The sequence below is a fragment of the Macadamia integrifolia genome, chromosome 6 (assembly GCF_013358625.1).
Source record: "Macadamia integrifolia cultivar HAES 741 chromosome 6, SCU_Mint_v3, whole genome shotgun sequence".
Classification (NCBI taxonomy): Eukaryota; Viridiplantae; Streptophyta; class Magnoliopsida; order Proteales; family Proteaceae; genus Macadamia; species Macadamia integrifolia.
In genome coordinates, this window is record NC_056562.1 from 11508045 (window position 1) to 11580133 (window position 72089).

The 72089-nt window shown below is 40.2% G+C and overlaps 1 non-coding gene and 1 pseudogene across 1 annotated transcript; one reads left to right on the plus strand and one right to left on the minus strand.

Annotated features, from left to right (window-relative positions):
* Positions 1–17114: 17114 nt before the first annotated feature.
* On the minus strand, positions 17115–17221 carry LOC122082945. Its single transcript, XR_006141481.1, has one exon. It is a non-coding gene; the product is annotated as a small nucleolar RNA R71 (small nucleolar RNA).
* Positions 17222–30774: 13553 nt separating this feature from the next.
* Positions 30775–57324, plus strand: LOC122082065 (annotated as a pseudogene).
* Positions 57325–72089: the final 14765 nt, after the last annotated feature.

A 72089-nucleotide genomic window follows, 5' to 3' on the forward strand; every position in this document is an offset into this window, starting at 1 on the left:
AATGCCCATACCTCACACTGAGAAACAAATACAAGGATTTCTAGGTCACATCCAATATATCAGTAGATTCATAGCACAGTTGACTACAATTTATGAACCACTCTTCAAGTTTCTGAAAAAGGATCAACCCACAGAATGGAATGATCAATGCCAACAAGCTTTTGATAAGATCAAAGGATACTTCATGAACCCACCAGTATTAACACCACCAGTGGAAGGAGAACCACTTCTATTATACTTATCAGTGGGAGAATATTCCATGGGCTCATTACTAGCACAAAAAAGAAGGAAAAGGGGGCAAAGCATGCCATATATTACCTCAGCAAAAAGTTCCTGAAATATGAGATGCAATACACATCTTTGGAAAAAATCTGTGCCGCACTGATTTGGGTAAGGAAAAGGCTGTGACACTACATAATGGATTATCCAGTACGTTTGATCTCAAGGATGGATCCAATTAAGTACCTCTTTAAGAAATCAGCTCTAATAGGAAGGATGGCCCAATGGTTGCTCCTGTTATCAAAATTTGACATCACCTATGCTATTCAGAAATCTATCAGGGGGCAAGTTATAGCTTATCATTTGGTTGCCCACCCCACAGTAGATGAAAGAGCCATGGATGATGCCTTTCCCAATGAATGAATTATAGCAATAGAAGAAGAAGACACAACTAATGAGTGACATCACCTATGCTATTCAGAAATCTATCAAGGGGCAAGTTATAGCTTATCATTTGGTTGCCCACCCCACAGTAGATGAAAGAGCCATGGATGATGCCTTTCCCAATGAATGAATTATAGCAATAGAAGAAGAAGACACAACTAATGAGTGGCAGTTGTTCTTTGATGGAGCAGCTAATCAAAAGGGGTGTGGTGCAGGAATATTGCTTGTCACTCCCAGTGGTCTTTATTTGCCTTCATCATTCCATCTTGATTTCCCCTATACCAATAACACTACTGAATATGAAGCTTGTGCCTTGGGACTTGAAACTGCCCTAACCATTAGGGTGAAAAGGATCAAGGTTTATGGAGATTCATCCATTGTCATTTTTCAGATGCAAGGGAAATGGAAGACCAGAGATGAAAAGCTGAAACCGTACCAAGAACATCTAAAGAGGTGATTGAACACTTTGAAAAGATCTTTGAATACTTCTAGAGAGATAACAATAGGTTTGTCGACGCCCTCGTAACCGTGGCATCCATAGTAGAATGCAACCCTATGGCTAGGGTCCGACCATTCTTGATAGAACAAAGAAGCAGGCTTATTTATCAGAATTCAGTGAACTCCCTCACTATGGATGGCCAGTCTTGGTTTGCTTATATAGTGGATTTCATCAGAGAAAGGAAGTACCCGAGTGGAGCAACTGACAGGTAAAAGAAGTTTTTAAGGAGATATGCCACCCAATTTACCCTTCAGGAGGATTTGTTATACAAGAGATCCTATGATGGAATACAGTTGTTGTGTGTGGATGAAGAACAAGTTACAACATCATGGAGGAAATTCATTAAGGCCTCTGTGGACCCCATATGAATGCCAAGATGCTAGCTAAGAAGAAGATCCTCAGGCTGGGATACTATTAGAACACAATGGAAGTAGATTGTGTGGACTTTGTCAAGAAATGCCATAAATCTCAGATATTTGTCAATATCATACATATCCCACCAACAGAGTTATATTTTCTCAGCTCTCCTTGGCCTTTCTCTACTTGAGGCATTGACATCATTGGGAAGATCAACACCAAAGCATCCAATGGTCATGAATTCATCATGGTAGCCATTGATTATTTCACCAAGTGGGTAGAAGCTCAATCTTATGCAGTATTCACATCTATTAAGGTAGCAAAATTCATCCAATAAAACATCATTTACCAATATGGAGTGCCTCAAGAGTTGATATCAGATCAGGGATCCCATTTCTAGGGCAAGACTGATAAGATTTGCACAAAGTTTGGTATCAGAAGGCATCTCTCTACCACTTACAGGCCACAGACCAATGGGATAGAAGCAGCTAACAAGAACATGAAGATGGTGTTATAAAAAATGGTAGAGACACACAAAGATTGGGCGGATAAATTACCACTTACTTTATGGGCATATTGGACCTTTGTACGATCCTCGACAGGGGCAACTCCTTTCTCGTTGGTATATGGGGTTGAGGCAGTTCTACCCATAAAAATCCTAGTACCATCCCTAAGGGTGCTTCTTGATAGTCAATTACCTGAATGAGAATAGGTGGAGGCTAGACATGATGAGCTCAACTTTCTCGATGAAAAGCATATGAAGGCTATGGATAATCTAAAGAAATATCAACTGAGAATGGCAAGGGCCTTCAACAAGAATGTGAAGCCCTGTCACATAGAAGAGGATGAACTTGTTCTTTAAGAACAAAGAGCCTCAATTTATGACCCAAGAGGAAAATTCAAGCCCAACTGGAGTGGCCAATTCACTGTCAAAGAGATTTTACTAGGCAAAGCTGTGAAACTCATAGACCACAACAACGAAGAAATACCTAGGCTGATCAACATAAATCAACTCAAAAAATATTATATCTAATAGGGTGAATAGCCCGAACTACGTCAAACCTAATTCCTCTTAAGGGATACGTAGGCAACTTGACATGTGCAAGTGCGGTCTCAACCATATCAAAGCAATAAATTGGTTCCTAAATTAATAATCAAAAGAACATCATAGTTTATGTCCCCTAAGAATCGCCATTTGGCATGCAAGGTCATTTTGTATCTATCATTCACCTATGGTCCTTCAAATTCTTATTTAGAATTCTATCTCCCAAAAGTCACCACTTGGCACCAGTATGTCAAGGCTAGTTCATTCCCCATCCTTGATTAGTAAGAAAAAAAAGAGTGTGTTTGATACAATAGTGGTGAAGGTTTGGTTGTGTCAATAGCTAATGAGTGATACTTGGTAAATCATCGTATTCCCTTTTGTTTGTGATGGTTGCAGGAAAAGTCATGGACTCATTGGATAAGATGTTGAGAAAATAGACCTTGGACATAAACATGAGGACACTAGGACTACTAAAATCCATGAATATGTCAATGCTCAGCCGGATCGGGTGCATAAAGCTACATCACCATGTACTCCAACAAGTGCCTCAACACTGGGATACCAATCTTCATGTGTTTCAGTTTGGATTAGTTGAGATCTATCCAACTCTTGAGGAATTTTGAGTTTATATGTTATCTCCACATAAGAGCAAGTTGATTCAATCATCTTTGAAGAAAGATCACTCAGAAGAGATTCAAAACTTTTTCGGATGGAAAACTGAGGAAATGAAGCAATTCATCAGATAAGAAAAGATTGATATTCTGAAGGTGGCCAGGATCTTCAGGCAATACCTACCACTAGGGGGAATCCATCAACAAAGGTCATAGGATACTTATCTACTATGTATGATAGCTCGCTATGTTCTCCAAACTCTGGGACATGGGGCAACAACTGTCCTAATAGAAGTGATAAAATAATTAAAGAAAGGAAGAGATATCATCCCCATAGTCCTTGTAAAGACATTCAAAGGACTTGATGACATGAGCCATAGCCATAGGTTTGGACTTGATCATTATCACAGAAGTCCCGCCATTTTTCAACTATGGCTACTTGATAAGCTTAAGTTAAATAGGCCATTGAAAGAATGCCAACTCAGAGCTCTTTGCTACCAAGAAAGGAGGGAAGCCCCAGAGTTCAAGCTCGTTGTTGATTGGAAAGAGTACCTACAAGGAAGAACTACAAAGGACATTGAATGGAGATGCCCAAGGAAGCCACAGGAGGATTTTCTTAGGAAGACCCCTGGATACAATTATATCAGGTTGATGGGATTGACTCATACGTATTTTTACTTGCCCACTTACATCAGCTGACAATATGGATCGGAAGCAGATGACCCCGAGGAGTTAGTAAACTTTTACCCACCCCAAGAATTGTCTCCCTATATTGTTACCTATCTATCCCATTTATGGTAGGGAATTCCTTTTCTAGTAATTCACTTAGTAGTAAAATGAAGAAATACTTGGATTTCATATTATCTCGATTGTTCTATTGAAGTCTTGAGTTATGGAATTAATTTTTCCTAAACATTCCCTAACCATAAATAAAAGGAAATTTTCTTTGTGCCAAAGATAGGTGTTTAGGTTTTCATCCATAAAATGATAAGATTAAAACAAAAAAAAAAAAAAGTGAACAAACAAGGGGAGGGAAAAGAACAAGAAAAAATATATATGTGTTTGTGCTTGCAGGTACTACAGGAGTAGATCCCTAAAGGCCAAAATCCTCATTTGAACCATACTCTGAGTCACCCTCATGGAATGATGAGGAGCTCAGGGATGCCAGTCCAGTATTCTCTAGTCTCTGGTTCAAATCTTGAATCAATGCATGCTACTGGGCATTCTCCTGCTGGTAAGAGCTGACTTGGCTCTCCAAGGCAACAATCCTTCCGTCCTAAGAAATATAGGAAAGAAACAAGAAGAAGAGTAATGAAAGAAGAAGGGCAAAAAGAAAAAAGAGATAGAAAATACCTTGGCGATCATTGCCTCACACAAGCCATGATACATCCTTCGGACCTCAAAATAGACCTTCGGAGACACCTGAGAAAGAGTGTATCAATCAAAGGAGGTAAAAAGTCAATTGAGGGACGGTCAGATACTTACATAGTCATAAGAAATGGGAAGCCCAAGGGAAGCATCTATATCTATTTTTTACTCCAGAAGATGAGGGAGGCTAGGATTGGCTGCTTTGGGGTAATATCAACCTGCAAAGCCATGAAAGGGGATGGTGGCTATCCTGAGGGATCCACCCTCACTAGTACAAGGTCCGGCTTGGGATGGACCATTAGCCTTGACATGTGACTGGATGGGAGAAAGGTCTACATGCCGTGTTCTCCCCTGAAAGAACATCAATCAGGGCTAAAAGGAATTGAAAGACTAAAAGTGATACTCAAGAAAGAGCAACATACCACTAGATCATCAGAACCAAGAGGGGTACAAATAGTCTTTTCCTTAAGGAAAGTCTTGTAGTCCCTATCCTACTTAAGGAATGAATCATCCCATATTCTGTCGGCTAGTCTCTCAATCAAGTCCATAGGAATGCACTCCAAACAATGCATGGTTGGTGGACGAAGACAAGGAGAGAAGCGTGTATCAGCATCAGACCACTAGGGAATGACCCTCTCCCCTAAATACCAGGCATGGTCCCATATCCCCCTAAATAGGACTCCGTTCTCTAATAAATATCTAGCCCAAGAGCTTCATCAAGGCTCGAGAATGTGAGGGGATGGAATGGTCTCCAAGTGACCTACAGATTCAAGGAAAAATAAGTATGGCACATAACATGAGGAGATTTAATAACAAAGCATGGCTTACCTCTGTAAGGCTGTTCTGGAGAAAACGGGCGGTAGTCCCTGGAGGATAGCGTCAGGCCCCATGTACTTGGCTATCTCCCCATCTCATAACTATGGGGAAGAGCAATGCTTGAGGGTCCTTTAGTGTGGGAGCCGTAATCTCTAGATACTCATAGCACCAAGAGGGCTGATTTGAAAAATCAAAGTGAAAGAATGCAACCAAATGGAAAGAAATGAGTACAAGAACAAGAGATTACCTAGAGGATGTAGCCCACTCCCAGGAGTCCTCGGTCTCCATATGATAACAAATCCAATGACTACAGCAAATATGCATAAGCAACCCACCCCAATCCTAGGTGTCCACGTTTTGGAGATTCCAAAAGAAGGCAACCATACGAATGTCTATCTCGCCTTGGAGATCACTAAAAAGATATTGACCCACAACGGACAAAAGGAAAGAACGGGTTACATGTGCCAGATTACACAATTTTACCCCCAGGCTGTCTTTCACCAATGAGCACTGATCTCACCAAGGCAGATGTATGTCTAATCACCCTTGATATATCTATGCCTATCAAATCCATGAATTCCCTAGTTGTTAGAGTATTGGGAAGGGTCAAAGGCCTCTGCCCAAATGGCATGCCTATTAGGGCATAGAAACACAAGGGCTTGATAGTGATTTAACCAATAAGAAGATGGAATGAGTGAGTCTCGTCCACCATTGCTCCATTAGGGCCCCTGCCAATGATGGGTTGAACTTCCTAGTTTCTATGGAAGCCAATCAACTCAGGTATAATGAATCAACCATCTCCCTCACTCTGTAGAGGAGTGTCCTATACCAATTCCGAGCTGTGTTTGGATGGCTATATCTAGCCAAAGTTGGTGGTACTTCCCCATCATGCTTTTTATTTGAAAAAAATATAATAAATGATAAGGGAAAGCAAAACAAAAAAATAATAAAGGAAAATAAAATAAAATAAAAACAAAAAAAATGAATAAGCAAACAATGAATGAAATGTAAAGACTTACCCAAGAGCCCCATACTGAGTTACAGATATGGTTCAGAGTGTTATGGAGAGTCTATCTGGAGTACCAATCTGTAAGGCCCTCATCCCTATGAGAGGAATTGCTACAACCATCCAACTGGACTTCTTCACAAGTCTTTCTCTTTCTTCTTTTAGCCATATTTTTCAAAATCACAAAAAACCCCAATAAGTACCCCAATTTACAAAAAAGCCCAAAAAGATGTCAAATTCTCCAAAGAACTCCTTCCTCAAGAACTATGAAGATCTTCAAGAGAAAGATGAAGAACTTCAAGGAAAACCTGAAGATCTTCAGAAAAAATTTAAAGAAACCTGAGAAAATGCGAAATGGTTCGGATCTTCGAGAAGATTCTAAAACCCGAGCTCACTCACTCACAAATCATTCCTAAGTTAAGAAACTCAGAATAGTGAGTATAAAGGAGGAGAGGACCATTTTATGGTTAAAAATTCATCCTTCCAAAAAAAAAATTGAGATGCTAATTCCAAGGTGCAATTTAAGAGTTCTTACCACCAAAAAACAAAATTCAAAATATTTTTGTGGTAGGTAAAAGTTAAAATCTACTTTAGATAAAAACACATGAAAGTGGAAGGTGAAATTGGTAGGTAAAAGTAGAAGGCAAAATCAAAGAATCAAGATTCCAAATCAAAGTCAAAAAAATCAAAGCTCAAAGATTCCAAATCAAAGCTCAAAGATTCCAAATCAAAAGCTAAAAGATTCTAAGTCAAGAGCCAAGTTTTCAAGATTCAAGGGCTACAATGCAAGATCCCAATTTCCTTGACTTGGCCCTAGGTGGTCCAATTTCATTGACTCAGCCCTAGGTGGCCAAATTTCAATGACTCGGCCTTAGGTGGCCCAATTACATTGACCTGGCCCCAGGTGGCCCAATTACATTGAACCGGCCTCAGGTGGCCCAATTTCATTGACTCGGACCCAGGTGACCTAATTTCATTGACCCAGCCCCAGGTGGCCTAATTGTATTGACCCAACCCCAAGTGGCCCAATTACATTGACCTGGCCCTAGGTGGCCCAATTTCATAACCCGGCCCCAGGTAGCCCAATTTTATTGACCCGGCCCCAAGTGGCCCAATTTTCATTGACCTGGACCTAAGTGGCCCAATTTTATTGACCCGGCCCTAGGTGGCCCAATTGTATTTACCCGGCCCCAAGTGACCCAATTTCATTTATCTGGCCCCAGGTGGCCCAATGTCATTAACTCGACCCCAGCTGGCCTAACCCTTTGAATCGGTTTCGAGTGGCCCAATCTCATTATTGATTTCCTTAAACTGGCACACGAAAGCCCAGTATGGGAAAAAGATAAGTACTAACATCTTTTGTAGGATTGGAAGAGCAGTGAATTTCTTTCCTACAATCGGCCGCCTAGGTAAGTCCTAAAACTTTAAAGTAGTTAAAAGATATTACCTATTGCACAACCCGTATGCCCCCACGAGCATAGTCCGCACTCCCCCTCGCACCATCTTGTGCGCCCCCACCACACAACTCTGTACGCCCCCATGCAGCCTTGCTCATGCCCCTATAGCCCTACCCAGCACCCCTGTAAGCTAGCCCACATGCACCCATAGGCCAGCCTGCACACACCACTGCCAGCCAGTGCACACCTACAGGTCAGCCTACGTGCACCATTGCCAACCTCCAGCACTCACCAAAACACTATAACACCACAAGAGTCCAAGCCACTTAGTGAGAGAAGCTCTGCTCTCTCTCCTCCCCTTTCCCCCTTGAAGATTTTCAAGACTTTGGAGAGATCTTTATAAGATCCGAAGTGTTCTTCGGGCCTTCGAAACTCTTCAATCCTTTGCCTTTTTGAGTGATATTTTTCTATAGGAAAAGTTTCCCCTTAGTCTCTACCCCCCTTTTCAGGTTCTTCCAGTCCATGGAGAGATCTTCATGAGATTCCTTCGAATTTTTAAAGTGTTCTTTGGGCCTTCGAAGTCCTTCAACCATTTAGGTTTTCAGCCCATCCCTAGTGGAAGCTCTGTCCAAGTGCCACCTCAGCCTAGACCTCCCTAACCTATCCCCGGTGGAAGTTCTATCTGAGTGCCACCTCATCCTACCCCTCCCCCAGCCTATCCTTAGCGGAAGCTCTGTCAAAGTGCCACCTTAGCCAAAATTCGAATGTAACCATTCCCAATCTAAACTCTGTCCAAATAACATCACAGCCAACATCTCTCAAGAAGGGAAGTTGGAGGTCAAGACCATCTTCCCCTGAGACGAAAGAATCCACGAGAAAGTTCATACTAGCATCAACCAGGGGGTCCACCCCTCTTGACCCGAAACAAGGGTCAAGCTCAAGTATAATTTCTCAATAGAATAAGCACAATATAGACTTTATATAGACATTGTTTTATTATATATAGTCGTTTAAATTCAGTCAATGTATATATGTGTGATAACTTAACCATACATGTGGAATGGGAATAATTGTGGAAAATGTTTGTTCTTAAGCATCTAGAAGGAAGACCGGTTGAACCGGGCAGATTGGGTGCCTAACACCTTCCCAATTTTGTAACCTGACACTTACCTTAACTCTCTGGACCAGACCAAATTTTGGGCCTTTTTCTCAGGAATTGGGCCCACCCTCGGGTTTTAGGCCCATAATCCTAAGTGATGACTCCAAACCTTTTTGTATGATCCCAATCCCCATATTGGATCATCATCAAATCCCCGTCTCCAAAGACAAATTTTACACTCTTACGAAATAGGTCCCCCACTTATATCTGAGCGGCGATACGGGGCCTGCAAGGTAAGAATACGACACATCCCTCCCTCATGAAAGAAAAAGAGAGGAGATGGGATAGAGTTTATGCAAGTCAAGCACTCGTTTTTTCCTTCCCTATAAAAGGGAGGAATGCACACACATCTTCTCCGGTTGCTACCCTCATGATTGAAGAACTTAGAAGGCCTAAAGAACACTTCAGATCTTATGAAGATCTCTCCAAAGACTTGAAGATCCTCAAGGGGGTAAGGGGAGGAGAGAGGGTAGAGCTTCTCTACAAGGCATGATTCTAGGAGGCTTGAGTGTGAAAAAACAAAGGGAGAGGGTTATTTATAGGTTTTTTGAACTAATGGGGAGGAAAGAGGAATTTCCTTGGCCAATGGGATTAAAAAGTGATTTTTCTAAACCAATGGAGTGATAACATGAGCTTTTGGACCAATAAGGGGAAGGGTAAATTTCTTTGGCCAATGGGTGAAAAGTAATTTTTTTGGGCCATTAGGGTAAAAGATGCCTTTTTGGGCTAATGGGAGGTTACGGTGTAGGGTACGCTAATGGGGTAGTGTAGAGTGCACAAGTGGGTGAAGAGAAAATTTCTTTACAAATCCAATCATAGTAAAGAATATTTTGGCCATTAATAGTGGCACACGAGGCTGGGCAGGGGGTGTACGAGGTGAGCATGGGCGTGCACACAGGGTAGGTAGGGCAAGATGCAAGGCAAGCAAGGGTATGCGAGGTAGGGGGCGTGCGAGGCAGGTGGGGCACATGAGGTAGGCAGGGTGCATGGGGTAAGCGGCTCACGCGGGGGTGCCCGGGGCACACGCAGGGCATGCAGGGCACACGGGGGAATGTGGGGGAATGTGGGGCACGTAAGGGTGCGTGGGGCATCTGCGGGGCACGTGGGATAGGCAAGGGCACGTAGGACAAGTGGGGGTACACAGGGCAGGTGGGGGCATGTGAGGCAAGTGAGGGCACTCAGGGCAGGCAGGGTGAGTGCGAGGCAAGCTAGGGGCACGCAGAGCAGGTATGGTGCGTGCAAGGCAAGCCAAGGGGTGCGGAGCAGGTAGGGTCCATGTGAGGCAGGCCAAAGGTGCGTAGGGTAGGTGGGGTGTATGCAAGGCAGGCTAGGTGTTTCAAGATGTAATTTTCCAGGAGCAATTGTGAGAGATCCGATAGTCCGATTTTGATGTACCATATATCATTAGAATCGTGATTCCGAGTGCTATGCATCCGTACAGTCACCTATGATCGAATTCCTTTATAAATAAAATGTCATAATTGGACCCTTCTTTTCTCTTGCATAGGATTTTTGGGATTTTGGGTGATTATGGAATGTTTCTAGGTCAGATTAGCTTAGTCAATTTTCATCTCTACCGATTGTAAGTGAGAAGTTGCATCCAAGATCCGTGATTCATCATAACCAGAGGAGGGTGACAAAATTGGGTGTCTACAAGTGTTATAAAGCATATAGTTTGGCAAGAGGAGAGAGTGAAGAGAGCTTAGTTAGTGCATATGCTAAATTGCCTGGTTATAGCAATTTGTTAAGAAGGTCTAATTCTAGTACTTATTTCAAGCTCCAACCATATGAGAGACATGACTTTACCAAACCTCTTCAATTCAAGAGATTATGTGTGTGCATCTAAGCTTGCAAAATTGGATTTTTGAATGGACGTAGACCTTTTATAGGTCTAGATAGATGTCATCTCAAAGGTAGATAAAGTAGAGTCCTCTTGTCTGCAATTTCAGTGGATAGCAATAATGGATTATATCCTATTGTATTCAAAGTAGTTGAAGTGGAGAGCAAATATAGTTAATCTTTTTTTGTCTATTGCCTAGAAGAAGCACTTGGAGTAGAGAACTTTGACGTGGGCCTCACATTCGAAAACATAAAGTACATTTTAAAAAAAAAACTCTATATTGATATGATATTTACTTGTTATGAAGCCTTCGAAACCCCACTACTACTCCTGCTGCTAGGTCACGGATGAGCTGAGCACGATGGTATGGGCTCCCCAAATGATGTTGTTGCTAGTGCCTTGGCTGAGCTGAGTGCGGTGGTATGAGCTACCCACTACAGCTGCTGCTACTACCATTTTACTCAACCATCCCTGCTAGGGTCAAGGCCAAGCTGATGGTGGGAGTATGCAAGGGTTTTGAATGGTAAAAATTGATCTCTTTTTAGAGGTTAAGTAGAAGGGTAAAAAATTCATTTTATGTTTTCAGTTAATGGTGTAACTAATTAGGGGAGTGGTGGATATTATTTTCATATTTGCGGGTTACATGAAATTATGGAGATTTTTAGAGGTGGTAAAACAAAATTTATCCAAAAAAAAAATTAGGCGTAGATCTGTCCACTATGGTCCGATCCATGACCATTCCCGTGTTTTAGAAACTTAGACTCTATGCAAGTCCAGCATTGGAGGAGATGTGAAGAGCCCTGTTTGCAATGGTTCCTTTAATGACACCCGAGCTAGATGGTCTACCACCAGGATTTTTTTTTTTTACACGTACTGGGAGTTTACTCATGATGATTTGTTTTCTTTTGTAATATCTTGGTTTTCCCCCTGACTTTGGAATCTCCAAGAGTACTATTTTTAATGATATTACTACTAAGGTGGACTCCAAGTTGCAAGGATGAAAATCTAAATTGTTGAATCATGCTAGTAAGGAATTCTTATTGAAATCAATGGCTTTTTCTACTATGTTTGTCTACATTACAAGTTAAGTTGCTAGAGTCTATTCATAAACATATAAGGAGGCTGCTGCAAATTTCTACTAGGCTGAAAAGGATGGGCATCTAAGCTTCATTGGATATCATGGGATAGACCTTGTCATTCAAAATAAAATGATGGACTTGGTTTTAGAGATCCGATCTTGCACAATATTGCTTTATTATCTAAATTTTCTTGGTGATTTGGATTGATGTGGACTCTTTATTGTCTCATTTTCTCAAAGCCATTTATTCACCAAATGCTGATTTTCTAAATGCTATAGTTGGTTTTACACCAAGTTGGGGTTGGCGTAGTATAGCAGAAGGCCTCCGTGATTTAAAAGAAGGTCTATGTTGGCGAGTAGGGAATGGAGCACAAATTAATATATGGAATGATAGATGGGAGCCGAATTTGAAGGGTTTCAAAGTCTCAGCTTCTTGTCCGCATGATACTTCTTTAGTCACGGTTCTCAACTTATTGATCTTGACACTATGCAATGGAGACGTGACAACTGGATGATATTTTTAATCCCAATGAAGTTGAGGTTGTAATCCAAATTAATCCCCCTATATTTTCTCAAGATGATAAGATAGAGTGGTTTGCATCTCCTAATGTGACCTTTAAAGTGAAAAGTGTTTATCACCTAATATCTAATCGGAGAGTAGAGGACCTTGTGTAGCTTCCAAGTACTTCTACTATTCATTTATGGGATCAAATTCCAACTGAAGTCTGGAAATGTATTTGGCAATGCAAAACTACTCTTAAAGTGCAACATTTCCTTTGGCCACCTACAACAGCCTTGTGTCGTAGGAACCTAATTGATGAATCAATTTGTGGACATTGTGGTATTCTGCAAGAGATTTCTCATATCATTCTCCGTTGCAATTTTGCTAGAGCGATTAAGGTTCAGATGCAATTTGAGATTTATTGTTGGTATTCTATCTATTGATGATCTGCCTCAATGGATACAAAGATGGAGTTCTTTCATGTTGTAAGGAAGAAAGTAGGACGTGATCTTATGACCTACTGCTCATTTATTTGTTGGTATCTGTGGATAGCAAGAAATGATATGGTTTTTGGTAAATGAGATTAGCAGCCTCAAGATGTTCTCTCTAGTTCATGGAAATCTTTCCTTGAATTTCAAGAGTTGGTTCCTACCTCAAACAATGGAGGAGTACATGCCTCAATGCCTTTGAATCAACCTTGGATCCCACCACCACAACACTTTGTCAAGATCAATTGTGATGCAAGTTTGATTCCAAACACTATAGGAGGAATATGTTTCATTGTTCGAGATAACATTGGTCATTGCAAGTTCATATTATCATCTCCATCTTATTTCACTAAACCCATCATTGGTGAATTGATTACTATTCGGACTACTTTGCTTGAAGCCATTTTAGAAGATTTTGACAAGCTAATTATGGAGTCAGACTACAAGGATGTTATCACATATCTTCAATGGAATGCTCATCAATCACCATTGGAGATCAAGCCTATGTTGGAGGATATTTTGCATATTTCCTCATACTTTGTTGCTTATAATTTTCTGTATGTTCCAAAGGAGAATAATAGCATTGCAGACTCCCTAACTAGGAGGGCCCTGTCTATAGCGTGTACGATGGTCTAGCCAAATTCTGATCTATGGATATTGGAAATGTGCCAATCTCCACCTATGAGTATTTCACGTAATCTATGAATAAATTCCCCCCTCCCATGGGTTGGGGTTCTTCTACCAAAAAAAAAAAATATGATTTGTTTTCTTTTGTAAATAATTTCTTTATTTTTGGAAGCAATGTAATGAGGCTTTTATATGTCTAATTCCAAAATGCTCTAATCCTAAGATGTAGATCAGTATAGACCTATTAGCCTATGTGCAATTGTTGTGAAGATTATACTAAAATCTTAGTGAATAGATTCAGATAATATCTTTGTAGTGCATAAACTTTTCAACCATATCAATTTCAAGAAGAAAAGCAAATAAAGATTCTAAGCTCTAAAGATGGATATAAAGAATGTGTATGATATAATGGAGTAGGAGTTTCATCTAGATTGATGACTAATAGTGTGGTGTGTGGATGCGTGACTCCAACCAGAGGGATAAGACAAGGTGATCCTCTATCTCTAGCTCTATTTATTCTACACGCACAGGCGTTGAATAGTGTCATAGTATAGGTAGAAACTATAGTCCTTCTTAAATGGGTTCATGTTCGTAATCGCTTTGCCCTATTGTACACTTTGACGATTGCTTACTTTTCCCTAAGCTGAAGCTAACAGAGGTGTGCCATTTATGGGATTGTTTGGAGATATATTGTAAAGGAAGTGGTAGAGCAATTTAAAAAATTCGTCTCTCTTTCAGCTCAAATGTGCCTATCAAATTTCGCTTGTGGTTTTTATGTGTACACAAAGGTACAATATGGCAAGGGACCTAATAAATATTTGGGCCTACTAACGAATTTTTAGACATCTAAATTTAAGTTGTTTCAGGATATTTTAGAGAAGGCATGATAAGCACATTTATGTGTGAAATCTAGTGTAGTAAAACATGCATTTTACATATTTAGAATGTAGCTACCTTGGGTTTTACTCTCTTTTTGCAGGTTTTTATATTTTCAAGACCTTAAGGACTATCGGGGGCTATATCTCCAATTTTACATATAAAGAGGTCCTATTTCTTTCATGGTTGCGAAGAGGATGAAATTTTGAGCAAGATGGATGTGTTCAATTGCAAGTTCACATTCGTTTGGTCAACTATACAAATGATTATTCTCTTCGGACCAGAAAAAGAATAATAAATCATAACTGAACCGAGATGCAGAACCAACCCATCTGCAGTTGTCCCAAGGGTATAAGGAATATTTCAAATGCCAACAAGGATCAATGGACCACATCCTTAAGTGATTAAAGATTCATTTTTGGAAACAACAACTACCTAGCGTAGTTGGTGAGTTGTGGTGTGCAAAAGCCCTTGCTTATTAGGAGGTCTCAAGTTTGAACCTCTTAGCTGCCATTTTATTGAGGTTTTTCTTAGAAGATTTTCTCTCTCCTACTCATCATTTAAAGGAGGTCGGCCAAGATAGTTGTAAGCAGTTTGAAGAAGAGAGAAAGAAAAAGACAAAAAATAAATAAAAGACAAAAAAAAAAATAATAAGACAAGGGCATGGATGAAATTTCCCATTAAAATAGAATATTGTCCAAATCCAAGCAAGAAAAATCAGACAAAGGGGGTTTCTTATGCAAGAAGAGAGAGAAAAATAGAAAAAACGGACACGTTTTCTCTCTTCTCTCTCCACTTCATCAACAAGATAAAAAAAAATATCTTTTTTCTTTTAGAAGATAAAATCTCTAGCTTCCCTCCCCCATTCTCTATATAATAGAATTAACACAAGGGAATGAGGCACTTCATTCTTCTTCTAAGGTTTTTTCTTGGTTGCTCTATCTCTTTCTCTAGTTTTCTCTTTCTCTAGCTCTAGTTCTAGGTTTATGCTTTAAACACTTTTGTAAGTTCTTTTTATTCAATTAATGCAAGCACTTTTGTTTTTGATTCAGTCTTTTGTTTTTATTGCTTAAACAATTGAAGTTGTAATTTTCAAGTTCTAGTTCTAAGCTTAGTTCTAGGTGACAAGAATAAGCTATGAAGCATGTCTTTCAAGTTCAATTTTTTTCTTCAGATTTGTTTTCTCTTGTACTAGAAATTTCAGATTTGGTTTATTCCAGATCTGATTTTTAGTACTGGTAGTATCTCAAACCGATCAAGTTTACAGTTCAAGGGTTGAAGTTCAAGTAAGTAGGCTCCTTCAATAGTCTTCTCTCCTCCCTCTCATTCCCTCTTCTGACTACCCTTTCTTTCTTATTTTAGGATTTTAATTTCAGTCGTTACATTATTGCTATCCCTTTCCCCCAAGGTTCATGGCTAGTGTATGTGTTGGTTTTGCCTCTCCTAGCTATAGAACCATCAATTTATTGCTTTTATTTTAATTGTCTCCCTTTCCCTAAAGCCAAGTAGAGTAACACTTGTAAGAGTGACTCTCTAGTCAAGTAGGGGAGCTCATATTATGATACATTCCTTGGGCTAAGTAGAGAAACCTACTTGTGAGTCTCTCTCTAGCTTTATCCACTTTCTTTTACTTTATTTTTATTTCAACATTTTTTTCCTTTATTATTTTTTTTAATTGCGTGGGTTGTTTATTTTTAGTTATTTATTTATTTATTTTTAATTGCATGGCGTGTGTCTTTAAATTCTTAGATGACGAATGGTTAGGACTTTATTTAAGATACATATGTTTAGGACAGTAATTAGAATTAGATCACAACCATTAATCGATTCACTTTCACATTATTAAAAGAAGCAAAAAAATAAAATAAAGTGGTTGCTCTCCCTGTGTTTGACCTGTAGCTACACTGATCCGTACACTTGCAATTACATTTTAAAATCTCAAACAAGTTTTTGGCGTCGTTGCCTGGGAGACAGTTCCATATTATTTTTCGTTTTCTTTTGGTAAATCGGAGTGTTGTTTACTTTGTTTTTTTTTTTCCTTTTCTTTTATTGAATTCCTGAGAAGAACAACTTACAATAATAGTTGTATCGGTGGAGGTCGCCATGCCTCATAGTAAGATAAAGACAGGTTTCACCCTATAGCAATACCTCAGGAATTGACCTGAGCAACCCCAGATGCCTGCCGGTAAGCTCTAAAAAGCCAAAAAAAAAATCAAAAAATAAAAAATAAAAAGAAAAAAAGTTTTGCTATCCATTCTTTTGTGCTTGTCTTACTCTAGTTGTGGGTAGTTTTCTATTGCATAAGTGTTAGGTGGGTACGTAATACTAAGAATCGATTAGAAAGAAGAGATCCAACAAGTAGTGAATATATACGTTTTCTCTCTTTAAAACCTTTCAATATGGGAGACCAATAGCAAAACCCTCTACCTAAATCTCTGAAAGATAGGTTCTACCTGCTAGAACAACCCAACCTTTCTGCATAGTTCTACCACAAGCCCAGGGTAATAATTTTGAACTAAAATCTCAATACATCACTAGGTTGCCCCACTTCCATGGGTTGACCTCTGAGGATGCATACCTATTTCTAAGGGAATTTGAAGAGGTATGTGTTCTAATTAAGATCCAACAGCTTTCTGATGATGCTGTTAAGCTTAGGTTCATCACTTTTGCATTAAAAGACCAAGCTAAGAAGTTGTTGTATGGGTTACCCACAAATTCCATAACCTCATGGGAACAGTTCATAGTTGTCTTCCTTAAGAAGTTTTTCCCAACTCACAAGACCAATAATAGAAGTGATATCCTTTAGTTCAGGCAAAAGCCTGGTGAGTCATTTTCCAAGCTTATGGAGAGATTCAAGGATCTACTCCAAGAATGCCCTCACCATGGCCTAGACTTATAGCATTTATGTCAAATAATTTATAAGGGTATTGATTACCCAACTAACCAAATGATAGAGTCTATATGCCCTGAGGGATTCACATCCTTTACAAATGAAGGAACGGCATGGGAATTCTTACTTGACTTAGCTGACAAAATTCATGAGTGGGAATCAACCCAAGATAGTGAAAGAACTATAGGAGGAAAAGGATATTTTGTGGATGGGATAGTAGCCAAGGAAGCCCATTTGGATAGCCTAATCAAGAGGATTGAGGCTATTATTCCTAGAGAGCCATCATCAGTCAATTTAGTTAAGATTTGTGCTTGATGCCAGTCCCCTGGATATGTCATAGAAGAATGCCCCAACACCTCTGGGGGCACTTCTAATGATAGTGTTAATGCCTTATACCAGAATAATCCATATAGTAACACTTACAATCCAGGATGGAGAAATCACCCAAATTTCTCCTGGAATCAGGGCAACCAAGTAGGACCTTTCAATTTTCATAATCAAGGTCAACCTGGACACCAAAGGCCTCCCTTTGCACAACAATCTTTTTTCCAAAATACTTTTTCTAGGTCAAATGTAAGACCTTAGGTTTGTTTTCCTAGGGCTCCTCTCCTATCATCTTATCAGCAATCCCTGGGTTTGCCAACACTGGAGAGGCAAGTAGAATAAGTGACATAGAAAAAAAATATGGCCCTCCTCATGACAAGCCATCAAAATCTTACGAGAGAACTCACCAAAGTTGTCTTAATTATGTGTGAGAGGGAGAAAGGAACTTTACCTAGTCAACCAAAGCCTAACCCTAGGCATCATTATCCTGTTAGTTCACAAACACCAACTAATGCACCACTGAATATAGTACAAGGTCAGACCCAATAAGGGCCCTCTAACCAATGTAATGTTGTTTATGCCCTTAGGAGCGGTAGAGAGTACCAACAGAGCATTCCTAAATCTTCCCCATCTATTACTCTTGTTAACTCTCCTTCAGTTGAGGACACAAGTGTGCCTCTTGTTCTAGGTTCATCTGATGAACCTAAAGATTCTTTTAAAATTAAAGATGATTTGGTTGAGGAAACTAAAAATGATTCTTCTGAAAAAGGCCAAATCCCTAACAGTCCTTATGTTCCTCCTGTCCCATTTCCTAATCTCTTGGTAAACAAAAAAAGATTGCTTTCATGGATGAAATTTTAGAAGTCTTAAAAAAGATAGAAGTGAACATCTCTCTTTTGGATGCCATATCCCAGATCCTCGCCTATGCAAAGGTACTGAAAGATTTGTGTACTCACAAACGTATCACTATTGTGCCCAAAAAAGCGTTCTTAGCAGGTAACATTAGTTTCATAATTACTCAACCTATAGCAGCCAAGTATAAGGATCCAGGAAGCCCTACCATATCTTGTGTCATAGGCAACACCTACATTGAGCATGCCTTACTTGACCTTGGTATAAGTGTGAATCTTTTACCTTACCATGTGTATAAGCAACTAGGATTGGGAGAATTGAAAGCCACTGGAACTACTCTTCAGTTGGCAGATAGGTCTGTTAAGATTCCAAAAGGGATGGTTGAGGATATCTTACTAAAGGTGGGAGAATTTATTTTTCCTGTTGATTTCATTATGTTAGATACCAAGCCCTTCTCAACTAAGGATGAGATCCCAATAATTCTAGGAAAACCATTCTTAACTATCAGTAATGCATTAATAAATTATCGGAATGATTTCCTAAAGTTATCTTTTGGCAACGAAGTTGTTGAATTTAACATGTTTAGGATAGGCAAGCAACCACATATGGAAGAAGAGATCAACATGCTTGAGGATTTTTTGGATTTTTCTGATGATTTAGTTACCAACTTTGATATTGATTTTGATTCAGAATTCCAAGAGTGTACGGATGAGTTGGATGATGATAGTGAAAATTTCTTTTCTGAAGTCTTGAGTCTTCACACACCTATGGAGCCCTTAGGACCCTTTTCTAATTCCATTCCCAAACCTTCCATAGTTGAGCCCCCTAAGCTAGATCTTAAGGAGTGGCCATCTAATTTGAGGTATACTTTTCTAAGGCCTGACCAGACTCTTCCTGCAATAATGTCTTCAAATTTGACTTCTAACCAGGAAGAGGAGTTACTTAAAGTGTTAAAAAGATAATAAGGAAGCCCTAGGTTGGATCATGGCTGATATCAAGGGTATAAGCCCTTCTATTATGCAACATCATATACATCTTATGAAAGATTCCAAACCATCCATGGAACCCCAAAGAAGAGCTAACCCAGTGATGATGGAAGCCATTAAGAAAGAGATCTTAAAGTGCTTGGATCATGGAATAATTTGTCCTATTTCTGACAACCAATGGGTAAGCCCAGTTCACGTAGCGCCTAAGAAGTCTGGGATAACTGTAGTTCCCAATGCCAATAATGAACTAATTCCAACCCGTGTCCAATCAGAGTGGAGAGTGTGTATAGACTACAAAAAACTTAATGTGGCAACCGGGAAGGACCACTTCTCATTGCCATTCATTGACCAGATGTTAGAGAGGTTAGCTTGACATGAATACTATTATTTTCTTGATGGATATTCCGACTATAACCAGATCCCAATTGCTGTAGAGGACCAACATAAGGCCACTTTTACATACACATATGGAACATTTGTTTACAGGTGTATACCCTTTGGGCTTTGCAATGCCTCTGCTACGTTCCAACGATGCATGATAAGCACTTTTCTAATATGACCAAAAAATTCTTAGAAGTATTTATAGATGAATTTTCAATTCATGGAAATTCCTATTCTGAATGTCTTCATCATCTTTCTCTAGTTTTGAAAAGGTGTATATCTAAGAATTTGATTTTGAATTGGGAGAAATGTCATTTTATGGTTAAATCTGGTATTGTTTTAGGCCATATAATATCCAAGGAGGGAATTAGAGTAGATAGAGCCAAAGTGGATTTAATTGATAATTTACCACCTTCTCAATCTTTTAAGGATGTCCGGTCTTTTCTAGGGCATGCTAGTTTCTACAAAAGGTTTATTAAGAACTTTAGTCAGTTAGCCCAACCTCTCACTTCATTACTTGTAAAAGATCAAACTTTTGAGTTTTCTAAAGAGTGCCTAGAATCCTTCAAACAACTTAAGAATGAGTTGACCAATGCACTCATTGTTTAACCACCTGTTTGGATTGAACATTTTAAACTGATGTGTGATGCTTTGGATTTTGTCTTAGGAGCGATTTTGGGTCAAAGGATTAATAAGTTTTCCACTATCATTTACTATGCTAGTAGGACCTTAAATGATGCACAACTCAATTATACAACTATTGAAAAATAATTTTTAGCTGTTGTGTTTGCATTAGAAAAGTTTCGGTTTTACTTAGTTGGTTCACATGTGGTGGTGTATACTGATCATTCTACTCTTAGATACCTAGTTCAAAAAAAGGATGCCAAAGCCCGTCTCATTAGGTGAGTTTTAATTTTACAAGAGTTTGATTTAGAAATTAGGGATAAAAAAGGAGTTGAAAACCTAGTTGCAGACCATTAATCCCGGCTTCCCAATTCCTTGACTATTGATTCTCCAGTCAACGAGAACTTTCCAGATGATCAATTATTTGCAATGTCCAGTGAACCATGGTTTGCTGACATTGTCAAATTCTTAGTTTCAGGTGTAACTCTGGATCACTGGTCCACCCAAGATAAGTATAAGTTTCGTTCCCAAGTTAAGCATTTTTTGTAGGATGATCCTTATTTGTTTAAAATATGTCTGGATCAGATTATCGGACGATATGTTCCTGATTATGAGCAACATATCATTCTCTCTTTTTATCATGATCATGCATGTGGTGGACACTTTGGACTTAAGAAGACTACTGTAAAGGTTCTCCAATGCGGATTTTATTGGCCCACTCTTTTTAGAGATGCTTTCGATTTTTACAAGGCTTGTCCTGCCTGCCAGTCTTTTGGTCATATCAATAAGAGGAACATGATGCCCTCTCAACCCTATTTTGGTAGTTGTGATCTTTGATGTATGGGGCATCGATTTTGTGGGACCATTCCCTAATTCCTTTGGGATTTTATACATACTTTTGGCCGTTGATTATGTTTCTAAATGGATAGAGGCCATACCTCGTAAATCTAATGACCACAAAGTGGTGGTCCAACTTCTCAAAGAGAACATTTTTTCTCGCTTTGGTGCACCACATGCAATAATTAGTGATAGGGGTACCCATTTCTATAATCGACCTTTTGAGGCCTTAATGAAAAAGTATGGGATCACCCATAAGTTATCTACCCCTTATCACCCCCAAACTAATGGCCAAGTGGAGGTGTCTAATAGGCAGATCAAACAAATCTTGGAGAAAAGTGTTAATCCCAACCGTAAGGATTGGTCCCTTAGGCTCATTGATGCCTTGTGGGCCCAGCGGACTGCATTCAAGACCGACCTTGGTCAGTCTCCCTACCGTTTGGTGTATGAGAAAGATTATCACTTACCAATTGAGTTGGAGCATAAAGCCTTTTGGGCCATCAAGAAGCTCAACTTTGATTTGTTTGATACAAAAATTCATCGTAGGCTCCAGCTATCTGAGTTGGAGGAACTTAGGAATGATTCCTATAAAAGTTCTAAGATTTACAAGGAAAAGACCAAAGCTTTCCATGATAAGCACATTCTACGTAAATCTTTTGTAATTGGTGATAAGGTTTTATTGTACAACTCTCAATTGCATCTTTTTCCTAGTAAGCTTAGATCCCGATGGGATGGCCCATTTATTATCCATGGGGCTGTGGAGATTTTGAATCCAGGATTAGGGATAATTTCGAAGGTAATGGTTAGCGTTTGAAACCGTTCCTTGAGTTTCCTATTACTGGTAGTAAAGAGGTCATGGATCTCTATGAACCTTTTTATATTGATGATTAAATTTTCATCAGGTATGACCCCTTGCATTGTCTTTGCTTTTAATTCTTTCCATGCATTAAGGACATTGCATGACTTAAATGTGGGGGAGGGAAACCAATTTTTGCTTTTCCCACTTTGTTTTATTTGTTTTTCTTTTTATTTTTTGAGTTTACTAAAGGATGAAGTCCTACTTTGGCTTTTGGCTAATGTTCATACCATTCGGTTGCTTGATGTATGAAAATAAAAGTTTTGATTAAGGTACTTATTTTGAACATATAAAAACCCTGTTGAGAAGAAAGAAACAAGCCTGTGTCTTGAGATGGGACTTTCTTTTGAAAAATAAGAGACCTTTGTTTTATGGTGTTGGACCATATGTAAGTCTGAGGGTTCCTCATACTTTTGATTTGGAGTTGAGACATTCTTTTTAATTTGGCATGAGTTGAAAAATGCACAATTTTAAATGAAATGTGAAATGTGGTATAAAGAAGAATAAGAGTTGATTCCCTTGGAACTAGACAGGGCATTGCGCCTCAGGAAGCGTGGTGTCTTGATCGAAATTTCTTGGGAAAAAACTTCTGAAGGAACTCTAGCATTACTATCTTTGTGGGCATATATAAAAAGCGAAGCTACATAGTAACTTGGGTGTCTGGTGTTTGCTCCACCATGTCATTCAGGCCAAAAGTAGTGGAGTAGAATAGAATTTATTAAGCGAAAGAAGGAGAAAAAATGTGCAAATGTCATTAATGCTTGGTAACATGCTTGGTCAAAAACACTCCAATGCCTTAGTCATTGGTTCCCTATTTCTTCACAAGTAGTTTGGACTTAAGATAAGGATGTTTTGGAAGAGACGAAGTGAGTTTCAAATTAAGAAATATGCTAGTGCCTGGAATTGATAAAGGGTAATGAAGTTAAAGTGTGGGGGTCCCTTGTAAGAGGAATTATCTTTGCTCCGGATCAGTATGGCCCTTACCTTTAGCCAAGGTTGGGATTTGTTTATCTGAATTTTGGGTGTATATTCACTGCAAACACCCATGAGACACAACTCGTTCACTAGGGGTGACCTAGCGGTTTAAAGGCTTGTTGCACATGCTAAGTGCAACCATGATTCCTACGAAAGTGAGTTAGGTTTTTTGTTTTTATTATTTTTTTTTTTATTTTGAACAAGGACTAGCAAAGTCTAAGTGTGAGGGAATTCTGATGAGCACATTTATGTATGAAATCTAGTGTAGTAAAACATTAATTTTACATATTTAGAATGGAGCTACCTTGGGTATTACTCTCTTTTTGTAGGTTTTATATTTTCAAGGCCTTAAAGATTATCAGGTGCTATATCTCCAATTTTACATGAAAAAGATCCTATTTCTTTTCATGGTTGTAAAGAAGATGAAATTCTGAGCAAGATGGACGTGTTCAATTGCAAATACACATTCATTTGGTCAACCATACAAGTGATTAATCTTTTCAGACCAGAAAAAGAATAATGGATCAGAACTGAACCGAGATGCAGAACCAGCCCATCTGCAGTTGTCTCAAGGGTATAAGGAATATTTGAAATGCCAACAAGGATCGATGGACCATATCGTTAAGTGATTGAAGATTCGTTTTTTCTAACAACAACTACCTAGCATAGTTGGTGAGTTGTGGGGTGCAAAATCCCTTGCTTATTAGGAGGTCTCAAGTTCGAACCTCTTAGCCATCATTTTACTGAGATTTTTTTTAGAAGATTTTCTTTCTCCTACTCATCACTTAAAGGAGGTCAGCCAAGATAGTTGTACGCAAGTTTGAAGAAGAGAGAGAAAATAAAGAGAAAAAATAGGAAAGAAGACAAAAAGAAAAAAAGAAAAGAAAAGACAAGGGCATGGATGGATTTTCTCATTAAAATAGAATATTGTCCAAATCCAAGAAATAAAAATAGGCCAAAGGGAGTTTCTTATGCAAGAAGAGAGAGAAAAAGAGAAAAAGGGAGAAAAAATAGAAAGAAAAAGGCAAGAAAAATTGTGGGTGATCTCTCTCCACACATTTTCTCTCCTCTCTCTCCTCCACTTCATCAACAAGAAAAAAAAAAATCTTTTTTTTTAGAAGCTAATAGCTTTAACTTCCCTCTCCCATTCTCTAAATAATAGAATTAACATAAGGGGAAGAAGCACTTCATTCTTCTTCTAGGGTTTTTTCTTAGTTGCTCTATCTCTTTCTCTAGTTTTCTCTTTCTCTAGCTCTAGTTCTAGGTTTATGCTTTAAATACTTTTGTAAGTTCTTTTTATTCAATTAATGCAAGCACTTTTGTTTTTGATTCAGTCTTTTGTTTTTATAGCTTAAACAATTGAAGTTGTAATTTTCAAGTTCTAGTTCTAAGCTTAGTTCTAGGTGATAAGAATAAGCTATAAAGCATGTTTTTCAAGTTCAATTTTTTTTCTTCAGATTTGTTTTCTCTTGTACTAGAAATTTCAGATTTGGTTTATTCCAGATCTGATTTTTAGTACTGGTAGTATCTCAAATCGATCAAGTTTTCAGTTCAAGGGTTGAAGTTCAAGTAAGTAGGCTCCTTCAATAGTCTTCTCTCCTCCCTCTCATTCCCTCTTCTGACTACCCTTTCTTTCTTAATTTAGGATTTTAATTTCAGTCGTTACATTATTGCTATCCCTTTCCCCCAAGGTTCATGGCTAGTGTATGTGTTGGTTTTGCCCCTCCTAGCCATAGAACCATCAATTTATTGTTTTTATTTTAATTGTCTCCCTTTCCCTAAAGCCAAGTAGAGTAATACTTGTAAGAGTGACTCTCTGGTCAAGTAGGGGAGCTCATATTATGATGCATTCCTCGGGCTAAGTAGAGAAACCTACTTGTGAGTCTCTCTCTAGCTTTATCCACTTTCTTTTACTTTATTTTTATTTCAGCATTTTTTTCCTTTATTATTTTTTTTTAATTGCATGGGTTGTTTATTTTCAGTTATTTATTTATTTAATTTTAATTGCGTGGCTTGTGTCTTTAAATTCTTAGATGACGAATGGTTAGGACGTTATTTTAGATACATATGTTTAGGACGGTAATTAGAATTAGATCACAACCGTTAATCAGTTCACTTTCGCATTATTAAAAAAAATAAAAAAATAAAGTGACTGCTCCCCCTATGTTCGACCCGTAGCTACACTGATCCGTATGCTTGCGGTTACATTTTAAAACCTAACAAGGCACGGTAGCACTTTAGTGGATGGAAGTCTTGCAAACTATGCATGTTCGCATTTTAAACTTCTTGCTTTATACCATACTCATCTTCGCATAATGGTTGCAAACTTTTTTCTGGGACATGGTTGGAATAAAAGGAAGATTTTTTGGGTTTCTTGCTCCGTTTGTGCCCATCCAAGGAGAAGGGAGGTTTTGGGTTTAGGGACTCATCTTTGCATAAGAAAGCTTTGTTACCAAAGGTTGCTTGGAAGTTGCGAGGTGAACCATCTACTCCATAGGCTCGATTCCAAAACATATTTATTTTCCAAATTGGAATTTCATGGAGACGAATCTAGGATCAAACCCATCTTGGGCATGGAGAAGTATTATTGATGGGCGTCAAGTTCTACCAGCTAATTTGATACGGCAAGTTGGAATAAGAGGAAAGATACATATATTAAAGGATAATTGGTGGAACCACATTTACCTAATTTTAAACTATGGTATTCGCCTATTGAATACTATCATTTTATTATGGTGTGGGATCTTATAGACCAGAAAAATCATTGTTGGAAGGTGGTTTTGGAGCATTGCTTTTATCCAAGAGATCGAGGGGCAATTTACCGAATTCAGTTGAGCCTATTCATTATTGAGGATAAGCAAGTCTGGTGGGCGTTAAAGCATTTGATTTTTTTTTTAAAAGCTCCTATCACTTATTAAGAAACCAATGGTTGGCATCTAAGAAAGCAAAGCCATTAGAAACATTACTTCATAGTTGGGATGAAGTGCTGCGTTTTGTGAGCTACATTGGGCTCGTAGTGGTTAAGCCCACTTGAAGGGATAGACCCAAACCCAACCCACCTATTATAAGAGTAGGTTAGGGCTGGGGAGACAACTTTTTATAGTTTCTATGGTCCGTGTAATCGCCATAATGTGAGAACATAGTTTGCTCGCAGAGTTGTGGGAGAAATCTGTGTGGGAGACTGCAAAAGAACCTAGAGGGTTGATTTTATTCGTGAGACCAATCTTTAAGCACATGGGATAAAGTTTCGTGACTAAAGCTTGTGAAGTTGTTGAGCATTTTTTTATTTGCAAATTAGTCCAATAATTTACATCATTTAATTCCCAGAACAGGGCTACTTTAGGTATTTTTCTCTTGGTTTTAGAATTCAGGCCAAAAATGGGCCAAGTGGAGTACAAGTGTCAAATTCTGCAAAAAGAACCAAATTCTAGCCAATCTGGCCAGAGCCTAGAAGATTCCTTCTTGACAAAATCTACTAAATAAATTTCAAGGATTTCCTATGAGGTGGATGATCTCTAAAAGAAAGATTTATGCTGAATCAACCTTTTTATTTTGGATTTTAACCACATACTGGAATGAATTTTTAGTATTCATGATCTTCTATATTGGATAATATTCTAGAAGGATCCTATCATATCTTCTATTTTGGGATTAAAGGAATATTGTAAAGGGAATTGGATTATTAAATATTGGGTAGTTTCTATTATAGATTTTGATTTTTATTTGCTTTCTATTTTTCTTCTTCTCATTCTTTAGGTAGTTGAACTCTATAAATAGAGAAGCTCTCCTCTCTAAAAAATAAAAAAAATAAAATAAATAAAATAAATAAAAAAAAAACTCCCTCTCCCCTATCTTTTTTCTTACAATTTTTTAATTTTTTATTTTCTTTACAAAGTTTCATTGGAGCCATTAAAGTTGTAATTGAAGATTTAGAAACATCATTGAAGTTTGGATATACGAAAGCTTGGAGTTTATTCTCTTCTTCAATAAAATTCTGCAGTTGTTCTTATTCAGATTCTTTATTTTTAATTTCTATGTCTTTTATTTTTTATTCAAGTAGCATGATCACCACCAACCCCATGGCTAGCTAAACCCATTCTTTTAGGACTTGGGTGAAGCCATAGGTGGTTAGTATGAATAAATAATGGGCATACTTTATTTTAATGGACATAAACCTAGTTAGACTTATTACGGTTAACCGCCGCATTATGTATGTCACCCAATAGGACCATATACATGATACTCGTCGTAGCCATAGTGACAGTAGTTAGATTTATGATGTTTATCTTAATATTGCATGTTGAATGATGCTACTCATGGGGTATGTTAGTCATTACCCGCACCTCCCATAGACCTAGATCATACTATGTGTAATATGTCCACATGCCTATTGTTAATTCAACTTATTCACATGGTGAATCCCAATCCTGAATGAATCTTCCCCATTAGTTTTACTTCATTATTCTCCATTGGTTAATTAAATTTAATTGATTTAATTTAGTTAGATATTTTAATTGTTATAATTATCTTGCACATTTATTTAAACTAGTGTAGTCAAATCTCTTTTTATTTACACTCTGCCTAATTTTGAAGTGTGTTAATTAAGCATTCACCCTTCCTGAGTTCGACCCGTAGCTATAGCTAAAACTGTGCACTTGCGGTAAATAATTAGTGTGACTTACATTTTGAGCCCAATAAGGTTTTGATGCCATTATCGGGGAGGCGAAGTGTTTATTTTACACTTTCAATTGCTTCGGAGTTCTTTGTTTTATTTATTTATTTATTTTTGTTCTATTGAGAAAATTTATGGGATCCGTGCTGGGGTGCCAGTTACTAGACCCATAATTTAATCAGATTTTTATTTGTAAAAAAAAGTGAAACTCTCGATCCCTGCCGGTAATCACTAAAAAAAAATAAAAAATAAAAAGAGTGAAACTCTGGATACTTGTCGGTAATCACAAAAAAAAAATTAAATTTCTTTCTTTTCTTGTTCTGCTGAGAAGATTTGTGAGATCAGTGCTGGGATGCCAATTACTAGACCCATAATCTAATCATATTTTTAGTTGTAAAAAAAATAAAAAATAAAAAAAAGCAAGTGAAACGCTGGATCCCTACCGGTAATCACTAACCACCCACGAAGTAGAAGACTAACTATGAACTAGCAGATCTCGTTTGGACAACCAAATCCAGAAGGGAGTAGTGATTACCCCTTGCAAGGCAAGATCGGTCTCCCCTGCTAGCACCCACGCACACATTAGCTTAAGTAATTTCTCTCTTGACTCTTTTTGGATATTGTGTATTTCTCTCTTTGCGCCTCCGATCCTTTTTGTTGTGGAAGTACAATCAAGGTTGTTCATTGATCCTGATTCAAAATAAATCCAACAATTCGAGTTGAATTAGAGGAGAGGAATTCTTTCTTTCTTTGAATACTTGTTAATATTCTATCTTGTGTTTTCGTGATATTGTGTGGGTTGTGTTTAAAAAAAAAATCGTGAGCAAGGGGTGACTTAATTTTAGGAGGTTGGACTTTGTATGCTTAGATGACTCGAAATTCTAAAAATCATCTTGAAAGAGTGAATCCAACCACCATGGGAGAAGAACACCTAAAACTCTTAGGGATAGGTTCTACCTTTCTATGGCTGCTCAACCTTCATGCATTAGATTACCAATAGTCCAAGGGAACAACTATGAGCTTAAGTCTAACACCATTAGCATGTTGCCCCATTTTCATGGGAAGGCTAATGAAGATGCATAATTATTCCTTCGGGAATTTGAAGAGGTCTACATTCTCATCAAAGTTCAATAACTTACTGATGATGCAGTGAAGCTTAGGTTCATAACTTTTACCCTCAAGGACAAAGCCAAAATGTGGCTATATAGTTTGCCCAGAGACTCAATCACAACTTGGGACCAATTCACTGTGATTTTTCTTTTTCCCATTGCATAAAACCAATAAACTTTGAACTGACATTATGCAATTTAGGGAAAAACCTAATGAGTCCTTCTTCAAGCTGATGGAGAGATTCAAAGACTTGCTTCAAAAATGCCCTCATCACAATATTGACACTTGGCATTTATACCAAATCATATATGAGGGTATAGATTACCAGACTAAGCAATGGTTGGAATCCATGTGCCCTTCAAGTTTCACATCTTACATAGATGACAATGTTGCTTGGAATTTTTTGTTAGAGTTAGCAGAGAAGACTAGAGAGTGGAAGTCCACTCAAGAGACAGAAATGACTGGTAGAAAGCATTGTTGCAAAAGAGGCCCAAATAGATAGCATTCTCAAAAGATTAGAGGTTATGGTAGTAAAGGGACCAACCCAAGTTAACCAGGTCCACTACTCTGTTCCAAAGTATAGTTGGTGCCAATCTCCTACCTATGTAGTAGAGGAGTGCTCCAACATCTCTAATGTGAATGGTGTGAACCAGAGTCCTGAAACTGCTAATACCATGTACCAAAATAACCCATATAGTCAAACTTATAACCTGGATGGAGGAACCACCCCAATTTATCTTGAAGTCAATTCAACAATCAAGTAGGTACCTCAAATCCCCAGTTTATAAACTAGGGTCAGTTTGTTCCCCAATAGACTAACCAAAGGTATATGCCTCCACACCAGTCCAATAATTTTAGGCCTCCCCCTTCTCTAGTGGTTACACCACCTTTTGCTGGTCAACCTTCAGGATTCCAAAAGGAGGTGGTGAGTCTTCTAGGATTGTATCATAGGAAAAGAGTGTAGAGCTTCTCATGAGCACTTTCATGACAAGCCAGCACAAGATGGAGAAACAAATTTCTCAGCTTGTGAATGCTCTATATGAAAGGGAGAAAGGCAAAATGCCAAGTCAACTAGAGCCAAACCCTAGGAATGTCATTCTCCAAGCTTCTCCAAGTCAATCCAACTTAGTTTAGCAGGATCCACATTTTCTAGAGCCTTCCACTCATATCAATTCTATGCATGCTCTGAGGAGTGGATATGAGTATCTTAGGGATGATTTACAAGTGCCAAATTCAAAGTCTCTTAGAAAGCAGTCCACTAAGGTGAATGAGACACTCCCTTCCACGCTAGGTTCATCTGAAGAATGTACCATCTTTTAAGAAGAACTACCTGTCACTCCAACACAAGATAAATCTGAAGAGGTAGTTGAACAAGAAAGAGTCTTTGTCCCTAAAGCCCCATTCCCTAGAAGACTCTTAGGCAACAAGAAAACAGCACCCATAGATAAAATCTTGGACGTGCTCAAACAAGTTCAAGTGAACAACCCTTTGTTAGATGCCATTTCTCAGGTTCTTGCTCCAAAGTGCCTAAGGACCTATATACTCAGAAGAGAACTACCAATGTGCCCAAGAAAGCATTCTTGACGGCCAATGTAAGTTCCATTTTGTCCCAGCAGGCAATCGTTAAGTGGACCCTGGATGCCCTACCAGCTCATGTGTCATCGGTACTACTAGTGTGAATTTATTGCCTTCTCAGTGTACCATCAATTAGGGCTAGGAGAGTTGAAACCAACATATATGACACTCCAATTGGAAGATAGGTTAGTTAAAACTCCCAAGGGCATGATAGAAGATGTATTAATGAAGGTCGGTGAGTTTGTTTTCCCTGTAGATTTTGTGGTATTAGACACCCAGCCTACAATAAACTTGAAAGACTAGATACATGACATTCTATGTAGATCATTTTTAGCTACAAGCAATGCTTTGATTAATTGCATGAATGGTCTAATGAAACTGTCCTTTGGGAACACCTCTGTGGACTTCAACATCTTCAGGTTGGGTAAGCAACCCAATACCCATGAGAATGTTCACACGTTGCAATGCTTCTCGAATTCCTTCCAAACTGAATTTGACATCAATTTTGATGAAGTTTTCCAGGATTGCATAGAATAGCTAGGTGATATAGAGGACAATGTCTTCTTCACTGATGTCATGAGCTTACAACATTATACATAACCTATTGGGACTTTGGCTCAATCCCTCCCTAAGCCATCAATGGTGGAGCCCCCAAAGCTTGATTTGAAGCCTTTGCCTTCAAATTTCAAGTATGCTTTCTTAGGTGAAGATAGAAATCTCCCTATCATCATTGCATCTGATTTAGACTTTAGGCAGGAAGAAAAGTTACTAGATTTGTTGAGAGAAAATAGAGAAGCCATTGTTTGGACCATGGTTGATATTAAGGGAATTAGGCCCTCTTTTGTGTAGCATCATATTCATCTCATGGAGGATGCAAAACCTTCACAAAACCTCAGAGGAGGGCCAACCTTGTCATGATGGAGGCCATTCAAAAGGAGATCCTCAAGTGTCTTGATAATGGAATCATCTATCCCAGATCAAAAGTGAATGGGTCAGCCCAATACAAGTAGTGCCTAAGAAATCTGGAGTCACTGTGGTAAAGTCTGATACATATGAACTCATTCCCATTGGTCTTCCGACTAGGTGGAGAGTGTGCATTGATTATTGTAAACTCAACGTGGCCACTTGGAAAGACCATTTCCCCCTTCCCTTGATTGACCATATGTTAGAGAGATTAGCTGGCTATGAGTATTATTGCTTCCTAGATTTAATGCTGGCTATAACCAAATCCTGCTCTAAAAGACCAAGGTAAGACTACCTTTACTTGTCCCTTTGGAACTTTTACTTATCGGCATATGCCTTTTGGGTTGTGCCATGTTCCAGAGATGCATGATGAGAATATTCTCTGATATGGTAGAGACCTTCCTTGAGATCTTCATGGTTGACTTTTCCATACATGGCTCCCCCTTCTCTGAGTGTCTTCACCATTTGAAGTTAGTGTTAGAAAGAAGTAGAGCTAAAAATTTAGTTCTCAATTAGGAGAAATGTCACTTCATGGTGAAGGAAGGCATAGTCTTAGGTCATGTCATCTCTAAGGAGGACATCAAGGTTGATAGAGCCAAAGTGAATCTCATCTCTCATTTTCCACCACCAAGGACTGTAAAGGATGTTAGGTATTTTCTTGGCCATACTGGTTTCTATAGGAGATTTATCAAGGATTTTAGTAAGATAGCTAGGCCATTGACTGGCTTGTTAGCTAAAGATCAATCCTTGGATTTTTCTCCTAAATGTTTACTTTCCTTTGAGCATCTGAAGAAGGTTCTAACTACAGCTCCCATTATCAAAGCTCCTGTCTGGAGTGAACCTTTTGAGAAAATGTGTGATGCCTCTAATTTTGCTATTGGAGCTATCCTAGGACAACGGATTAATAAGCTGCCCCACGTGATCTACTATGCAAGTAGAACTCGAAATGATGCACAGCTGAATTACACCACTACAGAAAAAGAATTTTTGGCTGTTGTGTTTGCTTTGGAAAAATTTAGATCATACCTCATTGGCTCTCATGTGATAATTTATACAGATCATTTAGACATTAGATATATTATAGGTAAGAAAGATGCCAAGGCGCATCTGATTAGTTGGGTTTTACTCCTTCAGGAGTTTGACCTAGAGACTAGGGAGAAGAAAGGTATTGAAAATTTGATAGCAAGCCACCTCTCCTGTCTGCCCAATTCAAAGGATGAGAATTGTTCCATCAATGAGCTTTTCCCTAATGAACAACTGTTGACCATCTCTAGTGAACCTTGGTACGCTGACATTGTCAACTACCTAGTCACAAGTGTGACACCCAATCATTGGTCCACCCAATACAAAAAGAGGTTTCACTCTCAAGTCAAGTACTTTTATCGGGATGACCCATATCTATCACACCCCACTCCCGGTAGACCCAATTTACCATTAGGAATACCAGCGGTGTGAGTAAGACATGTACTTGTCTTACAAACCTACCAGGATCTCTAATAGCAGTACCTTGACATTTCCACAATCTCACATCACAAACCAACATAAGTAGTGAAATCAGAGTATAATAGTGGAATTATAACTAAAATGGGTAAACATCTAATGGTAATATAATAGCAATAACCAAGTTATTCTGTTACATTCATCCATGACATATAATATAATCTCAAGAAAACATACAATCCACAACTATATCCAACAGTATAAAAATACAATGTACAATCTCACAGTGTGGTGTAAGCATAGTGGTCCAAGCACAGTCCTGATCGTGCTCCTCCGCTTTTATGGCTCACTACACACTCTTACCCAGAAGATACTGGGTCACCCACCATTGACACCACGATACCTGCATCATCATCTAAAAGGGGGTGTATACGTAGAGTGAGCTTTCCAACTCGCTCAGTGAGGGGTGGGGTTAAGCACACCAAGCAAGACAATAGTAGTAATAATTTATAATTCATGATTACGGAAATTAAACACATAGTCAATGATGCTTGTGATGCAGTTCATTTATTTATTATCCACCTAACAATACAAACTAAGTCTAGTAAATGCTTTACGGGCATTAGGTTGTATCCCTCGTCTCAGAAACTACATCGACTACGCAGAGATACAAACCCTAGCCGTGAATAGAAGACTATCGGTCCTCGTATGCTTCCATGGGTCACCCATCAAACCCTTGATAAGCCCCTCATGGCAATCACGGTATCAATAACACATCAGTCACGTCGGACAGGTTTCCTCCTCCGACAAGAATCACATCATACCGCAGGAGTGGCACTTCAAAAAGGCTCATCAAACATACCATAATAGGTTATCCAACACCTCAACCCCTGTTGGCAAGGGTGTGTAGCATAGGGAGTGATACCTAACCACATATATAGTACATGCTTTCATAATGATACAGTTAGTATGGATTACAGGATATCGGAGAGACCTCGGCCCCAAAGTGTAATCCATCTCCAAATACAGTCCCAGGTACACGATACCAAAGAGACCTTGGCCAAAAAGTAAAACCTAAGACCGTTTACTTAATCTAGCATGCAATAGTAGTTGAGTATGGACTACGTAACACCGATAAGACCTTAGCCACAAAGCATATTCATTTCCAAATACAGTCCCAGGGTACAAGATACCAGCGAGACCTTGGCCACAATGTGTAACCCGTGACTACAACTAACTCTAATGCACATAATCAATTCATGAATGCAATATACATACAGTAATCACGGCATCGGTACCACCTCGGCCACGTCGGATTCCATCTCACACACACACACATCCAACACATGGCGATCACGATACCGCTACCACTTCGGCCACATTGAATCCCATCATACATTTTTAAACATATCTGCCACTCCATATGGGGTTCCTGGGTAAGTCTTTACATTTCATTCCTTATTTTGATCATCTTTTATTCTTGTTTTGTATTGTTTTTCCTGCTTCTTTTCTTATATTATTTATTTATTGTTTCCATTAGCATGAGGGGGAGGAACCACCTACCTTGTCCTCCTATAGCCACCCAAACATGGTTCAGTCCTGGCATATGATGCTCTCTTACAGGGTGAAGGAGATGGTTGATGATACCTATATATGCCGGCTGACCCTTATAGAGACCCGGAAGTTTAATCCAACATTAGTGGGGGCCCTGATGGAGCGGTGGTGGCTGAGTACACACACTTTCCACCTTCATGCAGGCAAGATTACCATTACACCTATGTGCTTCTATGCCTTGACGCACATTCCATTTAGGGGTAGAACCATGACCCTAACTATAGGATTCTCGACTACCGAGGAGTTCACAGATATGACCAGTATCACTATTAAAGCCAGCCAGATGTGCATCCGCCTAGGGAAGTTGGTGCTCGATGGTGGAAAGTTGGCTTGGGGGAGAATCCAGGTAACATGTCTCAGATAGCACGTTCCTTCCTTTTGTTTTCCGTGGGCCAGTGCCTCTTTAATGACCTCCGAGGGGGAGTAGATATCCGCCTGGCATTCTTCCTCCACAATCTTCACATAGTAGATACCTGGGAGTGGGGCAGAGCCACCTATGCATATCTTCTGCAGTCCTTGGACCTGTTGTCCTATGGGAATAGGGGCCTCAAGGGGACAGGCTACATCATCCAGGTGACTTTCCTTCTCATATCTATTTTCTTTTAGTCATTTGGTCTACACTTTCTTACTTTGATTTCTTGAAATAGCCCTGGCTGGGAGCCATAGCCCCTAAACTCAGGGATTCTGAGTCATTCCTCTTCCCCTTGGCCACAAAATGGGGAGATAACCAGGTGGTCTGGGCCTGACGTCATCCTCTGGGGACCACCGATTGTTCTCTTTTGAACGATCTCACTGAGGTATGCTATGTATGCTATTGAAATTCTATTCTCCTGGTGCTGTACTTACCCTTCCTTAGTTTTGAAGGCTACTTGGAGACCATTCCATGACCTAGTGTTTTTGGATTCTGAGAGAGTCGACTAAGTTCTTCAACTGTCTACAAACCGAGTTCTTTTCCAGGGACATGCCTGGTACTTTGGAGAGAGAGTAGTACCATAGTGGTCTGACATTGATTCACGTCCTTCTCCTAGTCTTCCTCCATCCACTATGCATTATCCAGAGATTGTCCCTAAAGACGAGATGAAGTACTTGGCTAACGGAGTATGGGAAGACTCTTTTCTTGATTCGAATAGGGACTACAGAGCCTTCTTGGAGGAGGAGATAGTATGCACCCCTCTAGGCTCCAATGGTCCAGTGGTATGTTGCCCTTTCTTGAGTATTTCTTGTAGATTGTTCTTTATTCTGGTCTTGACTGATGTTCTTTCAGGGGAGAGTGAGACATGTAGATCCTTCTATTGTTCGGTCGCATGCCAGTGCTACCTATCCTTCACAAGTAGGGCCCTCTACCAGTGTTGGTAGGTCTCTCAGAGTTGCTAACATCCCTTTTCGTGGCTTCCCTACTTGGACCTATTCCAATGCAGCCAACCCCAGTCTCCCTCATCTTCTAGAGCCTAACACAGATGTAGACGCTTCCCTTGGGCTGCCTATTCCTTATGATTATGTCAGTATCTGATCATCCTTCAAATTAACTCTCAACTTCCTTTGGTTGATATGCTCTTTCTCAGGTGTCCCTGGAGATCTATGCTGAGATTAGGAGGATACACTATGGCCTGTGCGAGGTGATAGTTGCCAAGGATCGGGAGAATGCTCAGTAGGGTACACTGATTGAGGACCTAACTTAGATGCTAGAGCAGGTTGGAGTAGCATCTGTGGACTCCCCGGTGCTTCATAAGGATGGTTCAGAGTACAGTTTAGATGAAGGCTTCTGACCCATAGGGATTTGTTCCTGCATTTCCTGTAAACACAAACACATGGATATTTTCTTTCTTTTTTCTTTTTCGCTCCCCTTGTTTGTTCATTATTTTATTTCAACATCTCTATGAAAACTTACTTTTGGCACAAAAGAGAATCTTTCTTCCTCTTTTATTTTTGTTTTTTTTTTCTTGTAATGCTTAGGCACAATCAATTCCATAACTCATGTCATAATTAGAATAATCGGAATAACACGAAAATCTAAATGCTTCCTCATTCCATTACCAAATGAATTACATGAAAAGGGGGACCACTTTCCTACCACAACCGGGATAAATGAATAACAAGGTGGGGAGACAATTCTTGAGGTGGGTGAAAGTTCACTAACTCTCCTAGATCCGTCTCCTCGAGCCTGTATTGTCGGCTAATGTACATAGGCAAATAAATGGACGTGTGTGTCAATCCCATCAGTTTGACATAGTTGTGGCCAGGGGTCTTCATCAGAAAATCTTCTTGTGGCTTCCTTAGGCACCTCCATGTGATTTCCTACATAGCCCTTTCCTGTAAGAACCTTTTCCAATCTGTGATAAGGCCGAATTCTGGAACTTCTCTTTTATCCCAGTAACAAAAAACTCCGAGTGGGTTTCCCCTTAATGGTATGGTGAGCTTCAGTTTCTCGAGGAGCCAAATCTGAAAAATAGTAGGACTCCCCTGATAATGGTCTAGTCCAAATTTATGGCCATAGCTCATGTCATCAAATCCCTTGAAGGTTTCTGCAAGAACCGTAGGGACGATGTCACATCCCTTCTTCAACTATTTTACTACCTCAATCAAAACAGATGGTGCACCATGCCCGGGAGTACAAAGAACATAATGAGCTATTATGCAAAGTAAATAAGTATCCAAGGATTGCTACTGATGGATTCCTCCTATTGGTAGATATTGGATGAAGATCTGAGCCACCTTCAGAATGTCGATCTTCCCATACCTATCAAACTGCTTTACTTCTTCTTCTTTCCATCTGAAGAAATCCTGAATTTCCTTTAAGCAATCCTTCTTCAAAGAGAGTTGGAACAAACTGCCTTTGGGTGGAGAGAGCATACAAATCCAAAATTCTTCAAGAGTTTGGCAGATCTTTGCTAATCCAAACCGAAATACATGCATGTCGGCATCCTAGTGTTGAGGCACCTATTGGAGTGATTGGTGATGTAGTTTCACACATCTAACTTAGCCAAGAAATGACACATTCATGGATTCTAGCAATCCTGGTGCCCTCATATTTATGTCCAAGGTCCATTTCCTCAACGTCTTATCCAACAAGCCCATGAATTTTCTTGAAACCAATACAAACAATGAGATATGATGATTTATCAAAGCATTACTCATTGGCTTATGATTCAAACAAGCCTTTACCACTGTTGCATCAAGCTCTTCTTTTTTCTTTTGACTGTGACTGATCAAGGATGGAGAATAAACTGGCCTTGATAAACCAGTTCCGGGTGGTGATTTTGTTTTAGGGGATAGAATCCTGGATAAGAATGGACGAACCATAGGTGAATGAAAAATACCTAATGGCCTTTCATGCCAAATGGCATTTTTTGTGGGACACAATCCTGGGTAAGAAGTGATTGGCCAATGGGTGGATGACAGATACCTAATGACCTTTCATGCCAAATGGCAATTCTTGGGGGACACAAACTATGATGATCTTTTACGATACTTTGATTATTAATTTAGGAACCAATTTATTGCCTTAGACAGTTGAGACCGCACTTGCACATATCAAGTTGCCTACGTATCCCTCGAAAGGAATCAGGTCTAACGTAGTTTAGGTAATTCACCCTTTCAGACAATATTTGTTGAGTTGATCCATGTTAACCAGTCCGGGTATTTCTTCGCCATTGTGATCTACGAGTTTCACAGCTTTGATTGGTAGAATTTCTTTGACAGTGAATGGGCCACTCCAGTTAGGCCTGAATTTTCCTCTTGGGTTATGAATTGGGGATCTTTGTTCTCAAAGAACAAGGTCACCCACCTCTATGTGGCGGGGCTTCACATTTTTGTTAAAAGCCCTGGCCATTCTCAGTTGATACTTCTTCAGATTATCCATGCCCTTCATATGCCTTTCATCAAGAAAATTGAGCTCGTCATGTCTGGCCTTCACCCACTCTCCTTTAGGTAGCTGACTATCAAGAAGCACCCTTAGGGATGGTACCAGGATTACCATAGGTAGAACCACCTCAACCCCATATCCAAAGAGAAAGGAGTTACCCTTGTCCAAGATCGTATGGAAGTTTGGTATGCCCATAATGCAAGGGGTAACTTATCAGCCCAATCCTTATGTGTTTCTGCCATTTTCTGCAGAATGATTTTGATATTCTTATTAGTTGCTTCTACTGCCCCATTGCTTTGCGGCTTGTAAGTGGTAGAGCAATGCCTTCTGATACCAAATTTTGTGCAGATTTTTTCGATCTTGCCCCAGAAGTGGGATCCTTGATATAATATCAATTCTTGAGGTACTCCATATTAGGAAATGATGTTTTTCTGGATGAAATTGGCCACCTTAGCAGATGTGAGGATTGCATAGGACTGAGCTTCTATCCACTTGGTGAAGTAATCATTGGCTACCAAGATGAATTAGTGGCCATTTGATGCTTTAGGGTTGACCTTTCCAATGATATCAATGCCCCAAGTGGAGAATGGCCAAGGTGAACTGAGGGAATGCAACTCTGTTGGCTGGATATGTATGATATTAGCAAATATCTGACACTTGTGGCATTTCTTGATGAGGTCCATGCAATCTACTTGCATTGTGTTTTAGTAATATCCTAGCCAGAGGATCTTCTTAGATAACATCTTGGCATTCATGTGGGGTCCACAAAGACTTTGATGAATTTCTTCCATGATGGTTGTAGCTTGTTCCTCATATACATAAAATAAATTTATTCCGTTATAGGACCATTTGTATAACAACTTCTCTTGAAAACTAGGTGGCATATCTTCTCAGAAACTTCTTCTCTTTGTTAGTTGCTTTAACTGGATACTTTCTTTCCCTGATGAAATCCACTATATAAGCGAACCAAAATCGACCATCTACAGTGAGAGAGTTCACCAAATTTTGATAAATGGGCCTACTTCTTTATTCTACCAAGAATGGTCGGACTCTAGCCATAGGGTTGTACTCTACCATAGAAGCCAAGGTTGCAAGGACATTAGCAAACCGATTATTATCTCTCTGGAAGTATTCGAATGAAATCTTCTCAAAGTGTTCAATCACATCTTCCTAGATGCTCTTGATATGGCTTCAGCTTCTCATCTCTAGTTTTCCATTTTCCATGTGTCTGATAGATGATAATGGATGAATTATCGTAAACGTTGATCCTTTTCACCCCAATGGTTAAAGCAGTTTTGAGCCCCAAAGCACAAGCTTTATACTCAATAATGTTATTGGTACATGGGAAGTCGAGGCGGAATGACGAAGGTAAATAAAGACCATTGGGAGTGACAAGTAATATTCCTGCACCACATCCCTTCTGATTGGCTGCTTTATCAAAGAATAACTACCATTCATTAACTATGTCTACTTCCTCTATTGTGGTGATTCCTTCATCAAGAAAAGCATTATCCAAGGACCTTCCATCTTCTGTGGGGTAGGCAACCAAATGATCGGCTATGGCTTGCCCCTTGATAGATTTCTGAGTAACATAAGTGATGTCAAACTCTGATAACAAATGCAACCAACGGGCCATCCTTCCTATTAAGGTCGGTTTCTCGAAGAGATATTTGATGGGATCCATCTTTGAGATCAAATGCACCGAATAGGAAACCATGTAGTGTCATAACCTTTTAGTTTCTCAAATCAACGCAGCACAAGTTCTTTCCAAAGATGTGTACCGGGTGTCATATTCCAGAAACTTCTTGTTGACTGAGGTAATATATGGCGTGCTCTGCCCCTTTTTTCATTTCCTTCTGGGCTAGCAAAGAGCCCATGGAATACTCTTCCACAAACAGATACAACAGGAGTGGTTCTCCCTCCACTGGTGGTGTCAATACTGGTGGGTTCATAAGGTACTCCTTGATCTTATCAAAGGCTTGTTGGCATTTTTCATTCCAATCCGTGGGCGGATCCTTCTTCAGTAGCTTGAAAATTGGTTCACAGATTGTAGTCAACTGAGCTATGAATCTACTAATATATTGGATGTGATCTAAAAATCCTCGTATTTACTTCTCAGTCCAAGGCATGGGGATTTCCTAAATTGCCCTAATCTTGATAGGGTCAACTTCAATGCCTCTTTCACTCACCAAGAAGCCTAACAGCTTTCCCATTGTTGCCCCGAATACACACTTCTGAGGATTCAACTTTAGCTGATACTTCTTGATTCTTTCAAAAAATTACCTTAGAGCGGGAATATACCCCTGCCGATCTTTAGACTTTACTATCATGTCACCAACATAGACTTCCATATCTTTATTCATCATGTCATGCAATATGGCCATCGCTTCTCTTTGATAGGTTACCCCAGTGTTCTTCAGTCCAAAAGGCATCACCTTGTAACAATAGGTTCCCTATGGAGTGGTGAAGGCTGTTTTCTCATGATATTCTAGGTACATACTTATTTGGTTGTATCCCGAGAATCCATCCATGAATGATAATAAAGCATGCCCTGCCTTATTATCCACCAATACATCAATGTGAGGTAATGGGAAGTCATCTTTAGTGCTTACTTTGTTATGATCTCGGTAGTCTACGCACATTCGTACCTTTCCATCTTTCTTTGGTACTGGTACAATATTGGCCAACCATTGGGGGTACTTTACCACTTGTAAGAACCTCACATTCCATTTCTTCACAACTTCTTCCCTGATCTTCTCACTCCATTCTAGCCACATTCTTCAGAGCTTCTGTTTTACCAGCTTTGCCCTAGGGTGAGTCGGCAATCGATGCTGCACGATGTTGGGGTTGATACCAAGCATATCCTCGTATGACCAAGCAAAGACCTCGGTGAATTCCTTCAGAAGATTTCTCATCAGTTCTGCTTTTTCGTCATCAAGGGTAGTGCCAATTTTTACCTCTCGAAGGCATTGGTCGGTTCCTAGATTAATAACCCGAGTATCCTCATGGATGTGTTGGGATTTCTTTGATTTGCATTGTTTTATTAATTCTTGATATTTATTATGATTGTCATCAGAAAAAGGAGGCAAGTCATACTCAGAATCAGAAATTTCATTCAAGAAAGAAGGAGTAACAGACTCGTCATACAAGGACTTTGGACTCTTCTCAAAAGAGGAGATTAACACATGATCATAAACAACAGATTCGACTATAGACTCGTTAACTAGCTTGGTTCTTTCACCAAGGGTAATCAGACTAGTTGACTCAAAAGCATGAGCAAACTTGAAGTTTTCCCCCATATTTGTCCAATTCAGAAGTGGTTCAGTGGCTTGATGGACGAGGAGATGTGGCAAAAGGGCCTTCTTCACCTTCTGAGAAAGTTGTTGCTATTTCTTTAGTGGCGTCATAGTTCCTCTGGACAGGTACTTGCTTCTTCATGAATACCAACTGATCAATCTCGTGCTCTCGGAAACCAAACTTTCTGAGGGGTGAAGATCGATGAAGGCTGCTCAATCCCTTTTTTATGGAGTCCATCTTTTCGAGCCTTCTGAAGGATGCCATCCTGGTTCCTCGGTCACATCTTTGACCACCTTCACGAGCCTTCCCATTGCAATTGGTTAAGGAGCAATACATACAAACCATCATCCTTTGTGCTCACCTCTGTTTTGCATACACACTTCTTCCTTTGAAAATATGGGGCTTGAACTTATGCAACTCTTGGGCTCTTAGCTCTTGTAGGAGAGAGAAAATAAAACCTTTCAAATCAATGGGAAGCGGCAGACTCTAGGTGAGCCTTATCTTCTTCTCCCATTCTCTCTTCATGAGAACTCGAGGACTAGGTGCCTCCTTTGATTGGATCTATGTTGTAGGATTATTAGAGGAAGACCCAGTCTCAATCAGTGCAATTTCTACTATCCCAATGATGTGACTGTCTAGGTCACCTTCTTTGACTAGCATTTTCTATTGTTCCACATTATAAGTCACCCAATCGAACTCATCTTGGAAGAAAATTTCAAGTCCTGGTTGCATCTTGGTGGCGGTTTCATCAAACCATGGCTCCACACTTCCACAAAAGGGGAAATCCTCTTCTTTTTTCACGAAGTACCCATTGAGAGTAGGGTAGTAAGTGATGGAGGTCTTCTTAATTATCCTCAACACTTTTTGCCCTTTGACAGTTAGAGGAGTGTACCCAAGGCCATTCTTTCCTTTGTTCACAGCCAAACTAGGCTGCTTTGGAACTCCTTGGTGATATTTTACCAAGCCCCATGCCAGAAAAGTACTACATGTTCTTCATCATTTGATTCATTGGCGGACTCCAGATGGTTTCATAGTTAGCTGGGATTTTCTCCTTTGGAGCTTCTTTGGCAATGGCTGCGCAAGTGATGTCTATTTCAAAGCCACTTAGTTGGACTTTCTAGTCTTATTCTTCCCCATTTTCAATTTTGGCCAAAGTGTTAACCACTTCAGGATCTCCGGCCACTTAGACCACATTCCCCTCATGAATGAACTTCATTTTTTGATGTAGACTAGAGGACACTGCCTTCGTAGGATGCAACCAAGGCCTTCCTAAGAGCATGTTAAAAGCTGCCGATATATCAATGACTTGGAAATCAACATCACACTTCACAGGGCCAATCTTTACAGCAAGGGTAATGATGCCAAGGATATTCCTCTTGGTATTATCATATGCCCTTATGGTTTGGGTCATTGGCCTCATTTCTTCCAAGTTGACACCGATACTCTTTGCTGATCTCACTTGTAGCACATTCAAAGCGGACCCATTGTCAACAAGAACCTAGGGAACCACTTTGTTAAGGCATTTAACTGTAATATGGAGAGCCTGATTGTGTTGGGTTTCCTTAGGGAGCTCAGAATCCGAGAACATCAGAGACTACACTGCATATGTTGCTCCTAGTATATGTGTGAGGTGCGTTGGATCTATCTCGATCGACACTTACACATTAGGGAGAGACTTCAAGACTGCTTCACAGTGTGAAGGGGACACCATCAACAATCCCCAAATGGAGATTTTTTCCTAAGATTTATTGAGTTGAGCTAAGACAAGGTTCTCTGGCTCTTTCTTTACGTTGCTAGTTTCGGCCTCATTGGCCCTTGGCTGCTCTACTGCTAGAGCCTTGCACTTGTAGTCCTTCCCACTTCTAGTTTCCATCATATTGATTGGTTTTTTTTCGTAATAATCTCATTCAGATAACTATCTTCATCATCACTGTTGGTTAGGATGATTAACCCCACCATAGAGTTGTCTTCTTCTGATTCTCTATCCCTGCTTGGAGTGGGAAGTCAAGGACCTCCACAAATATCCACCGCCCTGGCTCGTAGCTTCTTGACTGCATTAGAAAGTTATTGGAATGCAACGTCTACTGCCTTTGCGATTATGTCATCTGGTCCTATTTCCTCCAGATCATCCAGTTGCTCCTGGTAGTAAAGATCACTAACAGTTATTCCCCCAACATTTTGTCAATTTCTTCTACCCTTTCTTGCATCCTCAATGTGTTGGAATACACTTCACATAGTTTTTCTTCCAACTCAGATGTGGAGTATTGTTTGCCCATATTAACTTGCATTGGCTCTCCTGATTCCCCCTCATTCTCTGAATCTGATGTAGAATCATCTCCCTCCATACATAGGGAAGGGTAAATGCTACCTATTGGATCAGCTATTTGGTTATCATTGCCAATGGCATAGACTGAGAAATATGTTAGATGTTTTGGTGAGTAATATTCTGACTCATCATCATAATTATTGTACCAAGGCCCTTGGTAGTCATCCCATTCTGGATACCCATCATCCTTAGAGTCATCTCCATCTTTCTCATCTTAATTTTTGTCCTCATCGTCATCGTCATCATCCTCTTCTTTGCTAATTTCACTCCCCCTTGATTCTTCATCAGATTTCGCAAGACCATCAAATTCTTCGGCATCCAAACGCTCATAGTATTCAAAGCGTACGGACCAAAAGATTTCCATAGGGTTAATCCTATCATTACTGGCACAAAGTTGGACCAGTCCTGACTCATCATCATCTGTGTCACTTCCTTTGTGGATTAAGGGAGTGTACTCTTTGATCTGCTCCCCTATGGCCAATGTGGTTACTGCTCTAAGAAGATCAACTGTAATCTCTTCAATTACCTCTAGATTGTCTTCAGTTACAGTAAGCTGAATTAGAGAAGTGGGATCACTCTCCTAATCTTCCCCCAATGCATTTACTAACCCTATTGATGAAGTCATCTTTGGGGAATCTGGTAGTACAAGTATATCCTTCCAATCATACCCATCCGTCCATCCTTCTTTTGGGTTATACAGCAAACCTTGAGAATGGGATTGGTATAAGGGTGATGAGGGGTATGAAGTGGGATGGTATGAAGATGATGTAATGTGAGAGGTAGGATATAAAGATTGGGGGTGATAGGATGAAGAGGTTCCTCCACTTTGATGGTGGGGGAAAGGTTGATGATATGGTGGAGGCTGATAATGTGGTGGAGGTTAGTAATTAGTGCAGTAGATTCTTCTGATGAGGATGGATGGACAGGGGGCACCCAATCTTCTGACTCTTCCTCTAATGATTCTCTTCTTCTGGGGGGTTTTTATGACTCTAGCCCTTTGACTCATGATTTTCCTATAAGCACGGGCATTCATGTGATTCTTCCGAGCTCTAGGTATAATGAGTTGAGTGGGGTCACTCTCTGTAGTTTCTTCATCCAAATTGTTCACATGATTAGGGAGTAGATTGGTATTGACATTGGGAGGCTATTTGATCTTAACCTCAATGGTTCCATTGTCTACCAAGTCTTGAATTGCATGCTGTAAACCCAAACATCTTTCAATATTGTGCCCCTTCTGAGTGTTGTAGGCACAATACTCATGATCCCTATACCAAGCTGGAGGAGGGTTGCTGATCACTCTTGGAGCCTTTGTCCCTAGCAATCCTTGCTTCTTTAACTTCTCATATGCTAACATTATGGGCATTCCCAGATCAAAAAATTATCTTCTTGGGCAAGGAGCCTTTTGGGTGGGTGCATCCACTTGTATTACGAAGGGCTGTGAAGAAGTGGCTGGTGAGATTAACTGCTGAACTGCACTTACCATATTAGTTTTTGGACCCTTTCTCCTTCCTACTCAAGTATTCTTGCTTGCATCTTAGGAGGATCCTTAATACTGGGCCTCTCTCAGAATTTTATTCTCCACTCGTGTGCCGGTGGCTATCAAGGCATCAAAAGTTTACAAATACTGATAGTAAAGAACATCATAATAGGGCTTTGACAAGTTCTCTATTAACATCTCTACCTACTCTGCTTCTGAAGGCCTATCTACCATCTTGGTGGCCTTTTCTTTGAATCTCATCAAGAAGGCGGTGAATCCTTCCTTAGGTTGCTGTCTCAATGTCTCAAGCTCCCAACGTTTTACATCCACCTCAATATTGTATGAGTACTATTCGGTGATGGCCTTTACTACCCTCGCCTAATTCTGAGTGTGTGATTACTCCAACTGTGTGAGCCACCTCAATGGTGGTCTCGATAGGGTTAATATGAAAGCTTGCCCCATCTGGTTATTTGCAAGTTGCCACAACTTGGCGATACTGAGGAAGACATTGAGATGAGCCTTGGGGTCTCTTGACCCATCAAATCAATCAGTCTACCACTTGAATTTTTTTGGAATTCTTACTCCAGAGAAGAAACTTCTTTCCTCAGAATCCACTGTTTGGCCGTTTGAGCCTTTTCCTACTCGAATCATGTTCTCCAAGTTCTCTAACTGCTCTCTGAGCTTCTTTTCCTTCTCTATCTCTAGAGGCTCAAAGCAGACGTGTGCTATGAATTCCTCTTCTTCATCTTCGATCACTACCCTAGGAGGAGGGACCCTGGAATAGGCCCCTCGTTGACCATTGGGACAGGTAAGTGAAGATCCTCTTTGACTGGTTGGCTGGACATGCTCTGGTTCCCCTGAGTCGACTCAGGAAGAATTCCCACGATGACCTATAGCTCCATTCTGATCTACATCTCCTATTGCTGGTGCTGGCTCATTCCTGGGATCAGCTCTGGGAGGGTTCCGAAGTGTATGCAGTATTTGAGCTATCCCTCTTTTGACTTCAGCCTTCTCTGTCTGCAAGGTCTCCACGGGACTGACCCAAGCCTGTTCGGGTGTTTCCATGTTGGGTGGATCCATGCTTATTGGGTTGTAATCACTTGGTAGTAGACAATCTTTAAGAGATGATGGAGGTGATTCTGGATTAAGGCGAGTCAACCGATTACCCTGATGCGTCCAAAGGGACTGCGAAGAATACTTAAGATGAGGAATTGTGCCTGAACCAAAAGTGGTTTATTTTAGGATTCTTGAATTCCCCACCCCTTGTTCACACATTCACTAGATTATTAACCAATGATCCATCTAAAGTTAGTCTGCTTAATGGTAAGGGGTGGATAGACTTCGACGCCCCTTGTCCACCCAGTGTCATAAGAGGGAGATTCATACAAATGGCTTGTCAAGAATATTTTCATAAGACATTCATGTAATAAAGTCATGCTTTCCTTTCTCTTTTCCCACTAGGTGTCCTTCCTCCTCATTTTGGGACTTCTCGGGGCTTCACATGACTCTGGCGGGATTGCCTCTGAATCACAAATCTGGACTTTTTCCTTAAGGAGGAGGGACACCTTTTATCCTAAACCAACTTTAGGAAAGCAATTCTTTACGATGGGAATATAGTGTAGGAACATTCCTTTTCAAGACCGCAAACACGTTCTACAATTAGCTTGTGGTGCTTCTTCATCTATTTTCTACATGATGCGAACATACGGTGGATGCAATAGGACCAACAAGGGTTCCTTGACAGGACCTACATACGCAAGGTATGTGGCCCTTTTGATATACCCATAGGTACGAGATCAAGGGGGTGACTTCTTTGCCCATTACTCGTGACTACACACGAGGTTAAGCAATTGGCCATGGGGTGGTGGAACCATGAGTGATTGTGTGCAAAGTGTAATGTAGGGTAACCATCATTAGATCTCAGAATACCATAAAGTGCTCGGACCTCCCAGAGGGTGCTGGCACAAATTCAGACATCCTCACCATTTGATGATGCATTCGATCTCAGAATGCTATAAATTGCACGGACCTCCCGAGGGTGTTGGCACAAATACAACATCCTAGCCATTTGATGATACCTTTCATTCTTGTACAGGAAGCGGGTATCATTTGCTCTCAGAACTCTCAATAACATGTGCTGACCTCCCCAAGGGTGCGGGTATGACAGGGAGTCCCTCGTCAAATGATTTCACTTCGAGCACGAGGCATGATACGGTCAATGAATACAATTACAAACATGGGGTTTGCCAAACACGTTTTCAAACAAATATGGTGGAAAATGTTCTTGTATTTAAAGGTAGCATCTAGTATCGGAAGCTTGACATTTGTCCTCAGTGGAGTCACCACTGTGAGGGTAACGGCCGGAGGTGGATCCCCATCCTCTCTCCTCTCTCTCTCTTCACCTTTGTGGCAAGGGGGAGAGGTGACTTGAGTCATGTGTGCTTCACTTGAGGGCCCCGTACCGTCGTATCGTCGCTTGGAGATACGTGGAGTCCTATTTCGTAAAGGTGTGAAATTAATCCTTTGAGATGGGGGTTTTGATGATGGTCCAATTAGGGGATCGGGATCATACAAATGGGGTTTAGAGTCGCCACCTAAGGTTATGGGCCTAGGACCCGAGGGTGGGCCCAATTCCTGAGAAAAGGGCCCAAAATTTGGTCTGGTCTAGAGGTTTAGGGTAAGTGTCAAGTTACAGAATTAGGAAGGTGTTAGGCACCTAATCTGCCCGGTTCAACCGGTCTTCCTTCTAGATGCTTGATAACGAATATTTTTCACAATTATTACTATTCCACATGTATGGCTAAGTTATCACACATATATACATTAATTGAATTCAAACTATTATATACACTAAAACAAGGCTTATTAAATGTTTACATTATGCTTGAATGAGGAAAGAGATTATATTGAAATTTGACCCCTGTTTCGGGTCAAGAGGGGTGGGCCCCTAATTGGTACCAGCTTAGGCTGTCTTTTATGTTCTCTCGGCTCAGGGGAAGATGGTCTTGACCTCCAACTTCCTTTTTTGAGAGATGCTAATTGGGATGGTATTCAAACAGAGTTCCAGCTAGGAACGGTTGCTTTTGGATTTAGATTCGGATAGAGCTTCGGCTAGGGAAGGCTTTTTTTGGCTTTGGTTCAGACAAAGCTTCGGCAAGGGAAGGCTATTTCTAGACTTGGGATGAGGTGGCACTCCGGCAAAGCTTTCGCTGGAGATAGACTGAGTGAGGGCTTGGTTGAGGTGGCACATTGGCAGAGCTTCCGCTGGGAATAGCTATTCCTGAAAAGATTCTAGGGACACTCGAACAGAGCTTCAGCTAGGAAAGGCTAAAGAAATGGGATGACCTAAAAATGGATTTAAGAACTCCAAAGTCCTGAAGAACACTTTGAAGATCCAAACAGAGTTTCAGATCTTAACAAAGATCTCTTCGTAGACCCGAAGAACCTAAAAAAAGGGGGGGTTTTTATCTCAAGAACAAAGGGGGGGTTTTTATCTCAAGAACGCTCAAGAACGCTCAAGAACGCTCAAGAACACTCAAGAACACTCAAAAACACTTAAGGGAGGTGGCTCAAGAACAAAGGGAGGTGGCTCAAGAACATACTATTTTTGGCTAAAAATTGGATCTAACTAAGAATTTGGATGGAAAATCTTCAAGATCCCGAAGAATACTTTGAAGACCCGAATGAGTTTTCGGATCATGACAAAGATCGCTTCGAAGATCAGAAGAAAATCCAGAGGGGGGAGAGGAGGAAAATTTCGCTCTGAAAGGGATTTAGGTGTTTGTTGGTGTCTTTTTCCTAGGGGAGAGGGGGTATTTATGGTTTTTCTTCAACCAAGTAGGGGAGGGGAAATCCCTTTATCCAGTGGAAGAAAGGGGAGCTCTTGCCTAAAGTGAAGAGATAGGATTTTTGTCCAATGTGTAAAAAGGGGGGTTGAAGGCAAAAATAGGTGGGGAGGGCTTTTGTCCAGTGGGTAAAAGGGGGTTTTCAGAAAAAATGGGAAGAGAGAGAAATTTTAGCTTGGAAAAAGGTGATTTTTGAAAAAGTGGGAGAAGAGATAAAGTTTGGAAAATGTAGTTTTTGGAAAAGTAGGAGGGGAGAGAAAATTTTATCAAAAAAGGTAGTTTTCAAAAAAGCGAGAGGAGAGAGAAAATTTTGCTAGAAAAAGCAATTTTTGAAAAAGCGAGAGGAGAGAGAAAATTTTACCAAAAAAGGCAGTTTTTGAAAAAGCGAGAGGAGAGAGAAAATTTGGTAGGAAAAGGTAGTTTTTGAAAAGCGAGAGTGAAAATTTTTCCAGGGGTGCGGATGATGTCACGGGAGCACGAATGCATGGGTGTGCGGGCCATGTGCATGGTGTGCGGGCCATGTGTGCACGGTGTGTGGGCCTTGTGTGCATGGTGTGCAGGCACAATGTGCATGGTGTGCAGGCCATGTGCACGTTGTGTGGGCCAGGTGTGCATGGTGTGCGGGCACAGTGTGCATGTGCGGCAGGGCCTACACACAATGCAACAGGGCTGCACACAGGGTGCGACATGTGCGCGGCCAGGCCCACCCACAACATGCGGTCGGCCCGTTCACAGTGTGCGGCAGGCCTGTGCACAGGTGTGTGGCTAGGCTGGGCTTGGCTAGGTTGGCTAGGCTAGTTGGCTTGGATGGCTTGGCTGGGCCGGCCGGTTGGGTGGCCTGCCGGGGCCGGGATGCGCCACATGCATGCAAAAAAACATAATTTTTCGGGAATGATTACCGAAGATCCGTCGGTCCAATCTTGGTATACCATATATCATCGGAATCAGATTTCTAAGCACTATCAATTTGTACAGTCATCTTGATCAGATTCCTTCATATATAGAGTCAAAATTTTACCCCCTCCCTCCCACATGGGGATTTCTAGGGTTTCAGACCCGGAAGTGTTTCGGGGTTATCTGGGTAGGTTGGGGATGAAATTTTAGGGTGTTTGGGTTAGGTGCTGAATTTTTCTAGGTTTCCAATAGGACTGTCCATGTGTGTGGCATATGTGCGAGAAGGAGCGATATGCGCATGAAAAAACATGATTTTCTGGGAATGATTACCAAAGATCCGTCAGTCTGATTTTTCCATACCATATATCATCGAAATTGTATTTTCGAGCACTATCCATCTGTACGGTCATCTTGACCGGATCCCTTCATATATGAAAATTCAAAATTGGACCCCTTCCCTCCCACACGAGGATTTCTAAGGTTTTGGGTAGGAGAATGTTTTCACTAGCATCTCTGTCAGTTAGAAGTCAAAAGCGAAAGTCGTAAGTCGCGTCCAAGATTCATATTTCATCATAGCCAGAGGAGGGTAGCAAAATTAGGTGTCTACACGAGGGTGTGGCATTTCGAAAAGGCACATCGAACATACCACAATGGGTTATCCAACACCTCAACCCCTGTTGGCAAGGGTTTGTAGCATAGGGAGTGATACCTAACCACATATATGCTACATGCCTTCATAGTGATATAGTTAGTATGAATTACACGATACCAACAAGACCTCGCCCACAAAGTGTAATCTATCTCTAAATACAGTCCCGGGTATATGATACCAGAGAGACCTTGGCCACAAAGTGAAACTCGAGACCGTTTACCTAATCTAGCATACATATCACAGTTAGGTATAGACTATAAGACACCGGTACCAATCATCAGCTACGAAGCACATCCATTTCCAAATGCAGTCCCGGAGTATACGATACCAGCGAGACCTTGGCTACAAAGTGCAACCCACGACTACAACTAACTCTAATGCACATAATTAATGCATGAATGCAACATACACACGAAAATCATAGCACAACACTACCTCGGCCACATCAAATTTTGTCTCGCACACAACCAAACACACAACGACCACGGTACCGGTACCACCTCAACCACACTGGATCCCGTCATACATCTCCATATAGTTCACATCATGATCGTAAAATGACAAATGTAACGTATCATCATTGTATTTGAGCGATTACAATTCAACATATAATTCTAAGCAAGTGAGAAATTTAATAATAATAATAAACATTCAAGAAATAAACACAGCCTATCCCCTCACTTGGTTTACGATCGAGTGTGTTCGAGTTCAAGTACAGCCACCGATCGATCAAATCAATTCTGGCATCAGGGCACATGCATGTCACTATCCTAGAAACAAAAGGAGTCATACATCAGTACGCATTGAGAACATCGAGAGGGATCCACACAGGTCACCCACAAAGGGTACAAGCATTGTCCCCAAGTGACAGTACTGTCACCGGAAACACCCACCAGAAACAGGGTATTTCCACCAAAAATATCAGTCCTGTTTCAGGTGGAGAAGATAGAGAGCACTTAAGGCTCATTTGTCCATCAGAAACAACCCACTGAAAATAGCTACAATGTTTCCTGTGCCTTATTTCCGGTGGTAACATAGAAAGGTCCAACTCGAATTGGGGCTTTTCGGCTCAGGCCCAATCATCGGGATTTGTTCCATGGAGTTTGTAGGGGATGTTCCTAGCATCATTCAAATCCAAGAAAATACCAATTCCACTGAGCTGTTTGGGAGATACGTCGATCGAATGATCAAAACCTTAAGTGGCCATTTGGTGTTTCTTGTTGTCAAAGCTCACCGAGCTTGGTTTGAGTTTGGCAATGACATCGGGGAGGTGCAACACACATTCCCCAACCCCAATAGAGTTTGTACACTAAAATCCCATCTAACCCTAGCCCTACTTAGGTCAAAATGATGGGAGAGAGTTGTATGGGTGGTTGTACTTACCTCTGACAATGATTCCGGCAACAAGGCAGCAGCCGGCACCAAGGTAGGCCTCCAACTTTCTTCTTCCTTCCTCTTCTCTTTCTCTCCTCTCCTATGTTGAGCACAAGGGAAATGAGACTTGAATCCTCATTACCTAACTTATAACTTAAGTGGACCTTAGGATATGTTTGTGTTGGACCCCTCGGACATGCCCAAGGCTTTTCGGTAATTTTTTATGCATGTTGGAATTCAAGTGTGGGGAGTTAGGTCACTTATCATCTAGAATTGGAAGGTATAAATCCCTTCTAGTTAGATAGGCACCCAATGCATGAACATGTGGGGTCATCTCTGCCCCCTTAACAATGTGCAGCCGCGAGCCAAAACGCGGTCGTACTTCTGATCTCCGATCTGAGGCTTGTCACATAGTTCAAATTAGACCAGATTAGGGCACGGGTGTAACAGTTAGTGGGGCTATAAGAGATCCACCACCAACCGCTCTTCTCACATTACACTCATTTGGACAGCAAGAGGAAGAAAGAAGAAAGAAGAAGAAGAAGAAGAAGAAGAAGAAGAAGAAGAAGAAGAAGAAGAGAAGAGAGGAGAGGAAGATTAGAGAGGAGCTTTCTGCTCTTAGGATCTGGTTAGAAGATTCAGCTACAAGGTAAGTCACATTACTCACCTATATTAATCTGTAGTAAAAGGAATTTTTCAGAAATCGGAAAGGGAATGAACAGATTCTGTTTGAGGAAGAAAATCTGGAATTTCAGCCATAATCTAAATATATGGAGTTTAATTCTTACTGTTCTTTGTTGGATTAACTGAAGAACCATGAAAATTAGAAGAATGGTTCCAAGAACCATGACCGATCGGGGTTAGGATGTGAGAATTCTCACCCAAGATTTTAAAACAGAAAATTTTTAGAAGAAGAAATGAAATCGCTCATTCTATTCTATTCTCTAAAGACTATAATGGAATATGTAAAGTAATTAAGGCCAAATCCTTCACATGCAAAGTAAAATTTGTGAAGATATACATGCATGCAACTTTAGATTAGACTTAGATCAAGGTAATTGATGTTAATTCATACATATGAGTGGAAATTCTGAGATTATGGAGATGATTTTGGGAATTATTGCTGAAATTGTGTAATTAATCAAAACTAACTTGTTGAGTAGTGAATGAAATGTAGCATTGTGATGTTGTAGTAAAGGTTCAATATAGAAATGAGATAACAGAAATCGAAATCTTGGAGGATACCTATAGTGAGAGCAGGAAAAAATGAAATTCTACAGAAATGGCATGACCGATGGGAGACATCCAGCCGGTCGATCGGGCCAGGGTCTCTAGCCAGTTAGGCTTCCAAAGACCTTTTTGCTCTTAGACATTGACAGCAAATTGTAAGTCTAAGAAGGGGTTTGTATGATAGGGGTATACATTGTGACTTGAATTGAGATGTAAAATTGACTCAAGTATATTTTAATAAATATGTATCTATAATTTGATTTTAGGAGTTCCATCTAACCGTGAGGGAACAAGTTCAGCACTTGGAAAAGTGGGAACTGAGTCAGATTTTCTAGGTGAGTGGGTGCCCCTCTATCTTATTTCTTTTGGTGTGTTTATTACTGTTGTTCATGCATCTGTATTTATCATATGTAAATATTTTTTTATTACTTCTATGTATGTGGTATGATGAGAAGGATGGTAATGGAAATATGGAAGGTAAGGTAAGTGAGATGGGTCACGAGAAGGTGCCCATATATGCATGTGTAATATGGATGAATTGATTGTGAATCATCTATTATGCTGGCTGGGTATCACAACCCCAAGTGCTACACCCCTTATCTGTAGGGGGTTCGGTATGGGCTAATCCCGATAGATGTGGCTGCCTGATCAGCAGTGCACTTGGTGATGTGTGTGTGATATTAGTTATGGATTTGGATAGGATACGACGTACTATATGCCTGTTGATTATTTTATGGGGTTACCATCTAGGGGTTAGCCAAGGGACCGTGGCTCTGACCTGGACCAGCTGGCTCCTGCCTGCAATGAGCTTGTATTCCTAAGGGCCCAACATATAGGGTAGAGAATGCCACCTCTATTGCATAGCATTATACCTATAGGTGATGAGACATAATAATGGACTAGGGAATGTGAATAGTTAAATAACTAAACTCATAAGCATCATTCTTATTTGTGGAGTATGCATTACATATGAATGCGTGTGTTTCTTCTCCCCCACCCCTCACTGAGCATTACCAGTGCTCACCCCCCTTATTTTTTCCTTGATCCATAGATAAGGAGAGTAGTCACCTATATTCTACTGGTATTGAGCATTATGTATGGTTTTGGATCAGTTGGCATGTACTCCGAATATTGATGATTTCAGTTATGGACCTGATTGCGAGTGCGATGGTTGTGTATATGGTGGACAGTTTAGTTGAGATCTGATATTGTGATTCTTTTTGTGTATATATATGAGGATGGAGGAAAAGACCAGTTTTTGATGGATTGACAGGTGCAGGAAATTCTTTTTTTATACATATATTTTGGATACTTGGGTTAATGTAATATATGGAACATTGTATGTAAATTCTGAATTTCTGGTACATATGCTATCTATATCACTTAGATGCACTGGGTGAATATTATTTTTACTTGATTTTAATTATCCACTACGAAATATTTTGATTTTGATCATATATAACATGTCGGATGTGGTGTTGTAGACTCTCCTAGAGTAGGATCCTGGGGTAAGTAGGCTAACTATGTACTGTAAGGTATCCAGTGCCGACATGCCTATACCATATGCATGTGTAGCAGGGTGTGTTAGAAGTCAAGCACGTTAAGCACAAAAGAGGTATGCGTGGCGGAAAGATTGATTTATCCAAGGTCAAATGCTACAACTGCCAAAAGATGGCACATTTCACTCATGATTGCACTGAGCCAAAGCCAATACCATTTCTATCCCACTCTCCCTGTACATATGTTTCTATCCATGTTTTGGTTGCCCATACACAGTCTGATTGGATTGTGGATACAGGAGCAACAAAACATATAGCACCAGATCGAGAGGGTTTTGTAGATTATCGCAGAATTTCAGCTGGATCCTAGAACATGTTCATAGGGAATGGTACTAGTGTAGCAGTTCAAGGAGTTGGTACTTATCAACCCAAGATGCGTATTGGATGCACCTTGCTTCTTCACGATGTGCTTTATGCACCGGATATTCAGTATAACCTACTTTCAGTTTCTCTATTATTACCTTTAGGATTTTCATTCAATATTAATGGTTGCACTTTAGAATTTTATTTGAGCGGTATTTTTATTGGACGTGGATCCTTACTTAATGGATTTTTTAAATTAGATTTAATTGATTGTGCTTCATCTATTTCTTATGTAGTTAATACATGTGATAATTGTGAATCTATTACATGGCATGCTAGATTGGGACAGATAGGGCGAGATAGGATGACTAGGTTAGCTAGAGAAGGCCTTTTGGGCCCACTCGCTATAGTCAACCTCTCTATGTGCGAGCCTGTCTAGCAGATAAGGCTCATCGAAGCCTTTTGGAAAGGCAGTCCGAGCTACCAAGCCTCTAGAACTTGTCCACTCAGATATTTGTGGACATATGAATGTAAAGGTATGCCATGGCGCCTCTTATTTTCTCACATTTATTGATGATTATTCGGGATACGGTTATGTGTATTTGATCGCTCACCACTATGAGGCATTGGATTGCTTTAAAGCTTCATAGCAGAGGTTGAGAATCAGTTAAGTAAGAGTTTAAAAACTCTGTGCACTGACAGGGGATGCAAGTATCTATTTGACCAGTTTAAAGAATTTTATGAGAAGGGGATTCGTAGGAAATTAACCATTTCTCGCACTCCACAGAAAAATGGCATAGCGGAGAGGAGAAATAGGACACTCTTATATATAGTTAGGTTGATGATGGCATAAGCTAACCTCCCGATATCTTTCTAAGGGGATGCTTTTCTAACTGTTGTCTACATCCTTAACCGAGTACCTTCACAATCAGTTTCTTCGACCCCCTATGAGTTATGGAAGGGCATAAAGTCAAATTTAGAGCATATGCGACCGTCGGATCAACATGTTATGTTCATAGCACCTCCCATAAGTTTCGGAAGCTTGGCCCTAGAGCTAGGAAACACATCTTTATAAGATATTCCGACAGCTCAAAGGGTTATGTTATGTACGGTGAACACCTTGACAAAGGAATGACTGAGATAGAGTCATGGGATATCGACTTTATTAAGATAGATTTTCCTAGCATTGGTGATGCTAGCAAGGATCTTGACCTCTTTGAGATAGAGGATGAGGAAAGCATCTCACCTATTCTTGGCAAGGGTGGGGAATTAACCCATCCTGTAATCGCTAGAGAAAGTGAGACTGATCATCAGCCTAGTGGGCATATTTCCTGTCATCATGATTCCCTCAAATATAGGAGCACTCGTGGGAATATTTCTAGTCATTGTTTTGAGATTGAAGGGAAAGCTCTCATTTGTGTTCCAAAGGATGAGCCTACTTCTTTACAAGAAGCTTTCTCCTCACCTACTAAGGATAAGTGGCAAGCTGCTATGGAGGATGATCTGAGTTCTATAAGTAAAAAACCAAGTATGAGAGTTAGTTGACCTACCTCCTGGGCATAAGACCATTGGAAACAAATGAATTTTAAAGGTCAAATGCAAGGTGGATGGTTCAACTGACAAGTATAAGGAACGCCCTATGGCGATGGGCTATACTCAGAAGGAGGGTATAGACTATGATGAGACTTTCTCCCTAGTGGTGAGAATTGCCTCAATTCGCCTCATTCTAGCCGTTATCGAAAAATTGAGTTTGAAACTCTTTCAGATGGATGTTAAAGCTGTATTTCTCAATAGAGAACTAGACAAGGAGATTTTTATGGATCATTCAGTGGGTTTTGAGGCCAAAGGACAAGAGCGCCAAGTCTTCCGTCTCAAACGTTCTATATATGGCCTTAAACAATCGTCTAGGAAGTGGTACTTTATATTTCATCATACCATTATCTCTATTGGTTCTAAAATGATTGGAGAGGACCACCGTGTGTATATGAAATGGTCCAAGGGAAGTTTCTTTATTCTATCCTTACATGTTGAGGGGCATTGGCCTTGTCCATGGGAGTTTCTATCTGTTCTCTGAGATGATTGTCGCCACTAAAGAGTGGTTGCCCTCTACTTTTGAGATGAAGGACATGGGTGAAGCCAACTTTATGTTAGGCATCAAGATTATTAGGAAATCGCTTTAGGAATACTCTTAGTTTGTCTCAAGAGACTTACATAAAGAAGATCCTTCAACAATTCCACATGGATAAGTCTAAACCCATTGAAACTCCCATGGACAAGGCCTATGTTTTGAGCTTTGACCAATGCCCTAAGACTGATGAATAGAAGAATCAAATATCCAACGTACCCTATACAGTAGTGATAGGTAGTCTGATGTATGTGATGATATGCACACGCCCAGATATATGCTTCGCAGTTGGCATGGTTAGTTGATACCAGAGTAATCTAGGACCATACCATTGGTAGGCAGTGAAAAGAATCTTTCGATACCTTCGTGGGGCCACTGATCTCACCCTCACGTACAGTGGTTCAAATTTGAGATTGAGAGGCAATGATGATGCCAACTAGGCTAGTGATAGAGTTAAGCGTAAATCTAATTCTGAATATGCATTTGTCCTAGGAGGTGGGGTTGTATCTTCGAGTAGCAAGAAGCAGACCTACATCGCCCTATCCATGATGGATATGAGTACATTACATGTTCAGTGGCCATTCAAGAGGCCATTTGGCTGAGGAGGTTCCCGCAATACCTTGGCGTTACTGCTCATTCAAGAGATGTGGTGCTTGTGCACTGTGATATCACGATAGCTTTGGCATTTGCTAAGGACCCCAAGTTCCATGGGAAAGCCAAACATATAGACATCAGATAGCACTACATCTGAGAAATGGTTGTGTAAGGGGAAGTTACCTTGAAGCATATCTCCACGAGTAGCACAGTGGTTGATCCATTGATTAAGCCTATTGCTCGGGACATTTCCTCACTCATGATTTGTATTGCTCGGGACATTTTCCTTAGTTTAGACATTATTGTTATCACTCTTTGATTTATATATATGAGACATATAATTATTTAGGGCGACTTATGTGTGTACACATTTTATTTTGTAAATATGTCACCAGGCTTAAATTGACCTAGTCACACGGGTGATTCACCTTAGCGCTTAAAAACAATGAGCAAGATGAGCCAAATTCACCTTGGCACTTAAAAATAGCGAGTGAGATGAATAGGCGACTTTTTAACTATATAGCACCTTAGTTATAGCTAACATGAGACCTTTCAATGGTCAAATATAGAGATCCCATGTCTTAGTGTAGCCCACTTATAGCCGAGTGTGAGAATTCAGGCAAGTTCTATAGGGGCGACTAGGATGATTTACTCAGGTTAGGCGCTTGAAAATGTGACTTAACCCAGACTTGTATGGTGTTCTTTCTATTTTATGAGTGACATGCCCACCTTAGTGGGAGTTGCACCATAGCATATAGTTCATACTGTATATGCTTTATTACGACCATTTGTGAGAGTGACTGAATGGATCACTTCTTCGTCACTATGTGAGCCCCTTGGATCAAACTGAGTTGATCCTATGGATACCCTCTACCTGAGACCATGTCATGAAGAGGATGCCCAATGAAGCTACTTTGATGTGCTCCTTAGGATTATAGATGATACGGTCCAGTGGGACACAATTGGGAAAGCGATTGGGAATAGTTGGATTGACATGTGGGTTTAGGAAAAACTATTTGAAATTACACCCTTGTTTTGTGGCTTATTGCCCGGGTGACTTATCGTATTTATGTTTCGATATAGTGATAAGAACATTGCATGTTTTAAGGTCAGCACTGCTTATCATGAGGGATCAAGAGTGTTAGACTTTGTGTGATTGGATTGTTTAGGGTGGTACCCCAGATTATTTGAAAGTGATGTGCTATGTTGGTTAGATGGAAGCTTGATATAGCACTCCTTGTCACACCCCCGTTCACACAGAACCAGACCGGTGATTGAGTTAGTACCTATTAACCTAAAACCTTCATGGATTATCTGATACAGTAACCACAACATGTCATACACACACTCTAAGTTAAGCAAATTCTGTATTTCAGTGGAAGTCTTACATGTACATACCTGTAAATACCCCAGTACTCTTGATACCCCAATTGTATTACATAATAACTTTACATTTGGGCCCGTAGGCGTGATATATATACAAGAAATACAATTTAAACATCCAAAGCACAAAAGGGAGCAGTAACATCGCTAAATAATAAAAAAGAAACCTAGGTTGGTATCAGTGTTGCAGTCCCGCAACACAACTCTCGTACAGGCACTCGACCCCATGTGTAAGATCTTGAGGGACCCACCAATCCTTAACTAAAAACTCCATAGTGGGTCTCGGCTCTAGCTCCTCATCCGGATAACTTGCCAGATCATCTAAAAATGGTGTGCACATGAGATGAGCTCACTAGGCCAATAAATGAAAGGAAAGACCAAACAAGCATTCACAATACAAATAAACCTATATGCATGCAGTTCATTTTATTATCTTAATCCACCTAGACAATAATTTCTAAGTCATAGGTCATGTGCTACTCGCAACCACAGTGCGCGTATTTTCCAGGTACAAGCCACGAACTGAAAATGTAAATTGTTGTTCCTCAGCGACATTAAAGTAAATTACTATTTCTCAGTGACATTAAAGTAAATTTCTATTCCAAGCCAATTACGACTTCTAGTCTAGCAATGCATCATAGTCATTAGTTTAGAGTCATCCATCTCATACCTCAAAGCAAGAATAAGCATTTAATAATTAAATATATTAGCATGTCAAATCATAAATGAATTTCATAATGCATACATCAATGCATGCGATGGCACTTGTGGATGACTAGTCTACAATAATAATGAAATGATGACATGGCTAGTCTATAACCAGAATGATATGATGCAATGTCCTCTTCCCACTTACCTAATTGTGTACAATGATCACTCTTGGTACAAGGAAGATCTGGCATGCGATGACACGCGTTTCTAGTACAACCTATCATAAAAGAGGTCGAGCTTAGTACACCTCCACTTTAGGCTCATAACCAATGAGGTATGATGATCCCAATGTGTTTAGAATCACCATAGAAGGCTGCCCGACAAATTTGGGCCCATTAGGAATCCTAAAAGTCAGATTGGTGGGTCAATTGATGGGCAAGGCAACCACTGGTCCTCGCCCACCGGTCGGGCCAAAAGCCCAACCAGGATAGGCGGGCTCTGGATTGTTGGGTCTGACCACTTCCATGGCATCCACTTCTCAGAACCGGGATTTTACTGTTCACTTCCATTCTTCATCCCACCTTGGGGAAACCATAAGAGGTCGATTCAACCTCATTTTCCAAAAATCTAAGGTCCCATATCATGATCCTAACCTAGATCTAGGGTCGATCCAAAGTTTTAAGCTTGGATTTTGCCTCTTTGCTCAAGAACACTTCAATAACGTCAAATCTTCTCTTTATCTCAAGAGATCAACAAATGCTTCACAAATCTTGCAAGTTTTTCCTCAAAATCATTCTTAAAAAACATGTAGGTCCTTTATTAAACCTTAGATTCACATTCCCAAGAGAGATTAACAAGATCTGAAGGATTTCTACCCAAACCATATGGTTTCACTTAGGGTTTCATGAGGGTTTAAGGAATACTATCTTTACTCACCTCAAAATGTAGATCTCAAGGTGGGGATCACTAACCCGACATCAAAATCAAAAGATTCAACCTCGGTGACACACGATGACCATCTTTTTCCCCATTTCTTCCTTTTTCTTCCCTTTTCTCTCCTTTTTTTCTCTCTTCTTTATTTTTCTCACCCACCGTGTAAAACAATAAATGAGGGTGAAGAAAGTAATAAATGCTATTTATAGTGGGGTCAAAATATCTAATGATCAGAGTGGTAGGTCATATTGGTGGGTCTAATCCATCCATGATCACCCACCAGTCGGCTATAACTTAGTTGAATCATTAGGATTTTTGATGGGGCTCGACCCCGATAGGTATTTTACTCTTGATAATTGATCAACATGCATACTTGGTATAAAATATGGCTACGTACCTTTATTGTACGTGCATGGCCTCGTGATATGTGTAAGTGCATGGCTTGGGTATGTGGACTTCACTAGGAACTGAATCCAACTCATCTGGCCAACCTATGTTCAGAATCACCCTTGCCATTATGTTCCATAAGGTACTCACCTCAGCTCGCTCGGGTTCAGGTCCTGCAAGACCAAATCAAACCAACTGGAAAATTAGACTGGGTTTAGAAAGGAGGGTATCACATTTACCCCCCCTTTTTGAAAATCTCGTCCTCGAAATTATAGTACCTTATTGTCCAAAAAAATGAGGATATTTGACTTGGATGTCATCCTCTTTCTCCCAAGATGCTTCTTCAAGTGAATGATTGGCCCATCGAACCTTCACAAAAGCGATGGAACGATTATGAAGAGTCTTTATTTTCTAATCTAAGATTTCAGTGGGCTGTTCTTTGTAGGTCATATCAGCTTCTAAATATTCCAGTTCCATGGGCAGGACATGTGATGGATCATAGATATACCGCTTTAGTATGAACACGTGGAACACATTGTGAACATTGTTGATGGAAGGTGGAAGAGCCAACATATATGTTACGGAGCCGACTCGAGCCTAGATTTCAAATGGGCCAATATACATCGGACTTAGCTTGCCCTTTCAGTGGAATCTATGCAACACTTTGGTAGGAGAGATTTTGAGGAATACTTTCTCCCCTTCTTGGAATTCAATGTCCTTCTTGCAGTTGTATGCTCTTTTGAAGTGATTGAGTTACTTTAATTCTTTCATGAATGATGTCAACCTGTCACACATCATCTGTATCATTTCTGGTCCAAGCATTCGTTGTTCACCTACTTCATCCCAATACAGGGGTGTCCTACACTTTCTGCCATACAATGCCTCATACGGAGCCATTCCAATTATGGTTTGATAGCTATTAGTAAAGGCAAACTCCATAAGAGATATTTATTCTTCCCAACTGCCACTCATTTCCATTGCACAAGCCCTGACCATATCTTCCAGTATTTGTATGGTACGTTCTGATTGCCCATCGATCTGTGGTGTAACCTTTGCATCCACTTCCAGTACTTATGCGAGGTAGCCCTGACATCCATCTCCTAATAATTTCACCACCTGCAATGCAGAGATGATAGCCTTTCTAAGTCAGTTTGACCTTTCAGCTTGATAAACAAGCTCTTCTCCTTCGTCATCCTTCATCTTAACTTGTTTCTCGACATATATTACATTTTCCTAATGAGTCGACAACCAATCCATGCCCAAAATGACATCAAAATTCTATATGTTGAATTTGATAAGCTAGGCATCCAGGTTCTTTCCATTAATCTCAATTAAACATGGCAGCACACGCACTTCTTTCAATTGTTCCACCATGCCCATTGGTGTGCTAACCACTAACTTGCATTCTAAGGCCTTAGATGGCACATCAAGCTTCTTAGCAAATCTCATAGACACAAATGAACGCGAAACTCTGAAATTGAATAAGACATATGGAGGTACACTTGATATAGTTAAGGTACCTAGCATTGCATTGCATATAAGTATAACAGGTTACTCAAACTTTAACCACAAGGTCTTTTAATTAAAGTGTACCTATTTCTATTTCTGTATTGGCTTCAGCCTCCTCAGCTATTAGGGCATACATCCTTCCCTGAGGTTGGTTTCCCTGAGTCAATGTAGGTCTATGAACAGGGCCCGAATAGGCAGTGCCGCTACTGGATACCAACAATCCTTGGCGAAGTGCTCCTACGAATGACAATTATAACATCAGCTCGGAAATGTTTGAACTAGAGTCAGAGCTCCATGTACTGATCCTGGTGCAACTAGAGGACAAGGGGGTCTTAGAGTCATAGGCAACACAGTAGTGTTAGGGCGAAAAGATGTAGTGCCTGGTCCACTAGGTTGTCGGGAAGGATAATCTGATGGGCTGTAGGGCCTTCTATAGGTGGGACCATAGGAGTATGACCCACGAAAACTCTTGCTTAGGCTACCCAAATTAGCATATGGGTTTGCCCTCTTCCATAGTCCCAGTGAAGGGATGGCTCTCCTTTCTACTTATCTTCCATTGTCTTGGATTTTTGCACATTCTGTGCATATTCAGTTAAATCCAGCACCTCTAGAACTATATCAATAGATGTCTTTAGTGCCTTTAAAAATTTATGGGCTTTTTCCTCAGCCAACTTCATATGGCGAGGAGTAAAATAAAATAAGTTTTCAAACTATTACTAATACTCCAGAACAGTTGCTTCCTTGAGTTAGTGCCATAAACTCCACCTCTTTGTGAGCTTTAAAGCTCTTTAGATAGTAGTTTGATAAGAATAATTCCTTGAATTGTTCCCAAGTAGGCTCTGGTGAGTTACCATCAATATAGGCTTGGAAGCTTTCCACTGAGAATCAACTTCATTTCTAAGTTGCAACCCTGCACATATAAGCTTCCATGCCTCTGTGCACTCTATTATATCAAATACTTTCCAACTCTTAGATCCACCGATCTGGCTCCAACATGTCATTACCCACCTTGGTAAAGATGGGTGGCATGTACTTCTTAAAAGACTCTACCACCTTTTCCGTAATGGTAGATGGTAAATGATAAGGTGGATAAGCCGGATAAGCCGGATAGTACGAGTAGGATGGAGGCATCATAAATGGTGGAGTTCCAAATGGTGGAATCAGAGGGGTAACTCCCAGCTGATCTTGAGGTACAACCCCAGGCGATGTTCCTCTGGATTGTACTCCAATACTTGACCCCACAGGAGGGCCCTGTAGAGTAACCCCTTTAGGAGGCTGACCCTATAGAGTAGGGTTCAAGTATTGTTGCATAGTAGCCATAAAAGTTTGTTTCTGCTGAAAGGCCCCTTGTGATTGTTGTATAAGGGTCGCACATCACCAGGAATGATGACATGTGGGGGACCCGGGATTTCATTCATGGGTGGGTTACCTTGAAGTGATAGTATTTGGACATCCTGAACCATACCTAAGACGCAATGGAAATGAAAATCGGGTTCTTTCGCATTCAATTTCATCAACCAAAAAATGTTTACACCAAAAGGAATAAACGACTAATTAATATAATAAAATATACCTGATTAGAGAGCCTCAAATGTGACTCCTCCTACAACTAATGGTTCTTCCTTTTTGTTGAAAGACAAGCTTTGGTCCAGAACTTTAAGTTAGACTTAAACTCCAAAACTTCACAAGCTTTTGAGTACAACTTCAATGGTGAAAAATGTTTTTCGAAACCAATCTACATCCTTCTCTTTTTGAAGAAGGAATAATAAAAAACATAGAAAAAAAGAAAATAGAGAGAAGAGAATAGAGAGTTGTGAGAGTGAGAGAGAGAGGGGGGGTTTATATTATGAACTAAAGTGGTTCACCCTTTTCTCTTCTTTCCCAAAATCAATGCTACTTAATTTGGAATCCAAATTCCCAAGACTCACCCTAATCTCTTTTTTTTTTCCCAAAATCAAGGCTTCTTAATTTGGAATCCAAATTCCCAAGAGTCACCCTAATTTATTCTTTCCCAAAATTAAGGCTTCTTAATTTGGAATCTAAATTCCCAAGAGTCATCCTAATTTCTTCTTTCCCAAATTCACTTAATGTTATCTGAACCATATTGCTTGTTTCCAAAGATAGGGAAGAAGTAGAGTCTAATAGGGATGATCCAATCCTATCATTACCTTATTAAGATAGCATTAGAAAAATCAAGTATTTAATAAATATGAAAATACCCAAGTATCCCCATTGACCAAAACCCTCATTATGGAATATTAGGGATGTATGAAATTACCACCATACCCTTATACTATAGTATATAATTCAAGGGGTGCGCATGCAAATGACGGGATTGGTTAAGATATGAATGCATTAAATCTTAGAACTATTTCACAAATAATATAGAGCTCTGATTCCAATCCAATGGCATGCATTGAAACCCCACATTGGTATTCCCCTACAAGGGCAGTGATTACCTTGTTGACATACCTATTACTTATGCAAATTAGATGCATAGCAAACATTGTCACACCCCTCTCCCGATAGTCCCAACTTACCAATAGGAATACTGGCAGTGTGAGTAAGACACGTACCTGTCTTACAACCTACCAGGACCTATGATAGCAGTACCTTAATATTTTCACAATCTCACAACACAAACCAACATAAGCAGCGGAATCAGAGTATAATAGCAGAATTGCAAGTAAAATGGAGAAACATCTAATGGTAATATAATAATATAACCAGGTTATTCTGTTACATTCCTTCATGACGTATACTATAATCTCAAAAATATAAAACCCACAGCCATATCCATAAGTAGCAAAAGATAATATACAATCTCATGGTGCAGCGTAACCATAGTGATCGTAAGCACAGTCCTAGTCGTGCTCCTCCGCTTCTGGTATCCACCAGTCGCTCACACAGTACTCCGATCCAGAAGATACTGGATCACCCGCTATCGGCACCACAGTATCTGTATCATCATCCAAAAAGAGGTGTATACGTGAGGTGAGCTTTCCAACTTGCTCATTGAGGGGTGGGGTCAAGCACATCCAAGCAAGTCAATAGCAGTAGTAATTCATAATGCATGATTGCAAAAATTAAACACATAATCCATGATGCTCGTGATGCAATTCATTTAATTATTATCCACCTAGCAATACAACTAAGTCTGGTAAATGCTACTACGGAGCATTAGGTTACATCCCTTGTCTAAGAAACGACATCGACTACACAGTGATACAAACCCTAGCCATGATTAGAAGCCTGTCGGTCCCCGTATATGCCATAGGTCACCCAGCAAACCCCTGATAACCCCCTCCTGGTAGTCATGGCACCGGTAACACATCAGCCACGCCGGACACCTTCCCACCTCCAGTAACAATCACATCGTACCGTGGGACTGGCACTTCTATAACGTTCATCAAACATACTATAATGGGTTATCCAACACCTCAACCCCTGTTAGTAAGGGTGCGTATCATAGGGAGTGATACCTAACCACATATGTACTACATGCCTTCATAATGATAAAATTAGTATGGATTACATGATATAGGAGAGACCTCGACCACAAAGTGTAACCCATCTTCAAATACAGTCTCAGGTATATGATACCAGAGAGACCTTGGCCACAAAGTGTAGCCCAAGATCATTTACCTGATATAGCATGCAAATAGAAGTTGAGTATGGACTACGCAACACCGAAAAAACCTCAGCCACTAAGCGGATCCATGTCCAAATGTAGTCTCAGGGTACACGATACCAGTGAGACCCTGGCCACAAAGTGTAACCCACAACTACAAATAACTCTAATGCACATAATCAATGCATGGATGCAACAAATATACAACAATCATAGCACCGGTACCACTTCAGCCACGCCGAATTCCATCTCACACACACAAATCCAAACACACGGTGATCACGGTACCGGTACCACCTCAGCCACACCAGATCCAGTCATACATTTTCATACAATTCATATCATTATCAAAAAATGAAAATTTCAATTAAACATATAATTCTAAGCATGTGAGCAGTTTAATAAAAATAAATAATTCAAAAGTAAACAAAGTCCATCCCTCACCTGTTTTACAATCGATCATGTTAGGGTTCAAGTACGGCCACCAATCGATCAATTCAATTCTTGCTTCAGGGCACGTGTGTGTCACTGTCCTAGACACAAATGGAATGGTACATCAGTACGCATCAAAAACATCAGGAGGGACCCATAAAGGTCACCCCCAAAATGTACAGACACTGTCACGGGAAAAACCCACCGGAAACAAGGCATTTCCACAAAAAATATCAGTTTGGTTTCCAGTGGAAGTGACAGAGAGCACATTAGGCTCATTTGTCCATTGGAAACAACCCATCGGAAATAGCTACAGTGCTTCTTGTGCCATATTTCTAGTGGACATAGGAAGGTCTAACTCGAATTGGGGCTTTCCAGCTCGGGCCCAATCATCGGGATTTATTCCATGGAGTTTGTAGGGGATGTTTTTAGTTTCATTCTAAGCCAAAAAAATCCCATTTTCACCAATACATTTGGGAGATACATCGATCGAACGATCGAAACCCTAGTTAGTCTTTTGGCATTAGATGTTACCGAAGCTCACCGAGCTTGGTTCGAGCTCAGCAACAACACTGACAGGGTAAAGCACCCAACCCACAACCTTGACATAGTTTGTACATCAGGACTCTACCCATACCTAACTTTGTTAGGTCAAAATGAAGAGAGAGAGTGGCATGGGAGGTTGTACTTACCTCCAATGGTGATTCAGGCAACAAGGCGGCAGTCGGCACCAAGGTAGGCCTTCAATCCCCCTCTTCTTCCTCTTCTTCTTCCTTCCTCTCCTCTTTCTCTCCTCTCCTATGTTGGGCACAAGGGAAATGAGGATTGGTTTGGGTCTGTTTGGTTTGGGCCTCTTTTGAACGAATCGGTTTAAAATGAGTTTCGGGCCACGAGGACCCGCACATTTAGGTCCATAAGGTATTCACATCAAGAGGATGGTGTGGAGAATGATTTGGGATCATCCGAAACCATTTATGATGTGAATGGCGAGACTTGCGGGCATCGGAACCCCGACAGCATCCAATGGACCCACCGAAAACAGGCACCAGATTCATACCCAGGCTGCTTTCGGTGGCTTATTTTTGGTGGTCAAGACAGCCTACTGTCTTGATAGCTTGCTGTCCTATAGTTGGTCTCGCACGAGTGGTTCCCCTCAGACTTGCCCAAGGCTTTTCAGTAATTATGATGTGTACCAAAAATCAAGTACAGGGAGTCAGGTCACTTACCGCCTGGGATCGAAAGGTATGAATCCCCTCCAATTAGATAGGTATGAAATGCATGAACATGTGGGGTCATCTCTATCCCTTTGGCAATGTGCAATCGTGAGCCAAAACCCGATCGTACTTTCTATCTCCGATTTGAGGCCTATCACAATAGTTCAAATTTGATCGGATTAGGGCATGGGTATAACAGACATAGCAGCTTTGGTTTAATTTGGACCTCTATCATTGTTATGTCTAAGTGTACATTTCATTCACACAGTGAATAGTATCTCTCAGGCTTAAGATAGATGTGACATTATGTTTATCCCATTTGCTCTAAGTGTTTCTCAAACACTACCTGAGATAATCATTTGGTTATAGGACCAGACACATTATCAACTGTGTTAATCTTAGATACCTGCATGTCACCTCACTGAATAATCTCTCTAATAAGATAATACTTTCGCTCTACGTGCTTGCTCCGCTGATGAGGCCTCGGCTCTTTAGATTGTGCGATAGCCCCTCTATTGTCACAATATAGGGTAATAGGGCCTTTGACAAGCTCAGGGACAACCTCCAAGTCAATCAATAGCTTCCTAAGCTAAACACCTTCCTTAGCTGCATCACATGTTGCCAAGTACTCGGCTTCAATAGTAGAATCCTAAATGATGGCACCCCCACCCATTATGTAAACCATCCCAGAAGTGGATTTCCCATCATCTTTATCAGTCTAAAAATCCTAGTTTGTATAACCTATGACTGATAAATGATCAGATCGAAACGCCAAGAAATAATCTTTAGTCTTTCTCAAGTACTTAAGGATATTCTTGACAGCATTCCAATGCTCTCTTCCAGGGTTTGACTAGTATTGACTTACCATCCCAACTGCATAACATATATCTGGTCTGTGCATGATATGGCATACATAAGACTGCCGAAGCATAAGGGATCCTCTTCATATCTTTAATGTCCTTGGCAGACTATGGACATTGAGATTTGGATAAACTAACTCTATGCCGGAAAGGAATGTTTCCTTTCTTGGAGTTTTCCATGTTAAACCTTACCAGTATTTTATCTATGTAGTTGGACTATGAAAGACCTAGCAATCTCCTTTGGTGATATCTAACAAGTTTGATCGCGAGGATATAACTAGCTTCACCCAAATCTTTCATGGAGAAAACTGATAATAACCATTATTTCACTGACGAAAGACATCCTACATCATTCCCAATGAGTAAAATATCATCCATATACAATACGAGGAAACAAACAACACTCCCACTAAATTTCTTGTAAATACATGGTTCATCAATATTTTGATCAAAGTCAAATGATTTAACCGATTGATCAAATCTAATGTTCTAACTTCTGGAAGCTTGCTTGAGTCCATAAATGGATCTCTGCAGTTTGCATACTTTCTTTCTTCCCTGAGAGAAGAGAATCCTTCTGGCTGATGCATATAGATTTCTTCTTCAAGAAACCTGTTCAGAAAAGTAGTCTGAAAGCCCATCTGCCAGATTTCATAGTCAAAGTCTGTAGCGATAGAAAGAAGTATCCTTGTGGATTTCATCGTCGCCACTGGTGAAAAAGTTTTAGCATCATCAATACCCTCCTTTTGTGTATAACCTTTTGCAATCAGTCTTGCTTTGAATCGTTCAACCTTTCCATCAGGGCCCTCCTTCCTCTTGAAAATCTATTTACAACCAATAGGTTTAATACCTGATGGCGGATCAACTAGAGTCCAGACCTCATTAGACTTTATTGAATCTAATTCAGAGTGCATAGCTTCCAGCTACTTAGGAGCATCGACATCGTTAAGTGCCTCAAAGTAAGAAAGTGGATCATCATCTGATTCTACTAAAACCATGTGGAACACTTCCGTTGATTTCTCTTCTTCTATAAAGAGGGAATAGTGAGTAGGAGGTCTTACAACCCTCCCACTATGTCGAGGCTCTTTAGGTGTGGTGGATTCAGTGGGTGTGTCGATTGGTCTTACTACCACAAGTGAATTATCAGAGTTATCTAGTATCTCATGAATTGCTACTGATTCCATTTCTTAAATAGGAACTCTTCCTCTAGAAAAGTAGAATTCTTACTTACTATGACCTTTTGACCTTTTGATCAACAGGGTCATAAAAGTAATAGCATATTGTGGCTTTGGGATATCCCAAGAAAAAGCATCTTGAAGTATGGGATTCTAGTTTGTCCATCTTTTTTTTTCGCACATGTGTGATACAACCCCAGATTCTTAAATGTTGTAGGCTAGGCTTTCGCCCTTTCCATAGCTCAAAGGGTGTCTTTTGGATAGACTTACTAGGAACCCTATTCAAGATACATATCATTGTTGCTAAAGCATATCCCCAGAAAGAAAGAGGTATCTCACAATAAGTGAGCATAGAACAGACCATGTCCAATAGGGTCCAGTTGCGTTTTTCAGAAACACCATTCTGTTGTGGTGTTCCAGGGTTTGATAGCTGACTAACAATAACCTGTGAAACTAGGTAGTCTCTAAATTCATCTAATAGATACTCTCCTCTAAGATCAGATCGTGAGGATTTAATGCATTTATCAAGTTGCCTTTCGGCCTCAGCCTGAAACTCTTTGATATTTTTAAAGGCTTCAGATTTTCTACACATTAAATAGATATAACCGTATCTAGAATAATCATCAGTGAATGTTATGAAATATTCAAAACCATACCTAGCTTCAACATAAATGGGACCACACACATCAGTATGTACTAGTTCCAATAAATCTGTGGACCTTCTCCCTTTGTTAAGAAAGGATTTCTTAGTCATCTTGCCTTACAGGCATGACTCACCGGTTGGATATGGCTCAACCTTTAGACTTTATAAGGGTCCATCCTTAACCAACCAATTGATTCGGTCTGAATTGATATGACTTAATCTCAAGTGCCACATGTATGTTGGACTCACCAAAGCTAGTTTTCTTTTCAAATCAGTATTTATAACAATATTCGTTTTAACAGGGTATCCAAAAAATATAGACCATTTCGTAAATGACCAGATGCCAAAAAAGAACTATTAAAATGAATAATTAACTTAGAATTAAAAGAAAAATGATATCCATGCAAAACTAATTTTGAAACAGAAATTATCTTCCTCTTAAAGAGGGTACATAATAACATTCCTTTAATACTAAAACATTGGAATTAAAAACTAATTTAAAAGTTCCAACAGCTTTTGTCTTAACTTCGGCTCCGGTGCCCATACATAAACGCACCTCTTCTCCTTCTAGTTTCCTCATCTCTTCAAACCCCTTCCTTTGGAGCCTCCTTGTCTTTCTTTGACCTCTGCATCTTAATGGATGACAGGTAACCATGATAGTTCCTCCTCCAATGACCAGGTTTTCCATAATGGTGGCAGTTTCCCTTTTCAGATTTCTTTCCCACCTTGTTCCCAAGGTTAGGCTTCGAGGAAGTATTCCCTTTGTTGCCCTTTTTCTTGTTCCACTTCTTCTTGGAAGCAGACTTCTTCTCTGTGGTATTCACCTCTGGTTTTTCCTTTTTATGTGACCTCTCTGCCTCTACCAACACTTGGGTGTGTTCAGTTAATTGTAACTCCTTCTCACTGAACTTGTATGTCATACGAAAGGAATTGAAAGAGACTGGCAGAGAACGTAAGACTAAACCAGTCTTGTATACCAGAGGGAATTTCACATTCATGGCCTCCTCAAGTTTTTCCAATAAATTATCATCTTCATGACATGGTCCATAAGTGAGGTCCCCGAGGCAAGCTTGGCATCATGGAGTTCATCCATAGTGTCAAATATAGTATGGACATATTTCTTGTTGAACAATTCAATGAGTTTGTCCATTTTGGCACCAGCATGCCTCACATCCTTGATTGAATCACGGATGGAATTGTCCACAGAATTGTGAATATAAAGTTCCTCTTTCGAATCCCTAATAAGGAAATCCTCATAACGGTCATGCTCTTCCTAGGTGGAATCAGCCTGGGATGGTGGAGGTA